At 46.9% G+C, this 72089-nt stretch overlaps 1 long non-coding RNA gene across 1 annotated transcript in view; it reads right to left on the minus strand.

Moving 5' to 3' along the window:
* The window catches only part of LOC109738936 (uncharacterized), a 2492-nt gene extending 963 nt beyond the window's left edge, over positions 1 to 1529 (minus strand). Inside the window, exons 1-4 of the long non-coding RNA XR_012204794.1 lie at positions 1354 to 1529; positions 1231 to 1265; positions 603 to 707; positions 270 to 479 (exon numbers count right to left, since the gene is read on the minus strand). This is a non-coding gene — a long non-coding RNA (uncharacterized lncRNA). The remainder of the gene's footprint in view (positions 1 to 269; positions 480 to 602; positions 708 to 1230; positions 1266 to 1353) is intronic.
* Positions 1530 to 72089: the final 70560 nt, after the last annotated feature.

Here is a 72089-nt window from a genome sequence, read left to right on the forward strand (position 1 = left end):
ACAAAGTTTCTCTCGATGAACTTTCATGTGGTTTGTTTACAAGGAACTTTCATAAGGGAACTTCTCGCGCAATTGCACATGTACTGGTTATATTTTCTCCGAAGCCAGAATGGTTTTCATATGTTTCGTACACTATGGTGATGAATATAAATAGCGTGTGAGCACCAAGATAGCTTCAACATGGGATCCCTTTCCCCAAGAGGAAGCAATAGGATTAGTGCTTAGAAAATAAGCAAGTGCAAGTACGAGGAGAGTAGCAAGAGTTGTACTTTTGGTGTAAGCATGCATGAGCAGGGCTTGCGCAGAGGCCGCGTGAGGAACTGGTTGAGGACGACCACACTCGTGTTCGTGCTCCTGCCGTTGTGGCAAAAGGGGCAACGACCTGTGTTGGTTGCAGGAGCTGGACTAGGCACCCCCCGAATCCTGCACTATGTATTTTTCATGAACTGATGATTGTTCACGTACTGAACTGAGAGCACCTAGTTTGTGTTTCAGAAATTAAAATAGATGTCATGAGCACCTCGTTTCAGAAAAGGTTTGTCCTATAATTCAACAGTAGAGAATATAGATAAGCAAACACCTATTTTTTATGGACAATATACCATTTTTTGACGGCGTTCACGTGACCAGCAGCGCCGGGAGGTGACCTTGTGTCTCCTGCTGCTGCAGGTCACGAGGAACAGGTGCTGGATCCACGGGGAAAAAACCTGTGCAAAACATTTTCAAAACCATCTAAGTGCCACAAACCAAAACAACAAAGTTAGCTCTGAATATCCCATCTTCTACCTGTGAACCACCATGAGATACATAACCAGGAGAAATCAAAACCTGTGTTGTCAGTAGGTTCAACCAGCAGCAATCAAAACCCCCATTCTGGACACAAATCCCCTCAAGACCGTAATGAACTACATGATAACAATTGAAGACTGGAACATGGATTATGGTCTTACCAATCTCATAGCCTAAATTCAACATTTAACCAATGAAATGAACACCCGAATGGGTAGCCTCACAACTTGACAAATGCCAAATTTGAGAAAAAATGGTCAGGCATACATCTCCAAGTGATGGAACGAACAATAGAGTGACCAAAATTAACATAGGGTATCTTTCTTCACTGCTGTTTTGTTCCAGTGTGCTACCTCTTTTGTTTACAGTTACTACAAAATACATTAGCAGGGGCAGAGAATGATCGTTTTTTTTTTCGGGATGGGCAGAGAATGATCGTACCTGCAAGATGAAGCGAAAATGCACACTACGATGAACTGAAGAAGCACCAGATGTTGAAGTGAATATACTGAAGAGAACGAGCATGAACGTCCAGGGGAGGTTGGGAAAAGCTGAGACGGGCACCTCTCGAGCTGAGACGTCGAACGGCTTGCCGCTGGGTCATTGAACGACCCAGGGTGGCGGATGTGAACGGACGGGGTGGTGCAGCCACAGAAACGACGGCGGTGTGGCAGCGGAAGCCAGCGTAGGTTGGGGAGGGCCAGCGGCCGAAGCTGGGTTAGAAAAGGGGGCAGGCGAGGGAGGTGGAGGGGTGAGGCCGCCTTCCATGCGGGCGGTGATGGCGTGTGGTCGTGCCGGCGTGTGAGGGGTGGGAGGTGGGTTGGCCGGCGCAAGGCCGTGGGGGCGGCCAGCGAGAGATGGGGCGGGGAAAGCCGGCGAGCTGGGGCGGGGGCGGACCAAGGCCGTGGAAGGGGTGGTGGCTGCGGGCATGCCAACGCCGGAGGCCGGGGCGACCCGCGGTGGCCAGGGGTGCCGGATCCGCGTTGGCGGCGCAGAGGGAAGGTGGTGGCCGCATCGAAGCGCTGGGGGAGTTGGTGGGTGCGGCGGCGCGCCGGGGGTAGGGGGAGGCCGGGGCAGCGCGCTATGGGAAGGGGGAGGCAACGGCGGCGCGCTGGAGGAGGGGAAGGCCGCGGCGGCGCGCAGGGAGAGGGAAAGGCCGCGGCGGCGCGCTGGGGGTGGGGGAGGACGCGGCGGCGGGGCGGTTCCCGGATCAGGTCGGGGAGACGGGGTCGGGGCTTTTTTAGTCCGTAGATTCGTCGGATCGCTCAGTAACAGAATAGCTCTGTGCCAATGAAGAACAACAACGGAAAGAGCGAAGACAATGCAAAGTTGAAGAAATTGAACAACTGAGGAATTTTAAAAATAAGGAAAAACTTAAATTGAAGATTTTCAACTTTTGATGATGGCGTGACCCACCGTATAAGAATGATGATTTCAGACACTGCGTATAATTATCGTAGGGTTCTAAGAATCAAATTCTTCGTTAATTTCTTCACACTTAGAGTGTTAGTTTTTATTGATTGAAGAAAACGTTTCTTCGTCTGTTGCATATCTAAGTCATCAATTTTGCATAAGTGTTAGGATGTGTGTCCTTTTCAAAGGACATTCGAAGATTCTAGGATATTTAGCTCACACCGCAACTTGCTAAATCTCCTTTCATCCAAGGGCTTTGTGAAGATATATCACCTAGCTGTTCTTCAGTCTTCACATGCTCAATAGAGATGTCGCCCTTCAACACATGATCATGAAGAAAATGATGACGAATCTGAATGTGCTTTGTCTTCGAGTGCTGAACTAGGTTATGGGCAATCTTGATGGCACTCTTATTGTCCCAGTAGAGAGGCACATTCTTCATGTTGACGCCGTAGTCCTTGAGGGTTTGCTTCATCCATAGCAATTGAGCACAACAAGAACCAGCAGCAATGTACTCAGCTTTAGCAGTAGACAGTGATACACAGTTTTGTTTCTTCGAGGACCAACAGACCAAGGATCGTCTGAGGAAATGACATGTGCCTGATGTTGACTTGCGGTCCACACGATCACCAGCATAGTCAGAATCTGAATATCATAAGATCAAAAGCCGAGCCATTGGGATACCATAATCCAAGTGTTGGTATGTGAGCTAGATATCGAAGAATATGTTTCACAGCCTTATGGTGTGATTCCTTCGGTGTAGCTTGAAATCGGGCACACATGCAAACACTAAGCATAATATCTGGCCTAGATCCACATAAGTATAATAAAGAACCAATCATGGAGCGGTATACCTTTTGATCAAAGTCAATACCATTTTCATCAGTGCATAGATGGCCATTTGTGGGCATAGGGATTTTGACGCCTTTGCAATCTTGCATGCCGAATTTCTTCAATAAATCCTTGAGGTATTTCTCCCGAGATATGAATATGCCATTGCGCTGTTGACGAATTTGAGGACCTAAGAAGAATTCAATTCTCCGATCATAGACATTTCATATTCCTCCCTCATCATATAACCAAATTCGTCAGTGTAACGTTGGTCAGTGCAACCAAAAATGATATCATCAACATATATTTGGCATACAAACAATTCACCATCATAAGATTTAGTGAAAATAGTTGGGTCAAGTGAACCGGATTTGAAACCTTTCTTCATGAGGAATTCCTTCAAAGTATCATACCATGCCCGAGGGGCCTGCATGAGGACATACAGGGCCTTATTGAGTCTGAAGATTTTATGAGGATGCTTTGGATCTTCAAAACCTGGGGGTTGAGCAACATATACTTCTTCCTCAAGCTTACCATTGAGGAATGCACTTTTCACATCCATTTGATATAAGATGATATTATAATGGTTAGCATAAGCAAGTAATATGCGAATAGCCTCAAGTCTAGCAGCACGTGCAAGAGTTTCATCGAAATCAATTCCTTCAACCTGTGTGTAGCCTTGAGCTACAAGTCGTGCCTTATTCCTCACCTAAAGGCCATTTTCATCTATCTTGTTGCGGTAGATCCACATTGTGCCAATAATACTGTGCTTGCGAGGATCTGGACGTTTGACCAGTTCCCAGACGTTGTTGAGCTCGAATTGATGTAATTCCTCTTGCATAGCTTGAATCCACTCAGTCTCCAGAAATGCTTTATCTACCTTAGTGGGCTCTGTGATAGAAATGAAAGCAAAGTGCCCACAAAAGTTAGACAAATGTGAAGCTCTTGAGCATGTGAGAGGACCTGGTTGTTGATGTCGCTGATGATTTCCTCAATCCGCACTTCATTTGCAACTCGAGGATGAGCGGGTTGTCGTCAAGGAATTGGATCAACATTTTCTTCAGCACCATTTTCCTCAGGTGCACCAGCATGATGTTCTTCACGTTCTGAAATGACTTCTTCAGCAGATTCTTCGGTGGGAATGATATCCTCAGTAGCCTTGAACTTGATGGATTCCTCAGGTGACTGTTCATCTAGCACAGGAGGTAGGTGCTCTCTATGCGAGCCATTAGTTTCATTGAACCGCACATCTACAGTTTCAACAACCTTGTGGTGAACGTTGTTGAAGACTCTGTAGGTGTGCGAGTCCTTCTCGTAACCAAGCATAAAACCCTCATGTGCTTTCGGTGCAAATTTAGAATTGTGATGAGGATCTCTAATCCAACATTTAGCACCGAAGACTTTGAAAAAACTCACATTGGGTTTCTTGTCAGTGAGGAGTTCATATGCAGTCTTCTTGAAGAATTTGTGAAGATACACCCTGTTGATGATGTGGCACGCAGTATCAATTGTCTCAATCCAGAAGTGATGAGGTGTCTTGTATTCATCAAGCATAGTGCCGAGCCATCTCAACAAGAGTCCTGTTCTTGTGCTCCACGACACCATTCTGCTGAGGAGTATAAGGAGCAGATAACTCATAAGTAATACCAAGTTCATCAAGATAGTCATCAAGACCAGTATTCTTGAACTCAGTTCCATTGTCACTTCTGATGTGCTTGATCTTCACACCAAAGTTGGTTGAAGCCCTCGAGGAAAATCGTTTGAAGACTTCCTGCACTTCACGTTTGTAAGTAACAATATGCACCCATGTGTAATGGGAGTAATCATCAACAGTAACAAAGCCATATTGAGATGCCTCATTACTGAATGCAGAGTAATGATTAGGACCAAAGATATCCATGTGAAGAAATTCAAATGGTCGAGTGGTAGTCATGATAGTCTTTGCTGGATTCTTGGCCTTGGTCATCTTTCCAGCTTCACATGCTCCGCACAAGTGATCCTTGAGGAATTTGACATTCTCAATGCCAATGACATGCTTCTTCTTCATGAGCGTGTGCAAGTTCCTCATGCCAGCATGACCTAGTCGTCGATGCCATAGCCAACCTTCTGAAGCTTTTGCAAGTAAACATATAGCTGGTTGTGGTCCTATAGAGAAATCAACAATATACAGATCTCCTCTCCTAAAGCCTTCGCAGACTTTGGAATTGTCAGCTTCCATGATCACAACACAATGATACTTGCCAAAGATAACAACCATATCAAGATCACAAAGCATTGAGACTTACATGAGGTTGTATCCTAGGGACTCGACAAGCATGACTTTGTCCATGTGTCGATCCTTTGAGATCGCAACCTTACCTAGACCCAATACCTTGCTTTTGCCTTTGTCAGCGAAGATGATATGCTTCAGATGCGATGGAGATAAGGGAACATCCATCAATAGATTCTTGCCACCAGTCATGTGATTCGTACATCCACTATCGAGGACCCACTCAGTGGCTTTGGGTAGATCATCCTGCAGATGAATTAGTGCAACTTACGAACTCATATACTTCATCAGTGAAGAATATGACATCAATTTCATCAGATCAATTTCATAAAGCAATAGAACAGATAAAGCAGTATGACGACATGAGAAATGAGGATTCATTTCTTCATGATTAGCCTGCGTCCTTTCAGGCAATTTTCAGGTCTCTAGCAAATTCTTCAGACGTTTAAGCACGCCTGGAGACCTGACCCTGCATAAGAGATTAGTTCTTTTTCTTCACCACCCACATCTGAAGGGGTGGCAAAGAGTTCATCATTCTGCGAGTTCCATAAGAGAAAGGTGGCGTAGAAGCCGTCCCACTTCGTTTCACATAAGAGGAGTTAAATTAAGCATATGAGTAAGCAGAGAAATTCTTCGAGGACTTATGAACATAATGGTTAGAAGAATAATGCTCATATTCATAGCCCTTAAAACTTCCCTGCGAAACAGAAGTGTTAGCATGATGATGTTCATATGAGGACTTTGATCCTTTTGAGGAATTTGATCCATGTGAGGAATTTGGTCCGTATGAGGACTTGGATCCATATGAAGAATTTGGTCCATACAAAGAATTTGATCTGGGGTTCCTATTCTTCACAGGTGGTGTCATGATGACATTCACCTGAATATTTTCAAGGCACCTTTTGGGAACCCAGATTTTCTTCATAGGGGAACCGTTCCTGTAGTTACTGCCAACATATCTAGCAAATACTTCACCATTCTGATTTTTGAAGAGTTTATAGTTGGAGTCAAATGATTCATCAGAAGAATGAGGAGATTCACACGTAAAGCTAGATAAAGTAGATGGATCTACTGGAGGTCCATTTGCAGCAACCCATGAGGTTTTGGGATGCTGCTCAGGCTTCCAGTATGTCCCATCAGCATTGAGTTTCCTCTCAAAGGCAATACCCTCTTTCCTAGGGTTCCCCTTGAAGATCTGCTTTTTAAGCACATCACAAAGAGCCTGATGCCCTTTGAGGCTTTTGTACATGCCTGTCATATACAATTCTTTCAGCCCTGCATCATTAGTGATACTAGCAATGTCCTCAGATGAGGAATTAGTGATAGCAGAGACAGGTGAAGAATTTGTAGCAGGAGAAGCATTTGAACATTCAGGTGAAGAATTAGCAGATTCACGTTCAATGCACTTCAAACATGGAGGAATAAATTCTTCCTGAGCAGCGCTGATTTGTTGAGCAAGTAATGAATCACGCTCCTTCTGAAGATCTTCATAACTCCCCCTTAGCTTTCCAAGATCTTGCTTTCTTTGAAGAAATTCATAAGAAAGCTTCTCATGATCAGATAAGCGAGTGTTATGATGACTTTCAATGTTGTCAAACTTAGACTGAAGTCTCTGAAGATTTTCAGTCAAGGTTTTAGTGCGATCCACTTCTTCACCCAACATGTCATCACTTTTATCTAGCATATTTTGAACCTTTTCAAAAGCCTTTTGTTGTTTCACAGCAATCTTAGCAAGTTTAGAGTAACTAGGCTTGCGGTTTTCATCAGATTCATCCTCACTTGATTCAGAGGAGGGATATTTAAGTACCTTGGCACCCTTTGCCATGAAGCAATAGGTGGGAGCGTAGTCATCATCGTCGCCATCAGCCTTGTTGTAGAATCCATTTTCTTCAGTGTTGAAGATGGACTTGCTGACGAACGCAGTAGCGAGGGCTAGACTCGCCACACCAGATTCTGACTCCTCAGATGCCTCCTCTTCCTCATGTTCCTCATATTCAGCTTCAGAGTCCATTTCCTTGCCAATGAATGCCCGAGCCTTCTCAGAGCTGCTCTTCTTGTGAGATGAAGACTTCGAGGATTTTGATGATGAAGACTTTGAAGATTTCTTCTTCTTCTTTGAGTCATCAGAACTATAATCCTTGTATTTCTTCTTCTTTGATTCCTTTTCCCACTGAGCACAATCTTGAATGTAGTGACCAGGTTTCTTGCATTTGTGGCATAGCCTCTTCTTGTAGTCACGGGATGAGGAATCATCGCTCCTTGAGGATTTTCCAAAACGACCACGCCTTGAGAACTTTTGAATTTTCTTCACGAGCAATGCTAGCTCCTGGCTCAGTTCTTCAGGATCACCAAGGCTGCTACCAGAATCTTCACCTTCAGATTCAGAGACTGCCTTGGCCTTCAGGGCGCGTGATCTGCCATAGCTCGAACCATAGAGATCTCTCTTCTCAGCAAGCTGGAACTCATGAGTGTTTAGCCTCTCGAGGATATCAGTGGGATCAAGTGACTTGTAATCTCCACATTCTTGTATCATCAGTGCCAGAGTGTCGAATGAGGAATCAAGCGATCTCAGCAATTTCGTCACCACCTCATGGTCGGTGATGTCAGTGGCACCAAGTGCTTGAAGCTCATTTGAGATGTCAGTGAGGCGATCGAAGGTTTGCTGAACATTTTCATTGTCGAGTATTTTGAAATGGTTGAAGAGATTGCGAAGAACGTCAACTTGAGAGTCACGCTGTGTTGAGACTCCTTCATTAACTTTGGACAGCTTATCCCAGATAAGCTTAGCTATCTCCAAAGCACTCACTCTGCCATACTGCCCTTTGCTCAGATGGCCACATATGATGTTCTTCGCTTGCGAGTCGAGTTGCTTGAATCTCTTCACGTCAGCAGCGTTGATGGTAGGAGTGACAGAGGGAACACCATTTTCCACAACATACCAGAGATCGTTATCAATTGCCTCAAGATGCATTCGCATCTTATTATTCCAGTAGGGGTAATCTGTCCCATCGAAGGTAGGACACCCAGCAGAGACCTTGATCATACCTGCGGTTGACATAACTTAAACTCCAGGCGGTTAAACCAAAATCACACAGAACAAGGGAGTACCTTGCTTTGATACCAATTGAAAGTGCGTTAAGTCGACTAGAGGGGGGTGAATAGGCGATTTTTATGAAATCTTCACTGAGGAATTTCAGGGTGAGGAAATTCCTAAGCGAAGAGCTACTTGCAGCGGAATAAGTACTCAGATGCATACATGACATAACATAAATATGGACATCATGATGAATTGAAAATAGACACAGAGTACAGGAAGCATAAGCACAGGATAAAACTGGATGAAGACAAACAGACTGAAGAAATTGAACTGAGGAAATTGAGAATGTTTTCAGTCAAAGTCTTCAAACATATATGAACAAGCACCCAACACATTTATGACAAAATGAAAGAGTTGTGGAAATAAAACCAGTAGGCTTGGTGAAGACAATGATTTGGTAGACCAGTTCCAACTGCTGTGACAGTTGTACGTCTGGTTGGAGCGGCTAGGTATTTGAAACTGAGGACACACGGTCTTGTAAGTGCATCTAGTGCCCCTTAGTGATTTTGATGTATTGAAGACTTATAGGTTAAGGGACTAATGTTTTTATGAGTGTACACAGGTCTATAAGTCTATGAGGAGTTTGATATTTACAGTGAAAGTCGACCCCTAAAAATGAAGTTCTTCGACTAATGACTTTGGATTTCTGAAGACTTTGAAAGTGAAGAAATTGGTGTGACCTTGAAGACTTGTTTTTCATTCGAGGAACATGAAGCATGAAGACTTTTGTTTTCGTAGTTTCATTTTCTCTTTCTTGAGTAATAGGAAACACCGTACTGTTAAAGGGGGTCGAGGAAATAGTAAGGAAAAATTTCCATGTGATGCTCAACTCTCCTACACCTACCAATCCCTTCGAGTGAAGCCATTGGAAATCTCATGTAGTTCAGTCAATTTCTTCAGTGACAGAGACGAAGTTCTTCTGGTCACTGAGGAATTTGTTCTGACTGAGGAGTTAGGAATTCGCCAGTGCGGATTGCCTACACAGTGAGGAACATGATAGCCCTGAGGAACTTCAGCTTCAAATATCCGACCGTTGATGTGCTACGTGCCAGCTGTCCCAAAATATCTACCCACCTAACGGTCATATCATTGAAGGGCATTTATGTCTTATCATGTCGGGCTGCTCCCTAGGCTATAAATAGCCGCCCCTACAACCACTAGCTGGTTGGCTGCTCCGAGAGAAACTGACACTTGTCATTTGAGAGCATCCCATCCTTCGAGGACTTTGAGCGAAAATCATCAAGTGAGGAAACCCAAACCCAAACACCTACAAACCCAAAGTGATTGAGCATCACTGAAGAGATTGATTCTGCGTGGATCCGACGCTTGTTACCTTTGAAGACTGTGCATCTTCCAGACGGTTAGGCGTCATGGTCTAGAGCATCCAAGAGGAAATTGTGGATCGCCGAGTGACCTAGTTTGTGAAGGTTTGGAAGTCACCTGAAGACTTACCACGAGTGATTGGGCGAGGTCTGTGTGACCTTAGCTCAAGGAGAATACGGTGAGGACTGTGTGTCCGGGACTGTGTGTCCTCAGGTTTAAATACCTAGCCGCTCCAACCAGACGTACAACTATCACAGCAGTTGGAACTGGTCTACCAAATCATTGTCTTCACCAAGACTACTGGTTCTATTTCCTCAAACCTCATTACAGTTGTTGTGTGCTTGTTCATATCTATTTGAAGACTTTGACTGAAGACTTTCTCAATTTTCTCAGTTCAATTTCTTCAGTCTGTTTGTCTTCATCCTGTTTTATCCTGTGTTTACGCTTTCTGTACTCTGTGCTTGTCTTCGTTTCATCATGATGACCATGCTTATGTTCTGTCATGTTTACATCTGAGTACTTATTTCGCTGCAAGTAGTTCTTCGCTTAGGAATTTCCTCACCCTGAAATTCCTCAGTGAAGAATTCATAAAAATCGCCTATTCACCCCCCTCTAGTCGATATAACGCACTTTCAATTGGTATCAGATCAAGGTACTCCCTTGTTCTGTGTGATTTTGGTTTAACCGCATGGAGTTTTAGTTATGTCGACCACAGGAATGAAGACCTTGTCATGCCTCATCTTTGACGGTCATGAGTATCCCAAGTGGAAGGGCATGACGAAGAAGCGCCTCATGGCAATGAACAACGAGCTGTGGACCGTCACTGAGATTGGTCTTACCGATCTGTGCAAGATGGCGGACGCTGATGACATTCGCAAGTACACTCTTCTCAACCTCACAGCGAAGGACGTCATCTGCTCCTGTCTGTCTCAAAATCAGTTCAGGAACATCATGCATCTCGATCATGCAAACCTTATCTGGGTCCGTCTCTCTGAGGTCTATGAAGGTCATCGAACCCGTCATTATCCTTCGTTTGAGGACTTCAAGGAATCTCTCAAAGCGATGACATTCGAACCAGAATCATCATCTTCTACACCATGCCTTATGGCAAAAGGTGCTAAGGTAACTGAATGCCACCTATTCGAGTCCAGTGATGATGAATCTGGTGATGAATTTGGACCCATTTATGTCAAACTTGCTTCCCTTGCCACTAAACAACAAAGAGCTTTGGAAAAAGTTCAATACATGCTAAATAAGAGCGGTGATATGTTGGCTGAAGAAATGGGTCAGTCGAAAGCTTTGGTTGAAAGTCTTTAGAGACTTCAGTCTAGGTTTGACAACCTTCAAGGTCATCATAACACTCTCTTATCTGATCATGAGAAGCTTTCTTATGAATTTCTTCAGAGAAAGCAAGATCTTGAAAAGCTAAGAGTGAGTTATGAAGATCTTCAGAAGGAGCGCGATTCATTACTTGCTCAACAAATCAGCGCTACTCAGGAAGAATTTGTTCCTCCATGTTTGAAGTGCATTGAACGTGAATCTGCTAATTCTTCACCTGAATGTTCAAATGCTTCTAATGTTACAAATTCTTCAACTGTCTCTGTTATCACTAATTCCTCATCTGAGGATATTGCTAGTATCACTGATGATGCAGGGCTAAAGGAATTGTACATGACAGGCATGTACAAAAGCCTCAAAGGCATCAGACTCTTTGTGATGTGCTTAAAAAGTAGATCCTTAACAGGAACACTAGGAAAGAGGGTATTGCCTTTGAGAGGAAAACCAATGCTGATGGAACATATTGGAAGCCTGAGCAGTACCCCAAAACCTCATGGGTTGCTGCAAAGGGACCTCCAGTAGATCGATCTAATCTATCTGGCTTTACATGTGAATCTCCTCATTCTTCTGACGAGTCATTTGACTCCAACTATAAACTGTTCAAAAATCAGAATGGTGAAGTATTTGCTAGATACGTTGGCACTAACTGCAGGAACGGTTCCCCTATGAAGAAAATATGGGTTCCCAAAAGGTGCCTTGAAAATCTTCAGGTGAATGTCATCATGACACCACCTGTGAAGAATAGGAACCCCAGATCAAATTCTTCATATGGACCAAATTCTTCATATGGATCCAAGTCCTCATACGGACCAAATTCCTCACGTGGATCAAATTCCTCAAAAGGATCAAAGTCCTCATATGATCATCATCGTGCTAACACATCTGTTTCGTAGGGAAGAGCTAAGGGCTATGAATATGAGCATTATTCTTCTAACCATTAGGTTCATAAGTCCTCGAAGAATTTCTCTGCTTATTCATATGCTTATCCTAACTCCTCTTATGGCTGTCTTCTATGCCACCTTTCTCGTATGGAGCTCGCAGAGTGATGAACTCTTTGCCACCCCTTCAGATGTGGGTGGTGAAAAAAAGAACTAATCTTTTATGCAGAGTCAGGTCTCCAGACGTGCTTAAACGTCTGAAGAATTTGCTGGAGACCTAAAATTGCCTGAAAGGACGCATGCTAATCATGATGAAATGAACTTTCATTTCTCACGTCCTCATACTGTATTATCTGTTCTATTGTTTGATGAAATTGATCTGATGAAATTGATGTCATATTCTTCACTGATGAAGTATATGAGTTCGTAAGTTGCACTAATTCATCTGCAGGATGATCAACCCAAAGCCAATGAGTGGGTCCTTGATAGTGGATGTACAAATCACATGACTGGTGACAAGAATCTATTGATGGACGTTCCCTTATCTCCATCACATCTGAAGCATATCAGCTTCGCTGACAAAGGCAAAAGTCAGGTATTGGGTCTAGGTAAGGTTGCGATCTCAAAGGATCGACACATGGACAAAGTCATGCTTGTCGAGTCCTTAGGATACAACCTCATGTCTGTCTCAATGCTTTGTGATCTTGATATGGTTGTTGTCTTTGGCAAGTATCGTTGTGTTGTGATCATGGAAGCTAACAATTCCAAAGTCTTCGAAGGCTTTAGGAGAGGAGACTTGTATATTGTTGATTTCTCTACAGGACCTCAACCAGCTATATGTTTACTTGCAAAAGCTTCAGAAGGCTGGCTATGGCATCGACGACTTGGTCATGCTGGCATGAGGAATCTGCACACGCTCGCGAAGAAGAAGCATGTCATTGGCATTGAGAATGTCAAATTCCTCAAGGATCATTTATGCAGAGCCTGCGAAGCTGGGAAAATGACCAAGGCCAAATATCCAGCAAAGACTATCATGTCTACCACTCAACCATTTGAATTGTTTCATATGGATCTGTTTGGTCCTAACCATTATTCTTCAGTTACAAATGATGCATCTCTATATGGCTTTGTTATTGTTGATGATTACTCTCGTTACACATGGGTGCATATTGTCACTTACCAACATGAGGTGCAGGAAGTCTTCAAACGATTTTCCTCGAGGGCTTCAACCAACTTTGGTGTGAAGACCAAGTACATCAGAAGTGACAATGGAACTGAGTTCAAGAATTCTGGTCTTGATGACTATCTTGATGAACTTGGTATTACTCATGACTTATCTGCTCCTTATACTCCTCAGCAGAATGGCGTCGTGGAGCGCAAGAACAGGACTCTTGTTGAGATGGCTCGCACTATGCTTGATGAATACATGACGCCTCGTCGTTTCTGGATTGAGGCAATTGATACTGCGTGCCACATCATCAACAGGGTATATCTTCACAAATTCTTCAAGAAGACTGCTTATGAACTCCTCACTGACAAGAAACCCAATGTGAGTTATTTCAAAGTCTTCGGTGCTAAATGTTGGATTAGAGATCCTCATCACAGTTCTAAATTTGCACCGAAAGCACATGAGGGTTTTATGCTTGGTTACGGAAAGGACTCGCACACCTACAGAGTCTTCAACAATGTTCTCCACAAAGTTGTTGAAACTGTAGATGCGCGGTTCGATGAAACTAATGGCTCGCAAAGAGAGCACCTACCTTCTGTGTTAGATGAACAGTCACTTGAGGAAACTATCAAGTTCAAGGCTACTGAGGATGTCATTCCTACCAAAGAATCTGTTGAAGAAATCATTCCAAAATGTGAAGAACGTCATGCTCATGCACCTAAAGAAAACAGTGTTGAAGAGAATGCTGATCAAATTTCTCAACGACCACCCGCTCATCCTCGCGATGCAAACGAAGTGCAAATTGGGAAAATCATCAGCGACATCAACATTCCACGTCCTCTCACGCGCTCAAGAGCTTCACATTTGTCTAACTTTTGTGGGAACTTTGCTTTCGTCTCTATCACAGAGCCCACTAAGGTCGATGAAGCATTTCTGGAGCCTGAGTGGATTCAAGCTATGCAAGAAGAATTACATCAGTTCGAGCTCAACAATGTCTAGGAACTGGTCAATCGTCCAGATCCTCGCAAGCACAATATTATTGGCACAAAGTGGATCTACCGCAACAAGCAAGATGAAAATGGCCTTGTGGTGAGGAATAAGGCACGTCTTGTAGCTCAAGGCTACACACAGGTTGAAGGAATTGATTTCGATGAAACTTTTGCACCTGTTGCTAGACTTGAGGCTATTCGCATATTACTTGCTTATGCTAACCATCATGATATCACTTTATATCAAATGAATGTGAAAAGTGCATTCCTCAATGGTAAGCTTGAGGAAGAAGTGTATGTTGCTCACCCCCCAGGTTTTGAAGATCCAAAGCATCTTGACAAAGTCTTCAGACTCAATCAGGCCCTTTATGGCCTCAAGCAGGCCCCTCGGGCGTGGTATGATACTTTGAAGGAATTTCTCATGAAGAAAGTCTTCAAACCCAGTTCACTTGACCCAACTCTTTTCACTAAATCTTATGATGGTGAATTGTTTGTGTGCCAAATTTATGTTGATGATATCATTTTTGGCTGTACTGACCAACGTTACAGTGATGAATTTGCCTATATGATGAGTGAATAATATCAAATGTCTATGATGGGAGAATTGAAATTCTTCTTAGGTCTTCAAATTCATCAACAGCGCAATGGCATATTTATATCTCAGGAGAAATACCTCAAGGATGTACTGAGGAAATTCGGCATGCAAGATTGCAAAGGGGTCAAAATTCCTATGCCCACCAATGGCCATCTATGCACTGATGAAAATGGTATTGACTTCGATCAAAAGGTATATCGCTCCATGATTGGATCTTTATTATACTTATGTGCATCTAGGCCAGATATTATGCTTAGTGTTTGCATGTGTGCCTGATTTCAAGCTAGACCAAAGGAATCACACCATAAGGCTGTGAAGCATATTCTTCGATATCTAGCTCACACACCAACACTTGGATTATGGTACCCCAAGGGCTCGGTTTTGATCTCATTGGATATTCAGACTCCGACTATGTTGGTGATCGTGTGGATCGCAAGTCAACATTAGGCACATGCCATTTCCTCGGACGATCTTTGGTCTGTTGGTCCTCGAAGAAACAGAACTGTGTATCACTGTCTACTGCTGAAGCTGAGTACATTACTGCTGGTTCTTGCTGTGCTCAATTGCTGTGGATGAAGCAAACTCTCAAGGAGTACGGCGTCAACATGAAGAATGTGCCACTCTACTTTGACAATGAGAGTGCAATCAAGATTGCTCACAACCCAGTTCAGCACTCGAAGACAAAGCACATTGAAATTCGTCATCATTTTCTTCGTGATCATGTGTGGAAGGGCGACATCTCTATTGAGCATGTATGGACTGAAGAACAGCTAGCCGATATCTTCACAAAGCCATTGGATGAGAAGAGATTTAGCAAGTATGCAAAATTGATGACTTAGATGTGCAACACGCGAAGAAACGTTTTTCTTCAATCAATGAAGCTAACACTCTAAGTGTGAAGAAATTAACGAAGAATTTGATTCTCAGAACCCTATGACAATTGTACGCGGTGTCTGAAATCATCATTCTTACACGGTGGGTCAAGCCACCACCAAAAGTTGAAAATCTTCAATTTGAGTTTTTCCGCAGTTTTGGAATTCCTCAGTTGCTCTTTTTCTTCAACTTTGAATTGTCTTCACTGTTTCCGTCGTTTTTCTTCATTGACTATATATATATGTGAGTTTATGTCCTCTACAACATTCACTTATTGCTATTTCTTCAAGTTGCGTTTTCTACTAAGTGAATGTGATCGGACCCTTCCCCCTCTATGCTAAACTCAACCCAGTCTATTCACAAATTCTTCGTGTGCATTCTATTTGAAACTAGTTCAAAATCTTCACTGTGTCCTTGTCGGCTGAAGAATTTGCGAACGGAACTTTAAAACTTATCTTATCTCAATTTTCGGCTTTGCCGCTCAAACCGTTCCGCATTCCACGATAACACGTATCTATTCACCCACGATCTCACACGATCGCCACCTCTTAGTACGTGGGTGACACATGTTAAGCGAATGAGAAGGGTCAGGGGCACGTTCGTCCAATTTCTTTGGGCGAACAGTTTTTCACTTCGCCTATAAATACCCCTCCCCCTTCCTCACTTCGTTTTTACTCTGCTCGACCTCTCTCCCACTCGAGCTTCTCGAACCCTAGCGCTGTCGCTACTTCCATCGTCGGCGGTGAGGAAGAGCTTCACTTCCTCGACCTCGTCGCCGTCGTACTCGCGCCGGCTGCAGATTTCTTCACTCTGCTGCCGCCGTAGCTATCTTCCTCAGCCAAGTTAGGGTGTGGAAGATCTGAACTGACGAGCTTCACATCTACACATCCCAGTTCGTCTTGTTCTTCGTCTAGGGTAATTAAAAGTTACTTTTACTACCCTCTTTGATTCAAATCTTTTCTACAAAATCTTCAAAGGTGTTTATTCTTCAAATCCTCTCACACTAAACACCTCACATGTCATCTGTTCTTGATCTGTTTCCCTAAGCAACATTTTTCTTCAAGATTCCTCAATTGTGTGGATTTTCAATCTGTACAACTCTGGAACCTAACACAAAGAACACTTAGTGAAATTCTTCAAGACTCATCTGGTCAAATTCCTCAAACTTGTTCTTTTTGAAAAACTTCTGAGAACGCATATGACCTCTCCAAATTCCTCGCAACTATACTCTGTTCACAAGTACTCATGTCCGCTGCTGAATCACTAGGTTCTCATCAACTTAACTCATTTGCAGCGTTCCTCGAAGAAAAGTTGCACACCTCTTCAGAAAATTCTGTTGTTCATATTCCTCATCTGAAGAAAAAGGCTGACGGTAAAAAGCCACAGAAGGGAGGAAAGAGGCCTGAGATGAATACTGCTTTTGAGATCCCTGATGAAATATACAAGGACTATTGCACTCCTGATGAGGACAAGTTTGGCAACGAGGACAAAAATCAGCGCAAGGTGCGCATACAAAGGATAGAGAGGAGATGGGCAAGGGAATGGAGGGAGTACAGGTATGTTACTCCCAAGTATATGATGAAATTCGCTCTAAATCCTCCATGCCCAAGACCTCCATTGGCACATGGCCAAGAAGCTGATCCCACCAGCCTCAAGCGTGGTGAGGATTGTCCTGATGAATGGACCAAGCGCCAGGCCAAGCTAGCCAAAATAGCTAAGGAAGCAGTGAGGAAATTTAATGAAGACTCTGCTGCTGCTACCACTTCCGAGGCCTCTGCAAGCAAGCCAAAGAAGGCCATGGCTAAGAAGCCTGCTCATAAGCCAAGTGCTTCGCCCCAAATGCCCTCACGGCCAAACTCCTCAGCAATGCCCTCACGGCCAGATTCTTCTAAGCCCTCACGGCCAACTCGTCAAGCTGCTCCAGCTCCTCCAAAGTCCTCAGCTCCTCCGACAAAATCCTCAACACATGTGCATCTCGCCACGTGCCAAAGGACAACATGCATCTCTATTGCCTCAGGAGCTTCTGCTAGTTCCTCAGCTGCACCAAATTCCTCAAGAGGCCCCTCTCTGCTGAAGAAAAAGGCCACTGCTGGACGAGGTTCTTGCCCAAGTCCTCACAAGAAGCAGGTAGCCTTTCAAGTGCCGTCTAAGACGAAGGTGATGATGAAGAACTTGCCGAAATCATTAGAGACAGGCAGCTCAAGGCCGCTAGGGCCAAAGGCACAAATGTGCCTCTACTTTAGGATCCAAAGTTGATCCTTGATTACATTGATCTCTAGCACAAGGACCCCAACACTCCTATGCCTGATTTTAAGCTGACTCCTGGCCAAAGTCATATTGCTGACTGCCTTTATTCAGGAAGAGAAATGGAAATTTGAAAAGGCCAGGCAGTTGAAGAAAGAGTAGTACAAGAAGGAGTGTTTCCTGAAGAAAAACGTTATCTCAATGACAACTGAAGAACTTGTCACTATTCAATCTGAGATCAAGAAGCTCGGTGATGAATTTGACGTATACCGCGCTGACTGGCTTGGAGCCAAAGTTAGGTTTGTGAATTTAACTGAGAAGTTCACTTCCAATGTTGCAGCCCCAATGCAACAAAAAAATCCTCAGGCTGAGGCATCTGCTCAGCCGACTGAAAAAAATGCCAGCACCGCTGATAACAATCAGGTTGCTGAAGAAACTCAGAGCACCAGGGCTGATGACTGCATTCCAGCCGCTGAAGAAATTGCCAGGGCAACCACTAGTGTTGCGCTTGAAGAAACTGAAGAAGTCAGGGCAACTGCATCAGTTGTGCCTGAAGTAATTGAACCAAATTCCTCTGCTCCTCCTGCACCTATCTCAACTCCGATCCTTCCGTCTGCATTAGATGTGAAGAAAACCAAGGCTGCAGAGCGTGCAGCGGTGAAGAAAAGGAAAGCATCAACTTCATCAGATTCTTCAGCTCCGAAGAAGATGAAGCCATTGACAAGCTCTTTTGCAAATCCAATTGATGCTATTACGGTCTCATCCATGCCATCAAAGGACCTTGTTCCTTTTGATGAAGAATATGTGATTCCAAGTGAATCAGATGAAGAGATTCCTTCTGCTGCTTCGTCAGAGCAGTTGGATGAAGAAATTGAAGCGGATGCAATCCCTTCAACCCCAATAGTCTCATTGCCCATGCCTCTGTTCACTGTTGAAGAGGCCAGCGTTGAGGAAAAGAGTGAAGAAGAAGATGTGGACATTGGGTGTACAACACCTGTGCTGAATGATGACTTTTGGGAAAGTCAGCACCCCAACTCTCCTCTGTTCACACCTATGCAACAAATTCCTCAGTCCCCTGTCAATACTGAAGTACAAATGGGATCTGAAGAACCTCGTGCAACCCCGTCTGTCCATGAAGAAATTCCAGCCACTAGTGCTGATGAAAATGTTAATGAAGAATTGAAGACCCAGGCTGCCACTGAAGAAGAAGCTGAAATTCCTCAGCCTGTGGAACCCGAGATTGTGATTCCTGAGGTGGTGATGCAATTGACCGATACTCCTCAGCCCAAGCCAAAGGATCCCTTCTCGAAGAAGCAGAAATTCAAGGCTGATGACTTCTTCGGCGAGCATGTTTTCTTCACTGACTACAACCCATATGACTCTGCTCGTCTTAGAAGGAAGCGCTTCTGGACTGCCAGCCAAGCAAATTTTTATTCTTCACTGCTCTTCAACAAGGACAAAATCTTCGACCATGAGCATATTCCTCACGTGGACATGGAATCACTACCGTGCTTCACCCCAGTCCTCAGTGTGCTTCATGACGCAAGACTGCTCAACTTTTGCATGGATATTTGTGATGGGAATGAAGAGCTCATTCTTCAATTCTATGCAACCCTACACATCAAAGGCGATGCTGATGATATCAACTCTTGGGTGTTGGACTGGATGACCGAAAATACTCATTACAAAGCACCGGCCTCTGAATTACTTCATGCCCTGCCAATCAGTCCTCCCCTTGAAGGTGCTTGTTGCAGGTACCAAGAGCCTGAGCTCACTTCCCATTACATGCAAGTGCTAATGAAGCCGCTGAAGCCCGGTCAAGCCCCAAGGACCAAATTCCTCGTGAAGGAATTGCTATATGTGCCAAGAACAGTCTATCACATTCTAACAAAGACTAGTCCAATCAAAGGCCACGACTCATCTAATGAGGAAACTGTTGGCATCATGAAGAATCTTCTATTCAACATCATACATGGCATTCCTGTCAATTATCACGATTTCTTCATGAGGACTCTGGCAAATGTTGCACTCTCTCTGTTTGAGTTGAAGCCTTACGCACCCTGGATTATGAGATTCCTCAGAATAAGGTCTTCACTCAACTACAAGGCTGATTTTCAGAATCACCTCAGCTACTTGCCCCCAATTGAAGTCCTCAAGCGGATGTTTTCCTCAGCTGATGAAAAGGGCAATGCCACTGCTGTTATTGACGAAGGCATTCGTCCATTGGATGGTCAGTTTCGCAAAGCTGCATCTTATTCCACCAATGATGACTCCGCCACTCATGATTCTGCTGCCAATGCATCCAAGCCAAATCCTCAAGACACAGCTCCAAGAGTGATGACTGACTGTGAGCTGCTTCTTAGTCTTCACCAGAAGGTGGATCGAAACCACAAATGGGTTAAGCATCAGTTTGGTTCTATTCTTCACAACATGACTGCTACACACAATGTAGTGAAGAAAAACCATTTCTACCTCCATGAAGTGTTCGGTCGCACCTAGGCTATTCTGTCACATCTGTATGGTGAAGAAGATCTTAAGAAAATGGGTCTCAAGGAGGATTTTGACTGGTCTGCTCCTCCACCGAAGAAATTCAAGAAGGTCAAGGTTCCTTCCTTGGTGGCCAGCTCATATTCTTCATCACGCGAAACCGATGAGCATGAAGACTTGGACGACACTGCGGCAGGCCCTACAACAACAAACGACCCCAAAAACACTGGCGCTCCTCCATCAACTTGATATTCTCCAGGGGCGTTAGTCCTCATTTTTCGATCCTTTTGGTCATTCGATGACAAAGGGGAAAAAATTGAGTTAGTCTTCAAGCGGGTCTATCTATATGCGCATTTTTTTTGCTGAGTTACAACTCTCGTTCTTCTGAGACTTTATTCGACCGAGTTGTAAACTTAAACTCTATGGTGGTCTGATACTTTTGCTGAGATTTTCTGCATGCTTATTCCTCGTTAATGTTAATGCACGCATGCTAAATTACATCAGCCATATTTCATCATGCATTTCAAATTCTTCATATTATATGTCAAATGCGTGTATGAATTACAAGATATAGGGGGAGATCTCCATGATTCTACTCTTCAAGTGTGCATTGCTTCAAAAGCAAACTCCTCACTATGCACATCTTAAGGGGGAGTTCTTCTATATCTTGCAATCAAATTCCTCAATATCAGTATTTACACTTCATATGTTTATCCCCGTTGAAAACTTAACCTATATTGACATCAATCACCAAAAAGCAGGAGATTGTAAGTGCATCTAGTGCCCCTTAGTGATTTTGGTGTATTGAAGACTTATATGTTAAGGGACTAATGTGTTTATGAGTGTACACAGGTCTATAAGTCTATGAGGAGTTTGATATTTAAAGTGAAAGTCGACCCCTAAAAATGAAGTTCTTTGACTGAAGACTTTGGATTTCTGAAGACTTTCTGAAGACTTTGAAAGTGAAGAAATTGGTGTGACCTTGAAGACTTGTTTTTCATTCGAGGAACATGAAGCGTGAAGACTTTTGTTTTTGTAGTTTCATTTTCTCTTTCTTGAGTCATAGGAAACACCGTACTGTTAAAGGGGGTCGAGGAAATACTAAGGAAAAATTTCCATGTGATGCTCAACTCAAAATCCTACACCTACCAATCCCTTCGAGTGAAGCCATTGGAAATCTCATGCAGTTCAGTCAATTTCTTCAGTGACAGAGACAAAGTTCTTCTGGTCGCTGAGGAATTTGTTCTGACTAAGGAGTTAGGAATTCGCCAGTGCGGATTGCCTACACAGTGAGGAACATGATAGCCCTGAGGAACTTGAGCTTCAAATATCCGACCGTTGCTGTGCTACGTGCCAGCTGTCCCAAAATATGTAGCCACCTAAAGGTCATATCATTGAAGGGCATTTATGTCTTATCATGTCGGGCTGCTCCCTAGGCTATAAATAGCCGCCCCCTACAACCACTAGCTTGTTGGCGGCCCCGAGAGAAACTGACACTTGTCATTTGAGAGCATCCCATCCTTCGAGGACTTTGAGCAAAAATCATCAAGTGAGGAAACCCAAACCTAAACACCTACAAACCCAAAGTGATTGAGCATCACTGAAGAGATTGATCCTGCGTGGATCCGACGCTTGTTACCTTTGAAGACTGTGCATCTTCCAGACGGTTAGGCGTCATGGTCTAGAGCATCCAATAGGAAATAGTGGATCACCGAGTGAACGAGTTTGTGAAGGTTTGGAAGTCACCTGAAGACTTACCACGAGTGATTGGGCGAGGTCTGTGTGACCTTAGCTCAAGGAGAATATGGTGAGGACTGTGTGTCCGGGACTGTGTGTACTCAGGTTTGAATACCTAGCCGCTCCAACCAGACATACAACTGTCACAACAGTTGGAATTGGTCTACCAAATCATTGTCTTCACCAAGCCTACTGGTTCTATTTCCTCAACTCTTTCATTTCCTCATTACAGTTGTTGTGTGCTTGTTCATATCTGTTTGAAGACTTTGACTGAAGACTTTCTCAATTTCCTCAGTTCAATTTCTTCAATCTGTTTGTCTTCATCCTGTTTTATCATGTGTTTACGCTTTATGTACTCTGTGCTTGTCTTCATTTCATCATGATGACCATGCTTATGTTCTGTTATGTTTACATCTGAGTACTTATTTCGCTGCAAGTAGTTCTTCGCTTAGGAATTTCCTCACCCTGAAATTCCTCAGTGAAGAATTCATAAAAATCTCCTATTCACCCCCCTCTAGTCGATATAACGCACTTTCAAGTCTCGGACACACAGTCCTCATTGTATTCTCCTTGAGCTAAGGTCACGCAGACCTCGCCCAATCACTCGTGGTAAATCTTCAGGTGACTTCCAAACCATCACAAACTTGGTCACTCGGCGATCCACAATTTCCTCTTGGATGCTCTAGACCATGACGCCTAACCGTCTGGAAGATGCACAGTCTTCAAAGGTAACAAGCGTCGGATCCACGCATGATCAATCTCTTCAGTGATGCTCAATCACTTTGGGTTTGTAGGTGTTTGGGTTTGGGTTTTCCTCACTTGATGATTTTCGCTCAAAGTCCTCGGAGGATGGGATGCTCTCAAATGACAAGTGTCAGTTTCTCTCGGAGCAGCCAACCAGCTAGTGGTTGCAGGGGGCGGCTATTTAAAGCCTAGGGGGCAGCCCGACATGATAAGACATAAATGCCCTTCAATGATATTACCGTTAGGTGGGAAGATATTTCTGGACAGCTGGCGCATAGCATAGCAACGGTCGGAAGTTTGACTATCAAATTCCTCAGGGCTATCATGTTCCTCACTTGTAGGCAATCCGCACTAGCGAATTCCTAACTCCTTAGTCAGAACAAATTCCTCAGAGACCAGAAGAACTTCGTCTCTGTCACTGAAGAAATTGACTGAGCTGTATGAGATTTCCAATGGCTTCACTCGAAGGAATTGGTAGGTGTAGGATTTTGAGTTGAGCATCACATGGAATTTTTTTCTTAGTATTTCCTCGACCCCCTTTAACAGTATGGTGTTTCCTATGACTCAAGAAAGAGAAAATGAAACTACGAAAACAAAAGTCTTCACGCTTCATGTTCCTCGCATGAAATCCAAGTCTTCAGGGTCACACCAATTTCTTCACTTTCAAAGTCTTCAGAAAGTCTTCAGTCGAAGACATTAATTTTTAGGGGTCGACTTTCTCTGTAAATATCAAACTCCTTATAGACTTATAGTCATGTGTACACTCACAAACACATTAGTTCCTTAACCTATAAGTCTTCAATACACCAAAATCACTAAGGGGCACTAGATGCACTTACAGTTTCAACAATCAGGCTCATGACCTTGAATTTCTGAGGCACATCAAATATCTGCAGCAAGTTGATTGAATGGCCTCTGATCATCTTGTGATCTCCAGATTTTGGCAACAATGTATGCCTCAATATTGTGTTTATTGTGGCCAGACCAGACAACAAATAATGCACATATCTAAACTTGTGTGTTTCCAAAGCTTTGTCGGGGATCTCTTTGTACATATTTGCCATGGAGTGGTGGTCTGTCGTCTTCTTGGCATAGACATCCAATTCATCTTCATGCTCTTCAGGGGCTTTGATCAACTTAGCCCACTCATCAACAGTTGACTGGTACCTTGTACCCTCAGACATCCATACAATTCTACCATTGGGATAAAAATGAGCAGTGGAGTAGAATTGCATGATGAGTTCATCATTCCACTTTGTCAGTTTCTGTCCCACAAACTTATCAACACCACATGCTTTGAAGCTTTCATGTACACCTGGAAAATAGTCTTCATTCTCATCAATGAATTCCCAATCAACCCACTTCATATCACAGACTATAGGCTTCTTGTCCAGCAGAATGATTTCATAGAAATCTTGTTGTTCTTTGGTGTGGAACATGTAGTCCACATCAGTCTTCCTTCTCACAGCATAGGGGTCACTCTGTCTCCAAAGTCTCAGACATGCATCCTTCCTGATGCTCATATCCTCTGCCACTGGATGGCTGTCATCATGGTCCGGTATCTTTGGTTTCAGTTTCCTTAGCACTTGGGCTTCAACATCTTCTTGTTCTATCTCAGGCACTGGGGACTTGTTCTTCTCTTCAACTGGAATGTTCCTAGTGCTCCTCTTGGGCTTAGATGTCTTTTGAGCTTGAGCAGTATCTTTTGGGGCAGTCTTGGGCTTTGAAGGAGCAGCCCCAGACTTTATTGCATCCCCCATCAGCTTTTGGGACTTGGGTGCTGGTGCAACATCCTCTTCCTCTTCATCTTCTTCTGAGTCTCTTACCATGGTTGATTTTCCAAGTACTTTTGCAGTTGTGGTTCTTGCCCTTTTCTTCTTCTTGCCTCTAGCCACATCATCATCTGAGTATTCTATTGTGAACTACATGGTTTCTCCTGTTGGAACTTTCCTTGGCTTGGATGTTGGCACTCTTTTGGCAGGAACCTTCTTGTGCAAACAAGGCTTGGTTGCAGAAGCAGTACCATATTCCTTCTTTAGGACTTTCTTCTTGGAGCTCACTTCCTCCTCAGTAGCCACATAGTCCTCATCCTCAGAGGCTAAGGTTCTCTTCTTCCTTGTTCTAGTGGCTGACTTGGGCAAATTGCTTGGAGTGCTCCTGCTGCCCTCATCATAGCTGCTTGAGGGACTAGTGCCCTCACTCATGTGCACTTGCTCTTCTGATTTGTTCTGGCTATCACTCTGGTCAGACATTCTGGCAAGCAAACTGACAGCAGACCCTGTGAATAGATATAGATGAGATAGAGTGGATGAGCATCACAAAGTGCAGAGTTTTTGCAAAGCAGATGAATCAAAAACTTAATTTTAGTTCTCCATAGAAATCATTTCGGAGCTACCGATTTGTTAAACTAGGTGATACCGAACCAACTTTTGGAGTCTAAACTAGTGAACTCGGTCAGACCGAGTCACAGTTTGGTGGCTCCGAGATTGCTAGGGTTTCACAAAGTTTTGAACTCGGTCGCATAGATTTGCAACTTTCGGGCAGACCAAAAAGTGCAAGTGCAATGGCCTAAGCCAAATCGGTGATACCGATTTCCACAACTCGGTCGGTCCGAGATGAGTTCGACGGAAACCTAACCCTAAATTTTTGAATCAAACCTAGTCTAATGGATGATTTCTCTGGATAGATTGATTTCATACGTGGTAATGAACATGGCAAAGCAATGTGCTAGGAATCGGAGTAAGGAATTAGCACAAAGGATCGAACTCATACCCTAGTTCGGCGGTGAGTTCGCTACGGCGACAACGGCGGGGTAGAATCCCATTGACGACGATGGAAACCAATGGCAGGAGGTCGCCGACGACGAGAAGACGATCCAGAGACCCGAGGCGGTAGAGCAGGACACGCGCCGGATGGAGGGTTTTGAAGAAATTTCCAAAAATCTCACCCGTGGGTATATACATCCTGACCCTGTCGGTGTGACCGAGTGGAACAACTTGGTGGCACCGAGATGCAGAATCGCAAGCGGTTACTGCAACTCGGTGTGACTGAAAAGTTCAAATCGGTTGCACCAAGATTGAAAACCTAGATCAACTCAGTGAACTCGGTGTGTCCTAAGTGGATGAATCGGTCAGACCAAAGTGCACACAAAGGTTTTGGAAGTTTAAGTCTCTGACGAATCGGGGACTCCGAGTGCTCCTCGCACAGAGTGGTTTGAATCTGACTTGATCAAACTTTGTGATGTAGCATGAATAGAGTTTGAGACGAGAAAAGCATAGATAGCTAGAGGAGGTTCTTAGGCATTCTTGTCCATCCACTTGACAAAAGAGAAAGATCCAACCAATCAAAACAACAAGTGGATGTCCTCGAATGAGTAAAATATGCAATCAACATGCTCACACAATAAAATGGCAAATGAAATATGTGACAAACCATGCACAAACACTCTAGCATCTATCAATCAATCGGCGATGACTAGGTCATCTATATATGAGTATATTGACTTAGGAGTCAAATGAGAACATTTGATCATAGGTCATACTCATCGTTTAAGCACAAGTGGGGTTGGCACTTTTACATAAATCACTATTGTGTTCACACCATTAGAGTTGCTTTAGCTCAATTGGTTAGAGTAAAGCTCCCCCTAGATGTGATATTCCCCCTTAGAGGGATGAACTAACCTTGGGTTTTATCGATGATGACTTCATGTAGATGTTGAAGATGTGGATGCTCAATGTTGATGTAGATCATTTGGAGCAATCCATTGGAGTGAGTTGCACTTTCAAAACCTACACCGGTTAGTCTCACAAGAAACAAACAAGGATATCCATAGACATAGAGTGATGTTCACACAAGATGATGTCCATGAAAGCATCAGCTTACCTTGTCCCTTGTCTTACCAACAAGAGGGTTTGTGACTCCTTGAACTAGTGCAAGATGTGGAAGTTGTTTGCACTTGTTCTTGCCAAGATGATATGAGTGAAGTATGTTGGCGGGTCACCCTCAAGAACTCTCTAGTTCTTCTTCTTCGGGATCCACATCATCTTGATGAGAATCCTTGGAGTTGTAGTCGTACTTGATGTTGTCTTGGGAACCCACTTGACCAAGGCCTTAGGAGCTTCTTCAAATGCATCAATCTCCTCTTGAAGCTTGTCCTTGCCTTTTTGCTTGTGGTCTTGTGGTGGAAGATCATCTTGAGCTTGTGTCCCTTGGAAAGAAGTAGGATCATACTTCTCTTGTTGAGGAACAAACTTCATCTTGGGGTATTGATCTTCTTCCCACTCAACTCCATTGGCATTGAACTTTCGTTCAAAACCAACACCTTGATTCTTCCGGTGCCTTCCTTGCTTGCGTACAATTTTCTCAAATTGCTTACTTCCGGCAAGGCTCTTGTAAACACCTTTCTCTATGATTCCCTTCAGTAAGCTATTTTCTTGCTCAATGTAACTTGGCTAAGAGAATCATTAGTGGAATCAAGAGAACTACTAGAAGCAACAACATTGGGTTTAGCATGATTATTGTTACTACTAGAAGAAGAATCTTTCTTATTCTTGTTGCTTGATTTCACTTGTGGCATGTAAGTAGACAAGAGTAAATGCTTGGCAATGTAAAAAGAACTTTTCTTGCGAAGATCATCATTGATAGCTTTTAAGAACCCATGCTCTTGCTCAAGGTTGAGCTTTTCAAAGCGTAACTTCTCATGAGTCTTTAAAAGTTCTCGATGATCTTCCAAGGTAGTTTCATGAGCTAACTTAAGAGTGTTTAGTTAGATGCTCAATCTCCTTCTTATCATCATCATTCGTTTTATCTTGATTAGCATGATTAATAGCATGTTCATCATAGTTTTCATCACTAGAGTTGTCAACAAGTAAATCATCATATCCTAGCAAATCATCTCATCACTATTGAAATCAACATACTCGGGGTGTGATACCTTTGGGCCTTTAGTCATGAAGCATCTTCCAATTCCTTCATTTGGTGAGTCAAATATGTCGTAGGAGTTGGTTGACACAAGTGCTAGACCGGCAACACCTTAATCTTGAGTATATTCAGAGTCGGAATCATAACTTCTTTTGGAGTGATGGTCAGAGTTGGAGCCAGATACCCATTCACCAACATGAGCTTGATGTCTTCGTTTTGTGTAGCTCTTTGATGATTTGTCCTTCCTTTCCGAATCCTTGCTTCTCCGAGAGGTTCTTCATTCATAACGATCATCTCTACTCCTTCTCTCTCTCTTGGAGGTGATTCTTCTCTTCTACTTCTCCTTTTGGGTGAATCTTCTCTTCATTTGTAGGGAGCCGTACACTCATTGGAGTAGTGTCCGGGTCTTCCACAATTGTAGCAATTACGCTCAGGACTAGAAGATCTTTTGTCATTGTAGGACCTTGACTTGGAACTTCTTTCCTTGCTTCTACTCTTGTAGAACTTGTTGAAATTCTTCACCATTAGGCTCAATTCCTCATTGAAGGTTTCTTTCTCAATTGATGATGTAGGAGTACCACATGAGGCTTTGTAAGCACCACTTGACTTGTTGTGAAGCTCTTCCTTATCCTTGAGTGACATTTCATGAGCAACAATTCTTCCAATGACTTCCATAGGCTTGAGATCTTTGTAATTGGGCATCATTTGGATTAATGTGCACACGGTATCATATTTTCCATCCAAGGCTCTTAGGATCTTCTTGATGATGAATCTATCGGTCATCTCTTCACTTCCTAAGCCGGCAATCTCATTTGTGATGAGAGCAAGCCTAGAGTACATTTCAGCAACACCTTCACCATCCTTCATTTTGAACTTGTCAAGTTGACTTTGAAGCACATTCAATTTGGATTCCTTGACGGAGTGGGTACCCTCGTGCATATCGATCAAAGTATCCCAAATTTCCTTTGCATTCTCAAGACGGCTGATTTTGTTGAATTCTTCGGGGCACAATCCATTGAAGAGGATATCGCAAGCTTGAGCATTGTATTGCAGCATCTTCAACTCTTCCGCGGTAGCTTCACGGTTCGGTTCTCTCCCATCAAAGAATTCACCTAGCAAGCCAATACACACAATAGCCCAAACGGCGGGGTCATGTCCAAGAATATGCATTTTCATCTTATGCTTCCAACTAGCAAAATTAGTACCATCAAAGTAAGGACCTCTACGGTGGTAATTTCCCTCGCTAGACGCCATACTCTCCTAGGTTGTGAAGCCAAGGCTATGATCACCAAAAGCTATGGAAATCAAGGCAAATGGAGACCAAAGCTCTGATACCACTTGTAGGATCGAAAGTATGTCTAGAGGGGGGGGGGTGATTAGACTACTTGACCAAATAAAAATCTAGCCTTTTCCCAATTTTAAGTCTTGGCTGATTTTAGCAACTTAGAACAAGTCAAGCACTCAACCTACACATGCACGTATAAGAGTATAGCAGCGGAATGTAAAACATTTGCATATGAAGGTAAAGGGAGGAGTTTAGAGGGAGCAAACGCAATGTAGACATGGAGATTTTTGGCGTGGTTCCGATAGGTGGTGCTATCGTACATCCACATTGATGGAGACTTCAACCCACGAAGGGTAACGGTTGCGCGAGTCCGCGGAGGGCTCCACCCACGAAGGGTCCACGAAGAAGGAACCTTGTCTATCCCACCATGGCCATCGCCCACGAAGGACTTGCCTCACTAGGGTAGATCTTCACGAAGTAGGCGATCTCCTTGCCCGTACAAACTCCTTGGTTCAACTCCACAATCTTGACGGAGGCTCCCAAGTGACACCTAACCAATCTAGGAGACACCACTCTCCAAAAGGTAATAGATGGTGTGTTGATGATGAACTCCTTGCTCTTGTGCTTCAGATGATAGTCTCCCCACACTCACATCTCTCTCATGGATTTGGATTTGGTGGAAAGAAGATTTGAGTGGAAAGAACCTTGGAGAAGGCTAGAGATCAAGATTTATGTGGTTGGAATGTAATATCCTGATCTCAACACATGAGTAGGTGGTTCTCTCTCAGAAAATGTATGCTGCAAGTGTAGGCATGTTCTGATGGCTCTCTCCACAAATGAAGAGTGGGTGGAGGGGTATATATAGCCTCCACACAAAATCTAACCGTTACACACAATTCACCAAACTCGGTGGGACCGAATCAGAAAACTCGGTCGGACCGATTTAGTTCAAAATGTGAACGTTAGTCTTTTCGGTGGGACCGACATGTCAACTCGGTGGGACCGATTTCATTAGGGTTAGGGCATAACATAATCTCGGTGAGACCGATTACACAAACTCGGTGGGACCGATTTTGGTAATAAGCTAACCAGAGAGTTTGCATTGCGAACTCGGTGGGACCGATTCGCTCATCTCGGTGAGACCGAAATTACGAAAGGGAAACAGAGAGTTTGCATTGCGAACTCGGTGGGACCAATCGCTCATCTCGGTTGGACCGAAATGTTATGAAGGGAAACAGAGAGTTTGCAATCCCATCTCGGTGAGACCGAGATCCCTATCGGTGAGACTGAAGTGACTAGGGTTTCTGGCAGTGGCTATGTCAAATGAACTCGGTAGCGCCGGATAGGTCAAATCAATGGGGCCGAGTTTGACTTTTGGTTTGGGACATATGTGGATATGAGAAAGTGGTTGAGGGCTTTTGGAGCATATCACTAAGCATTTTGAGCAAGCAAGCCATTAAGCAACACCTCATCCCCTTTTAATAGTATTGGCTTTTCCTATGGACTCAATGTGATCCTGGATCACTAAAATGAAAATGTAGAGTCTTGAGCTTGAGCCAATATGTGTCCTTAGCATTTTGAGGGGTCCACATTTCTAATCCATGCCATGCCAATCATTGAACTTCCTGGAATAATCATCTTGAAGTAGCATTAGTTCAATGAGCTATATTTTGTTAGTAATTACCAAAACCACCAGGGATAGTTGCACTTTCACTAGCGTTCCCTCTAATAATGGAAGTAGAAAAAGATCCACACGCAGCTACGTGGTGAGCTGGGGCAGTAGAGCAAGGCCGGTTTTGAAGGAAGATATACATGAGGGTCGTCGGTATGTGGCAAAGAAGGCGTCGGGAGGCCCTATCTTGGCCACAATATCGCTGGCGGGAAGAAGGGGTTGTAGGCCCTCCCGAGCCGGCGTTGTCTTTGAGAGAACGACATGACTGCCAATCGGGATGCGCGGGCAGCTACTGGTCTCCTCCCTCGCCGCTGACGACCGCGTGAATCATGCACCTACGGCCCTACCCCGGCCGAAGTGGTCCGGCCGGATTTGTTACCAGCGGTGAGCAGAGAGAGAGTGTGGCCACGTATGTCCTGTTTAGATTTGGAGAGCATGAGAGAGTGAAAGAGAGGAAACCTAGTAAAGCAAGCGTCGTGGCACTTGCTTATATATATAGTGGAGTGATTCTGTTGTAGCAACCGGTATTAAATTGAATAGGCGTGAACAACTATTTTCATTTAAAGTTCGAGTAAAAATAAATCTCGATCAATAACGTGCCATTGCTTCCAGGTCGCACTATCAAATCACCGCGTCCGGGATGCACTATGTACTGTATCATTCACGTGCGGTCCCCGACCCTCCATCAAGTTGAAAACTAGACTAGTCAAAATGGCAATTGGGATGCCTCTTTGGAAAAAAATGCACTCTTAGCTTCAAAAAAATGCGCTCCTACGTGTACCCGTGAGTGGGTGTGAGAGAACTAGTGTATGCGTGCACCACTTCTCTTCGTGAGAGTACAATATACTACGCCCAAATAATGTTCGCCACAAGAGTAATAGTATAAGTGTGAGACGTGTGAGTTAAAATGAAAGGTGTGCGACGTCTTTTATTTTTTATAAGTTCTGAGGGTAGGGTGTGAAGAGCACATATGTGTGTGATGTCTACCTACAGATAGACGGTGGGTGCGAGAGGACTCGGGAGAGTCGTGACTCGTGAGGGTGAGTGTGCGCGTGAGAGAGAGGGGCACATATCAATGCAATGCATGTGTCCATAAATCATATCTGACAAACGTTCGCCACAAGACGTTTTCCGACGAATGCCGAAAGAACCATTAGATCGGCATCCGATAGTGTCAGTTTTGCCATGGCATTTAACAGAACAACCACTCCTCCGAAAAACAAATCTTCCACGTGAGTGTTAGCAACTGTCGTATGCTCCTCGCTTCGTTCCAAAAGGTAGTGCATATCACTAAAAAAATTACACTTCCGTGATGATACGTGTTTGTCACAGTAGGTCACGTTTTCTGTCATGCATGTACATCCATGACGATTTTATGACAGAATCAAGATAGTCATACCTGTGTTGTCGTAGAAGTGTTCCATGACAATACCAAAATTATCATCACGGAAGTGTGCACTTCCATGACGATAAATGGTGTGTCATGGAAGTGTTTTCGTCAAGGGTAACTGACACGTGGCATCCACCGTAACGGGTCGCCGTTAAGCTATCGGGTTCCGATTTGGATCCGATCACCCGTTAACAACGACGACCAATGGGGATCTTCCACGTGTAAAATTCTCATTCGCCACAGGATCCACGTGTCGGCTCAGCGTTGGGACAGTTGTCATCTACTCATTGTACGAGAGGCGCCTATGATACGTCGGCACATGGCGAGGCCCAACAGTGGCCCAGTCAGGTGAAAGAGGACGGCCCAGTCAAAATTAGCAGGCCGGCCCATATAGGGCCTACTTGTGTGTGGTCCATTTAAGCCTACAGCCCATATGAGATGTGCCAATTCGGCCCGTCAACGGCCCGTTAACTATTTAACACCATTGCAGCCCATCGTTAGTTCGAGCCCGTTAACAGCCCGCTATATATTTCGGCTCAATATTGGCCCGATGTTGTTTTGACCTATTAACGACCCATTCAAGGGATGGCCCAATTTTCAGGATGTACGTCTTTCGGCCTTTTAGCGACCCATTTAAGTGTTGGGCCAATTTCCAGCCAGGTGTGTCTTTCAGCCTGTTAACGGCCCATAAATGAGTTGGGCTATTTGCAGTTGGACCTGAGTTTTCGCCTCTTAACGCCCATGATCTTCATGGTCCAATACCAACCCGGTTTCTCTTTCGGCCTGCTAAAGGCCCACAACACAGTTGGGCCATATACAGTCCGATCTGACTTTCGGCCTCTTAGTGGCCCATACTCTTCATGATGCATTATGAGCCCGCTCTCTCTTTCGGCCTGCTAAAGGCCCACAATACAGTTGGTCCTTTATATAACCCGACCTTAGAATCGGCCCGTTAATGGCCCATGAAATCGAATGGGCCCACTTATTGCCTGCTTCGATGTCAGCCTGTTAACGACTCGGGAGGTAATAGGGCCAAGCATTAACTGTTGGCTCGTTTCAATTATAGTGGCCCAATAGAGCTTTCGGCCTGGTTACGGCCCATCAATTTAATGGGCCCTCTAAAGTTTGAACAACTATGTAGGCACAATTAGATAACGTCGATTCCGGCCCAGCTATAATTTGAGCCCATTACGACAGGACCAAAACCGATCAATCAAAGGCCTATGAGAATTTTGGCCCCTGCAAGCCCATTAGGGAAGCACATTAAGGGTAGTAGGCTGCTAACCTTCATATAGTGCCCATGACTATTCATGCTAACTAATAATTTCACTTCTTTTTTGGCTTCCTAGCGACCAGTTAGCTGGAATGCGAGCCGTGCTAAGCAAACATACGTCATACAAGGAAAAATGTAGCACATCCAACATATATTACAGGAAATTATATGCACTTGGCAATCAAAGATTGATGCCAGGGAAAATAAATGAACAGAACTTAACGATCTACAACCTCACTGCGAATGACACCCATAAGCAAGTGAGCAAGTTCCTCCTTCTTTGCTACACTGTCTCTTGAAACATTGATCAGTTGTTGTTGCGCAAGAATGTGCACCTCTGATTTCTCCATGATTTCCATCATTGCTTCAGCCAGTAATTGGTTCACAAACATACTCTGTTGGATTCGAGACAGAGGAAACTCAACAGATTCAGATGGCGATTTTGGCAGGCTTGTATTATTGATAATGGAGAGTGTCTTGAGCACTGCATCATAACATAAATTAGGAGGGGAACCGAACAGATTAATCAAGAGTTATTGCCATATTACCTGGCCTAGATTTATTGGAAAGAAACAATGGGGTTGCCTTGCTGTTTTCAGAGTTTGTCTTCTTATCTTCAGTAGCTTGCACCAAATTAAGACACTAACATTGCTATCATTGGCCGGGTCAGATTAATAGGAAAGCAACAATGACACAACAAACGTTTGGGCAACTAGACCACACTAGCCTACACCAGATTAACACAATATGGCACAACTATCATGAGCCAGGTAAGGTAATAGGAAAGCAACATTGACACAATGAAGGACTGGGCAACCAGAACAGCACTACAATTTAGTAATGTGCATGATATGAGATAGTACACTCATGCAGCTCAGTATGCAAAACTACCAGGTGTTGGTGCAACAACCCCTGGGTCTGTGGCCCAACTGTGCACAGGCCCAAGATGAAGATTGGAGCCCAGCTTAAGTCAGAGGTCGAAGAGCCAATAGAATCGAAGAACCAACATGCAGCCCAGAGAGATCGGGATCGAGCTAAAGGAACATGATATCGGCAATAGAAGGGCCTCCTTTGCTGGGCAGGCAAGCCCAGCAAGGGGCCAGGCCACCACCAGAAGCAAGCAACCAAGACCCCCGGCAGGGCCTGCCGGGGCTTGCGGGGCTTGAACCACCCCGCCAACCACGCAAGTACGACCCACGTCGTCAATCAATGCGGTGTCAAGCCGCAAGATGATTAAGTGGCAGCATTTGCCACATGGAAGCCGCCTCCTACAAAAGAAGCCCACAAATGACGCCCGTCTAGCGACGTGTCAAGAGAACAGATGCGGAGCTGGCAAGATAAGCCCGGCAGGCCTTGCCGGGCAGCTAGTGATGTGACACAGAGCGGTGCATTTAATGCACCCTGTCAGCCTGCAGAGTTAGGTATGATAGCACTGTTTGCTATCATATCAGTGGGTAATGACTGTTTTGCCACTGTAGTGGCCCCTTAATCTATAAAAGGAGGCCCATGGCAATCATAGGAGGGGGTTAGAGGGTTGGAAACTTGATAAACCCAAGCCACCATAAGCGTGTGTGTCACCGTAGCCCTGAGGTAGGCCTTGCCGGGCAAGTGTACCACGCACCACCATGTTTATTTCCACCATCAATCCACCAAAGCAGGAGTAGGGTCTTACGCCTCGCGGTGGCCCGAACCTGGGTAAATTGCTTGTGTGCTCTCTATCGTGCTGCCGTGCGCTGATCTGCTCTTTGTGCAATGCGACGTCCCTCGCCGAACCAGCAAGGGGTCGCCCGGTCCCATATGTGGCCGCGGATATCCCGCGACATCTTTGGCGCGCCAGTTAGGGGGCTCGCTTGTGTGAACCTGAAAGCGCACGCAGCGCGTCATCTACATCGCCATCTTCATCTTCGACGACGCCATCGACCATGGCGCCCAAGAAGAAGAAGTCCAGCCCTTTGGCCCAGCCATCCACCTCGAAGGCTCCGCCACCTGCAGCCTCAAACGCCGCGGGGGATGCGGGGACGGACGAGGACGTGAGCGCTGCTGGGGGTGTGGCAGGAACAGGTGGCGCCATCACCACTCCCCCTAAAGTCGACACAGGGGCTGAAGGCGTCGGAGGAGAACAACTTCAGCAACGTTTCGACGGTCAAGCTCCACAAGGTTCGGACGGGAGGGTGACTCCGCTTGCACCCCCTCCTCCCACCGGCGGGCGCAGCCACAGCAACGGCGCTCGGTCCGGGGTGAGCCACCGCCCTCCGGCCGTCCCTACTACGGGGGCAGTCGCGGCGCGTGTGTCTCCTCCCGGGTGCGCCGACCCAACCACTGCACCCGACGGAACCGCGGACCCTCGAGCGCCATCACCGCGCGACCCCGCTGCCCAGGTGGCCGCCCCACCGCAGTGCGGGCACGCCACCGCCGCCGCCGCGGGCACCGTTAGGAGCTAGGGGATGGTGCGGTCGAGATCATCAACTTCCATGCTAAGCACAACCATAGAGGATATGGCACGGGCCAAGCTGCTACTAAGGTTCCCGCCAGCAGCCGAGCAAATGGATGAATGGCATGCCACCGTCCAGAGTCTGCTCAGTTTCGCTGAGGCTGGGGGCTCGCGGCGCGCTGGCCCACCACGACCTCCCCAAGTGACGACGACTGCCCGTACTCTTGGCTGAACGGAGGGGCCGTCCCCATCGTGCAGTCCCCACCAGGGCAGCATGCGCGGGCGCAGCAAGATCAAGATCCCGACGACGTCTCGATGGCCTCTTCCGACCCTCGAGCACGTCCAGCCCAACGGCGAACCCCAGAGGATAGGCGGCGGGGAGATGCGCGCGTCGTCATGGGACGACCTCTTGACGACCCCCGCCAGACCGACGGGTGCGGCGGCCCCAATGTTGACAAGCCTGCGTTCGGTGTTAGCGGGTGCCTACCTTTCGAGGTCGGCTGCCCTGCCTTTACACACGAGCTGTGGCAAGTCCGTTGGCCGTCCATTCGCACGTTCAAGCCAGAGATCCCCGAGAAGTACGACGGGATACTGCACCCGACAGAGTTCCTGAGCATCTACACCATCGCTGTTCAGGGTGCCGGGGGAAGAGACGAGAAGGTGTTCGCCAACTACTTCTCGTTGGCTCTCAAGTCCAACGTGAGATCTTGGCTCATGCACCTACCAGAGAACTCCATTTCGTCATGGGCAGACGTGTGCCACGAGTTCATCGACGCCTTCACCGGTGGCCACCAGGAGCCCGGTAGGCCCAGCGACCTACAGCTTCTCCAGCAGAAGGAAGGAGAAACTCTCCGTAAGTATTTACAAAGATTCAGTAAAATCCATAGGAATATTCCAAATATCCATCCAGCAACTGTTATAGCAGCCTTCCAGTCCAATGTGCACAACCGGTGCATTCGTTCTAAGATGAATGCACGGTTTCCCAAGACTGTGAAGGAGCTGTACACCCTAGTGGATAAGTGTGCTAGATAGAGGAAGGAAGGAAGTTGCGCGGAGAGGAAGATTGCATCAATGTTGATTCGGAGGATGAAGATGAATCAACCGGATAGAGAAAGGGCAAGAAGCGTAACAAGAAGCCAAGAGATAAGGCAGTGATGACCGTGGAAGGTTCTGGCACGCCTAGTACCGGCAAGAAGCCAAGGCTGAGGCCCCCGACAAGGAAGTTGCCGCGTGCACTGCCTGCCGGGACGCCGCTGCTGCGGAAAAAGCCGGGAAAGGTGATGGGCCGTACTGCAAGATCCACCAGACCAAGGGCCACAACCTCCATGAATGTTATCAAGTTGAGCAGCTTGTCAAGATACAGAGAGCAGAGTATGATAAGCATGATAAGGAGAAAGGATAGAATGCTGCTAGCGGAAAGGGCCGAGGCGGTGAAGCAAACCGCCCCGGCAAACCCTTTCGGAACCAAGGAAAACCCTCCAGGGGCCAAGAGAAGGAAACCTGTGATGATTTCAGTGATGGAGGGAATGAAGAGGAAACCAGTGAGCAGGAATTTCAGAGGGCCACTGATGCCCTATGCATTGATGGGGGTGCGTCTTTGCACTCCTCCCATCGCCAGCTCAAGCGATGGGCACGAGAGGTCAATGTTGTGGAGCCAGCGCCAGAGGCCCAGAAGCCGCTCAAATGGTACCGCACGCCCATCATCTTTGATGAGGAGGACCACCCTTGCCGCACCACCGTGGTAGGGTGTTTGCCGTTGTTGGTCTCCCCAACAATTCGCAACCTCAAGGTCACAAAGATGTTAGTGGATGGCGGGGCCGGGTTGAACCTTATTTCCCCAGCAGTTATTAACAAGCTTCAGATAGGAGAGGAAGAGCTGGAGGTCACTGTCACGTTTCAAGGAGTCAATCCCGGTAGGAGACGTCCCAGGGGAAAGATTACGTTGCCGGTGACGTTTGGGGGAGAGCTGAACTATAGGACTGAGAAAATTATGTTTGATGTGGTTGAGCTCCCCCTGCCGTACAATGGGATTCTGGGACGACCAGCCTTGGGCAAGTTCATGGCAGCATCCCACTATGCTTACAACACTTTGAAGATGCCTGGGCTGTTGGGAGTCATCACCATCCCATCAGATGAGAAGGATGCGATTATCTGCATGGACAGGATGTATCGGGATGCCGTCGCAGTAGAGGCTGCGGCAGCAATGGTCCCTGTCGGTGTCAAAACCGGCGGATCTCGGGTAGGGGGTCCCGAACCGTGCGTCTAGGATCGATGGTAACAGGAGACGGGGGACACGATGTTTACCCAGGTTCGGGCCCTCTCTATGGAGGTAATACCCTACTTCCTGCTTGATTGATCTTGATGAATATGAGTGTTACAAGAGTTGGTCTACCACGAGATCGTAATGGCTAAACCCTAGAAGTATAGCCTATGAGTATATGGTAATGAATTTGTCCTATCCCGACTATGCTCTCCGGTTTATATAGACACCGGAGAGATCTAGGGTTACATGAGGTTGGTTACATAATAGGGAATCTTCATAGTCGGTCGCCTAACTTGCCTTCCACGCCAAGGAGAGTCCAATCCGGACACGGGTGTAGTCTTCGGTCTTCGTGTCTTCATAGCCCATCAGTCCGGCCCATGGATAACAGGCCGGACGCCCGAGGACCCCTTAGTCCAGGACTCCCTCAGTAGCCCCTGAACCTGGCTTCAATGACGAGGAGTCCGGCGCGTAGATTGTCTTCGGCATTGCAAGGCGGGTTCCCCTTCTCCCGAACTCCAAGATACTTCGGATGTAGTTAATGTATCCGGACCAGTGTATGTACTTGCAGAAATACAATACTCCATGAGTCCAATCTGCTGACAACTGTTTATGACATTGTATCACGCCTGCCCGGTTATTATTTCCAACCGTTAGCTAGCCCATCGCACCACGTCTCGGGGAGCGGTTTTATTGGCACGTGTTGTCAAAGGAGAGATCGTATCCCCTTATTCACGGGATTTTCAATAATGCAGGTGTGGGTAACCCAACCGTCCCCAGGGTATAACTCTTTGAGGATAGGTAAGTTTCGAGACCCAGGAGGGGACGCTCGATATTCTGGGCCCTTATATAGGGACCCAAACTTGTCTTTCTCCTCTGCACTTGCTTCTTCCTCAACCCCAGCCACTTCGAGTTCTATCCCTCGAGTTTCAATCATTACCAGCCCCAATCATGTCCGGGTCTAGCCATTCAGGCCGGTGGGTGGCCTCTTCTGTCACAGAGGAGGATATTGCGAAGCTCCGCGTAGCGAGGTACCTGACCCCAGAAATCCTTCATCGGCTTCCTGCCGAGGGGCAGATTATTCCCACCCCCAAATCCGGCGGGAGGGTAGTATTTGTGTCCCACTTCCTTCATGGGCTAGGGTTCGCGCTCAGCCCCTTTGTCTGGGAGCTCATGTTCTACTATGGGCTAGATTTTCACGATCTGGCCCCGGACGCCATTCTTCTCATCTCGTCATTCATCGTCACGTGTGAGGCCTTCCTTCGGACTCCTCCGCACTTCGGTTTTTGGCTCAAGACTTTTCATGTGAGACCGCGGGTGACAGTGGAGGAGCAGGCAGAATGCGGCAGCGTTGCAATAAGCAAGCTTGCCAGCGCGGTTTGGTTTGAAGGATCTTTCGCCGAGTCTTCCGAATTATGGCAGCAGGGGTGGTTTTATGTCAACGAGCCACGGGGCTCCAAGTGGGTGGCTCCCCCTGCTTTCCGACCCGGCCCTTCGATTCAACTCACTTCATGGATCAACAAGGGATTGAACTGGGGATCCGTTAATGAGGTGCAGACTCTGCAAAGTCACATCCGAAGCCTTACCGAGAGAGGCCTCGAACTTGTGAACGTTGTTCAAGTAATGCTAGTCCGCCGGATCCTCCCGTGTCAACGGCGGCCTATCCGTAGGTGGGAGTTTAATCCAGAAGGGCGGCGGACTCTTCAGCACTTCTTCGGCACTACGCATGAAGGAATGTGGAAATTATATTTCGGGGAGCGAGAACAATGGCCGGACACCACCGAAGATGTTGGCCTTGACTGCAATCATCCGGACACTCCGGTAAGTATTCAATCTCCGAACACCTTTCATTCAAGCATCTCTTGGCAAGATACTGATCAACTCGTCCTTATACAGGACCGGATAAAGAAAGTTGTGCTGATCTAGTGTCCGGCGCCCCTTCCCGAAGACCCCGCGTCCGCCCTGCTGACGCGGATGTTAACTCCGACACCGTACCAGGTGTCTGCAGAGGGGGGTGAGAGCGGGGAGCCCAAAGGAGGTACCCGCCCTGAGGACGATTCAGACGCCGTGTTCGGGGAAACCGAGACCCTTTTGCCCAGGGGCAAAGGTGTAGAGGGGGCCTTCCATAGCAAGAAGAGGGCCGCTTCTGGAGGTCAGGAGGGCAAACCTTCCAAGAAAGGGAGAACGCCATCGGCGGGCAGCTTGGGTCAGGCAAGCGATGTCGATGTAGATCTTGATGATGAGGACGAACCTCCGGCTAGACCGTAAGTGACACAGGGTACTTTAACCATACCTCATTCCTTTCTTATTACTGAAGTAATCCTCTGACATATGTACGTCCTCGCAGGTTAACGCCTGGTGTTTCTCAATCGTCGTCCTCCTCGGGAGACCTTCTTCCGGAGATGATGGAGAGTGACACGCCTTCTCTGACCTCCTCGCCTAACAGGGTGGATGATCTCGAGGTGTCATCCCGGAGGGTTCCTCCCAACCGGCAAGCAGCGTGGGAAAAGAGGAAGGAGCTACCCGAAGGTGGTGCCTCCGTCACTCATGGTTCGGGGATCAAGAATGACGACCCTGAACTGTCCGGTTTATAGCCGGAGACAATGCTGGAGGCGGGTAAGCGGATTCCTTCAAAGGAATGTCGTGCTCCGACAGCGGTGTCCGAAGACCCAGGAGTGCCGGAGATGCTGACGGACATGCTGCGACGAGCGTCCGTTTCAAAGGAGCACCGTGCCTTAATGGTTACGGTGGTCGAAAAAGTTGTATCTGCGAAGAGCGGGTTGAACGAGGCTTTTACGAGCCTTCTGAGAGGTTTTGAGGTTTGTGATGTAATGTTACCAATTGAATAATATTGACAGAATGCACCTGTTATGTATGCCGTAGCCCCTGATACTCGGATCGCCTTCCAAAGTAAGTGATCGGAGGATCGAAATGATATTTTCGGGTACTAACCTTGGTTTAATTTGGAGTGCAGGCTGTCTCCCCTCCTACCACTGCCCGAAATCTGGAGGTAACTGAGCTGCAGCGAAAGCTGGATATTGCGGAGGATGACATTGCTTTGATCAACAGGCATCTTGACTACTCGCAAGGTATATATTTCGGGCATTCCTTACACTAATGTGCTTATAATGTAAGCCTGACTCTGAAGAGAGTTTGACATAAAATGTGCATCAATGCAGATGGTGCTGCGGCCGTGGAAGCCCTTCGGGCGGAGCTAGCCCGGGCCAAGGAGCAGGCCTGGTTTAGTAATGCGGCTGCTGAAAAGGCATCGGCTGAATTGAAGGCCGAACAAGCCGCACGGCGCCAGGACAAGGAGGCCATGTCCACCATGGCACGCGAGTTAGAGAATGCGGCTGGCCGCTGTAAACTTCTTGAGAAGGAAAATGAAGCCAAAACGGCTGAACTTGACAAGGCCTTACGAGAGGCGAGAGAAGCGCGGTCTGAATCCAGAGCAGCCCGTGAGGAGATCCGGCAAGCTGGGGAGATTGTGGCTGGCAAGCCCTTTTTGCTACAGGCTAAGTTCGGCGATCCGAACTATGCTGAGCTTAACCAAGTATGGAGTTCTCCGGACAATTTTTTAGACTTGCCGAAGAGCTCTTCCGATGCGGCGCAGTTTTATCAGGCGCAAGAGGGGTATGCAACGGAGAAGCTTTTCTGGTCACAATTTGGCACGTCGAAGCGCCCTCTGTTGCTGAATGAACAGATGTCCCAGTGGGCCGAGCTGCATAGGATTTCCGGCGCTGCCATGAAGAACGTCATAGTCCGGTTGTGGCCGACTGAACCTGTTCCGAGTAGTTACTTCAGCCTGGTGCAGCGGCTTGTTGATTCGGTGGCGTGTATCGATGCTGTGAAGCGGTCGGCGTGCATTGAAGGTGCACGGATGGCCTTCGCCCGAGTCAAGACATTCTGGGGGAAGATGAAGAGCATCGATGTTGCGGCGAAGAATCCACCCAAAGGCAAGGACCATCCGGAACCGGAGCGTTATTTTGAAGACGTCCTAGAGGCCGCCCGCTTGATAGAGGGTCAGTGCTCGAAAGACATAATGTTCGAGTGATGTGTATAAGTGTTGTAAATGACAACTTTATGGTTAATCTGTTTTCATCTTTTGCTCGAAAGCTTGTATTCCTCCTGTGCGGCCGTTTTAATGTAATCTGAAAGTTGTCCAGTCGTCGGCTTCAGCCCCCTCATAGGAAATACGGGGGTGTTCGGAAAGGCATTGAATCACTCTTTATCCGACGTCTCGGTCCATAAAGGAGGTGATAATGCGGCGAACCAGGCAATCGGACTATAGGGCGTTAACACTTTCACTTAGCCATAGGAGTTTTATGGTGGGGCTACGACATAGCCCCTGGTATGTATGCGGCGTATTATAATATAGTGCCTTACATGTTTTGATCTAAAAAAGATCCTTCGTTTAACACGGAGAATCGCTAAGGATCCGAATAAGTCGTCAAGTGGTTGACCAGCTCTCGCCGCATCATGACAGTCAGTTTTCGGCTTTCTCTACTGAGGTGCTCATCCGGTCAAAGCCAGGGCACAATCGCAGTAGTTCTCCCTTTACTACCCTAGCCGATAGAGCGGAACGTAGGGTAGCAAGCACAGGAGCCGGGTAACCCAACTAATGACCAAAGACAATGATTCGGAGCTGATGCATATAAGGCCAAACTTGCGACGCCGAAGTATGCTATAAAGCTGTTCGGACTTTGATTGGCGTCTCTTTTGTTCCCATACCGAGCCCCTGGCAAGTTATGCCGATGTGCGTTTTGCATTACAGCCGTTACGGCCACACTCATTGTAGGAAGAGCATAGAAGATTAGTTCAGATATAGTTTACTAAGAGCAGCGCAATAAGCCAACGATGAATCCATGTATAAAAAAAGAAAAAAATATCCACAACCCCGCTATTTGACATGCTCTGGGTCAGGAACGGAGGAAAAAAGGCATAGTACAGGCTCAAAATAAAGAGTGCGGTCTACAAAAACTATTTTGGACCTCCTGTCGCACGTCTGCGCTGCCCGTCCTCTGGGAGGGGAGTCCTTAACTGAAGTAACCCCTTAGGTGAGTGTGCCGATCCAAACTCCGACAGAGTCCGTTGTATATGCAGTCCTGTCGGTCACCTGTTTATAATAAAGAAAAGTAAAGAAAATGAATAAAAAAACGTTACGGGAATGCTTGCAGGGTTGTCCGTATTGTGCTTCCGCCGATGCCCATGGTATCTTGAGCGCGTAGTGATGTACGCGTGGTGTAAATCCTGCCATCATAGTGGGTGGGTGGCGGAAGCCAAACTGCTATTTCCGCTCCGGTAGTGGTCGAACGTCGGAGGGAAACTGCTTCTGGCCCCCGGTGCTCGGCTGGCGAGGCTTGCCGTCGTCTTTAATGCTTGATGGCCTTCTCCCCTTGTATTCGGCATTAAGCTTGCCTGCCTGCTTGAAGACCCAACAATTTCTGTTGGTATGATTAGCTGGCTTACCAGGGTGGCCAATCTGACAAGGTCGGTCGAATATCCTGTCAAGGGCGGATGGTCCGTCCTGTTTGGCCTTAAATGGCTTCTTCCGTTGACCGGGTTTCGGATTGTGAAATCCGGCGTTGACCGCTGTGTCACGCAATCTTTCGTTATTGCGGCGACTGTTATGCTCGTTTAGTCGTGGCTTGCCGTTGCCTTCTCGGATTTCGGAAGTGCCCAGTTCGCTGGCGCTGTTGCTTTTGCGAGCGAGCCAGTTGTCTTCTCCCGCACAAAAGTGAGTCATTAGAGCGGTAAGGGCTGTCATGGATTTAGGTCCTTCCTGGCCGAGGTGACATGCTAGCCATTCATCCCTGACGCTATGTTTGAAGGCCGCGAGGGCTTCCGCGTCTGGACAGTCGATGATTTGGTTCTTTTTGACTAGGAACCTAGTCCAGAGTTCCCTGGCTGACTCGCCGGGCTGTTGGACAATATGACTTAAGTCGTCGGCATTTGGTGGCCGGACATATGTTCCTTGGAAGTTGTCACGAAAGGCATCTTCCAAATCTTCCCAGCTGCCAATAGAATTTTCTGGCAGACTGTTTACCCAGTACTGTGCTGGCCCCTTAAGCTTGAGTGGCAGGTATTTAATGGCATGAAGGTCGTCTTCGCGAGCCAAGTGGATATGGATGAGGAAGTCCTCAATCCATACTGCGGGATCTGTTGTTCCATCGTATGATTCGATGTTGATGGGTTTAAACCCGTCTAGAAATTCATGCTCCATTACCTCGTTGGTGAAGCAAAGATGGTGTGCGGCTCCTCTATGTTGGGCCACACTATGAAGCACCTCCGGCGGACTCCGCTTACGGTTTTTGGACCGAGCGTGCTCGGGTCTGTTGTGTCCGAATAGATAACCGTTATTGCTGGCCGGGGCATGTCTCCAGGATCTGTGTGTCGATTTTGTGTGTCCTGTTCTACCCTCCCGGTCTTGTTGGATGTCGCGAGTGTTCCCCCGAGCTTCTTTATTCTTGCTTGGACGGCCGGATGGGTTGGTATGGTGTTCTGCTCGGGCCGCTACTTTGCCTGGACCGAACTGTGGTCGGCCTACCGGCTTATTTGATGGTGGTGTGGGCTCCAAAGCCTTGCCATCGTATTGAGGGAGCCACCTACTATTGTGGTGGCTTTTGTATGGGACTCTAAGGCCGTATTCTTCGGCGGCCAGGACCTCGGTCCATCTATCGTTGAGCAAATCTTGGCTCACTCGAAGTTGCAGCTGCTTCCTCCTTAGGCTCCTTGCAGTGGCTATGAGCCGGCGTTTAAAGCGCTCCTGTTCTAAAGGTTTCTCAGGCATGATGAATTCCTCGTTGCCGAGGCTCTCTTCTTCCTCGGAGAGTGGAAGATAATTACTATCCTCCGAGTCTCCATATGTGGCCTGTTCATCAGGGCTATCCTGCCCGCTTTCCTGGTCCTCCTGTTCGGATCCTGTCTCAACAGGGTCTTCGTTGTCCGGAGTATTATCACCTCCGATGCTAGTATTGTTTTCTCTTGAGTGACGTGACTGAGAGTCACGCCGGGGGCGCCGGTGTTCGGACTATGTACCAGGAGGCTTATCCTCGACTGGATCCTCCTTGTCATCGTCGAGATCGTCGTTGAGTGTGTCTACCATACACACGTCATACCAGGAAGTGGTCGCCCCGCGTCTAGCGGATAGTAAGCTCTGGCTTTGCCCCTCATCGTCGTCCAGACCGTCGATGTCTTCGGAGCAGGGTCAGGCGTGTTGGTTGGGTCTTCTACAGTGGCTATGAAGTGGGTGGCGGGTGGGAAGCAAATTCTCCATCATCCGCCGTGAGGTCGAACCGAACATAGTTCGGCGACGAGCCGTCTGCCAGGGATCTGTTTTTAGTGGGTTTAGTAGGTCGCCCATGGGCGAGTGTTGGAAGATATCCGCGGCGCTGAACTTGAAGATCGATACGCGATCGAGTTTGGTATCTGCGGGCTCGCAGGGTTCGGAACTCGATACCGGAGATAAGTCCGGGGTTCCGTTGATGCAAGTATCGTACGAAGTGGAATCTGTATTCGGCTCCAATGGCGCCGAATCGGTAGCCCCCGTGATGGGGTTGAGTTTCCCATCTTCGGACGACTTGATCCACTCCGGATCTAAGGCCAGAGTTGTTACAGGAGCTATCTCCTGGATGCGGCCCGATGACAGGTTTAAGCCATGTTCATCGGGGCGAAGGGGAGTGGTTGCCGCGGTCTCGAATCCGTCGAAGATCAACTCTCCACGGATGTCTGCGACGTAGTTCAGGCTTCCGAATATGACCTGATGGCCAGGGGAGTAACTATCGATCTGCTCCAGATGGCCGAGCGAGTTGGCCCGCAGTACGAAGCCGCTGAATACAAAGATCTGTCCAGGGAGGAAGGTTTCTCCCTGGACCACGTCATTACTGACGATTGAAGGGGCCATCAAACCTTTCGTCGCCGGCACCGTGGAACTCTCAATGAAAGCACCAATGTCGGTGTCAAAACCGGCGGATCTCGGGTAGGGGGTCCCGAACTGTGCGTCTAGGATCGATGGTAACAGGAGACGGGGGACACGATGTTTACCCAGGTTCGTGCCCTCTCTATGGACGTAATACCCTACTTCCTGCTTGATTGATCTTGATGAATATGAGTGTTACAAGAGTTGATCAACCACGAGATCGTAATGGCTAAACCCTAGAAGTCTAGCCTGTGAGTATATGGTAATGAATCTGTCCTATCCGAACTATGCTCTCCGGTTTATATAGACACCAGAGAGATCTAGGGTTACATGAGGTCGGTTACATAAGAAGGAATCTTCATAGTCGGTCGCCTAGCTTGCCTTCCACGCCAAGGAGAGTCCAATCCGGACACGCGTGTAGTCTTCGATCTTCGTGTCTTCATAGCCCATCAGTCCGGCCCATGGATAACAGGCCGGACGCCCGAGGACCCCTTAGTCCAGGACTCTCTCAGTCCCCGCCAAGGAAAGTAAAGGAAAGAAGAGGGACTGTAGGACCTCCGGCAAGGAGTCCAGGAAGCGTGCCCCCTCCGAGTGCACGACACCCGTTGATGACGTGCCGAAGTGTTCCAACAGAAAAAGATCCAAGGTTGCAGCACCCTAAGTGAAGAAGGTCACGGCAGGGCTGGCTGGTGTTGATGGTACTTTCACCATCAGCGCCACTTTTGACGACAAATAGGAAAGCGCGCTCGTTGCCTTCCTGCGGGCGAATATTGATGTGTTTTCTTGGCAACCATATGATATCCCCAGTGTTCCGAGGGAGGTAAACGGGCACCACCTTGCTGTCTGCCCACGTGCCCGACCCGTGAAGCAGAAAGTTAGGAAGCAAGCCTTGGAGCGGCAGCAGTTCATTACCAAGGAAATCAAGAAGTTAGAGGTCCCATAGGTGGCCGCAGATATCCCGCGACACCAGGCAGTTTTCCTTACAAAAATCAATATTGTCGCCTTTAATTATACATTTTGCTAAAAGTAAGTTTAGATTAGATAAAGGTTTGATTCGCACCAATTAACAGAATACATGGTAATGTAAAAATATAGTGATATACAACAGGTACTTACATCAGCATTGGAGCACAGAGAACTCCCGCAAGATACTTTACTCGAACACGATACCAGTTAAGAAAGTCTTCTATTCTTTAAGATTATTTTCTAAAATAGATATGGGTAAGAAACATGTAGAAAATATGATCTGAATGCTAAATTTTTTCATGATGTGAGGATCCGCACACGCTTTTTAGAATGGAGTTGACATATTTTTGCTGACTGGAGCGAACTAGTTCGTTGGCCACTTGAATTAGCTTATTTTCAGTAGGAGTTGGGTTTCTGTAACGCCCACGATGCGGCTATATCTCCCACGTCTCGAGGCACGACTTAGAGGCATAACCGCATTGTGGTTTTGTCGCAAGAAGGGTCATCTTCACACAATCCCATGTAATGAACAAGAATGGGATAACGAGAGTTGGCTTACAATCGCCACTTCACACAATACATAAATATAATTCATACATCATCCAAAATACACACATAGACCGACTACGGTCAAATCCAAATGAAAAATAAGATAACCCCAAATGCTAGATCCCCCATCGTCCCAACTGGGCTCCACTACTGATCATCAGGAAAAGAAACATAGTAACGACCACGTTCCTCATCGAACTCCCACTTGAGCTCGGTTGCGTCATCTGCACTGGCATCGTCGGCACCTGCAACTGTTTTGGGAGAATCTGTGAGTCACGAGGACTCATCAATCTCACACCCGCGAGATCAAGACTATTTAAGCTTATAGGAAAGGATGGTGTAATGAGGTGGAGCTGTAGCAGGCACTAAGCATATATGGTGGCTAACATACGCAAATGAGAGCGAGAAGAGAAGCAACGCAACAGTCGCGAAGCTAGAAATGATCAAGAAGTGATCCTGAAACTACTTACGTTCATGCATAACTCAAACCGTGTTCACTTCTCGGACTCCGCCGAGAAGAGACCATCACGGCTACACACGCGGTTGATGTATTTTAATTAAGTCAAGTGACAAGTTCTCTACAACCGGACATTAACAAATTCCCATCTGCCTCATAACCGCGGGCACGGCTTTCGAAAGATAATACCCTGCAGGGGTGTCCCAACTTAGCCCATTATAAGCTCTCACGGTCAACTAAGGATAAACCTTCTGCCAGGAAGACCCGATCAGTCTCGGAATCCCGGTTTACAAGACATCTCGACAATGGTAAAACAAGACCAGCAAAGCCGCCCGAATGTGCCGACAAATCCCGATAGGAGCTGCACATATCTCATTTTTAGGGCACATCAGATAAGTCAAGCTACGAGTAAAGCCAGTCCTCAAGTTTCCCCGTGGTGGCCCCGCAGGCTGCTCGGTTCAGACCAACACTCGAAGGAGCACTGGCCGGGGGGGGGGGGAGGCGGTTAAAATAAAGATGACCCTCGGGCTCGCGAAAACCCAAGGGAAGTGTAGGTGGTAGGTGGTCAAATGGTAAAACCAAGGTTGGGCCTTGCTGGAGGAGTTTTATTCAAAGCGAACTGTCAAGGGGGTCCCATAAATCACCCAACCGCGTAAGGAACGCAAACTCAGGGAACATAATCCCGGTATGACGGAAGCTAGGGCGGCAAGAGTGGAAAAAATCACCAGGCATAAGGCCGAGCCTTCCACCCTTAAACAAATATATAGATGCATTAATATAATAAGAGATATTGTGATATTCCAAAATATCCATGTTCCAACATGGAACCAACTTCAACTTCACCTGCAACTACCAACGCTATAAGAAGGGCTGAGCAAAAGCGGTAACTTAGCCAAACAACGGTTTGCTAGGAAAGGATGGTTAGAGGCTTGACATGGCAATATGGGAGGCATGATATAGGAAGTGGTAGGTAGCGCAGCATGGCAATAGAACGAACAACTAGCAAAGCAAAGATAGAAGTGATTTCGAGGGTATGGTCATCTTACCTGCAAGGTTCTCAGAGTTGTCGAAAACTTGATCCTCGTAAGCGTACTCAATAGGTTCCTCGTTCACGAACTCGTCTCCCGGCTCTACCCAAAACAAGAACACAACCAACGGAACCACAATCAATCACGGGAAATGCACAAGCAACATGATGCAAAACATGTATGATATGCGGGATATGATATGCGATGCATATGCGTGCTCGGAAGAAAAATGATGAACAAGGCAGTAACTTGGCAAACCAAGCATGCCACTGGAAAGATGAGCTGATTTCGGTCGAAATCGATATAAAGATCACCGGAAACGGATGCACGGTTTGCAAATGGCAAGCAAAACAAGAATGACACGAATCTGTGATTAACAGCATGATATCACTTAGAATGCAAAAAGTAACATTGCTACAGCATTCCAACATAGCAACAAAGCATATGCCAGTAATTTACAGGTGATGCTTGACAAAAGATGAACACTGAGCTGCGGCTAGATCACAACACAACAGGTTCAAACAAGCATGGCAAAAGTGCAAAAGATAACAGGTTCACAGACTTGGTGAAATTACTGGACATGCCTGAAACAGCATCAGGTAGCAATGTTCAGAGCACGAAATCAACATGCTACAGGAACTTAACATAGCAAAACAAGGCATGGCATGAATCTACTAAATTCATAGAACAAAAGTCCCTTACTGACCACAAGTCAAAAAGGACCAGAAGATATGATGGCAACCATGTAAACATAGCAAGTTTCGTTAACAGGTTTCAGACTTAGCAGAAAACAGAGCATGGCAGAAACAGACATTATGAGGGCATCTTTGTGAGCTTTATTCACTCAACACAAAGCAATTCATGACAAAACAAGCATTCCTACAGCAGGATGGCATGTTTAAGAAGCTATCCATGGCAAGAGCAAGTACATAGCATGTATGAAACAATTACAACAAGCTTGGCAAAATTGAATATCATGTTAACAATCTGCCAGAAATATTTTATAGCAAAAGTAGAACAAGATTGAGTCATGCTATGGCACTCCATAATTGCAAACAAAGGCATGAATGGATCAACTACAACAATATCTAAAAATATCCTTACTTAACATCTCCAAAAGGAGCATGGATCTCTCTGTAGCCACATGGATACATAGCAACAAAGTAACAACAGTCATAGACGGTAAAATTACTCTCTGAAATCAGAAACATCACGAAGCCTAGTTTGCATGCTTGTGCTAGTCACCATAGAGATCACAAAAATACATGACATACACCTCTGTAAATATGGCATGGCATACATCAAAACACATGTAGAGCTCATTCCGATAAGATGCACAGATTAAATGCAACAAAAATAACAAATCCTCAAGTTCTGATAAGTAACAGCAGATAACAGCAACTAGCACTCTTGCAGCAGAGATTTGGTCATCAAGATGGAATCAAATGAACATGGCGCAATGGAACAAAATGAAGAGCATCCAGAGACGAACATTTTGATATATTACACGCATGAAATGGAACTATATGCAGAGAGTTATGATGCAATGAACATGACCATATAATGTATGAAATCTAGGACTTGCAGATTTCGGGAGAGGGAGAAAGTCAACGCACGTCTCCAGATCCGATCGGGCTGGCTAGGGTTCGGGGCTCAGGCCGCCGGAGTTGCTGCCGGTGAGGGAGGAGGCGGCGGTCGGCGTGGCCTCGGGGCCGGCGAGGACGGCGGCGGCGCGTGGGGCTGGCGATGGCGGCGGATGGCGGCGGAGCGCAGACGGCGGCGGCGCGCGTGGGCGGGGCGGAGGCGCGCGGCTCGGGCCGCGGGCGGAGGAGGCACGGGCCTGCGGGGGCGGCGTACGGGCCCGTGGGGCCGCGGGCGGCACGGGGTACGGGCGGCGGGTCGGGTGACGTGGCAGGCGCCGGTTGGACGGGGGCGGCGGCGCGTTTCGTCCGGCGCGGGACGGACGCGTCCGGCGCGCGGAGGGAGAGGGTTAGGGTTTGGACTGCGCGAAAAATCGGGGGGAGATGTGTTTTTATAGGTAGATGGAGCTAGGAGAGTCCAAATTGAGCACGGTTTTCGCCCACACGATCATGATCGAACGACCTAGAGCATGGAAGTGACTTAGAGGGGTTTTGGGCTGTTTTGGAGGGGTGATGGGCTGCAACACACAGAAGGCCTTCGCGGTTACCCGGTTAACCGTTGGAGCATCAAACGACCTCCAAATGGAACGAAACTTGGCAGGTGGTCTACCGGTGGTATACCAAGGCCACTTGACAAGACTCGATCCATTCCGAGAACGTTCAACACCCGCTCACAAAAAGAAAACAAGAGGGGTGCGCCGGAGGAGGTGGGAGTGCCGGATTGCAAAACGGACAACGGGGAATATGCTCGGATGCATGAGACGAACACGTATGCAAAAAGAGATGCACATGATGACATGATATGAGATGCATGACATGAACAAAATGCAAAACGAAAAACAAAACCCGACCACGAATGGAATATCATAACACATAGCCGAAAATGGGAAGAGTTGGAGTTACAAATATGGAAAGTTACATCCGGGGTGTTACAACACTCCACCACTACGAGAGGATCTCGTCCCGAGATCTAGGACTGAAAGAACTCTGGATATTCAGAACGGAGGTGGTCCTCGCGTTCCCAGGTGGCTTCTCGGTCGGAATGATGCGACCACTTCACTTTCAGGAATTTGATAGACTTGTTGCGAGTCTTGCGCTCAGTTTCTTCAAGAATAGCAACGCGGTGCTCTTGATAAGACAGATCTTCTTGGAGGTCAATCTCTTCGAAGTTGATGGTGCGCTCAGGCGTCTTGAAGCACTTGCGGAGCTGTGACACGTGGAACACATCGTGCACGTTCGCGAAGTTGGAAGGAAGCTCAAGTTGATAGGCGAGGTCGCCTCTTTTGCCAATGATCTTGAAAGGACCCACGTATCTAGGGGCAAGCTTCCCTTTGATACCGAAGCGACGAGTGCCTTTCATTGGAGAGACGCGGAGGTAGACATGGTCTCCGATCTCGAAAGCCACATCACGGTGCTTACTATCATAGTAACTCTTCTGGCGCGATTGCGCGACTTTGAGATTTTCACGGATGACTTTACACATTTCTTCAGCCTCTGTGATCAAGTCATTGCCAAGAAGTTGGCGTTCACCAGTCTCTGACCAATTGAGAGGAGTACGACACTTTCTGCCATAGAGAATCTCGAATGGGGCCTTGCCCGAACTTGCTTGGAAGCTGTTGTTGTAGGAGAATTCGGCATATGGAAGACAATCTTCCCATTTCATGCCAAAGGAAATGACACAAGCCCTGAGCATATCTTCAAGAATTTGATTGACTCGCTCGACTTGGCCACTAGTTTGGGGGTGGAAAGCTTTGCTGAAGCGAATGTTAGTGCCCATGGCCTTCTGGAAGGAGTCCCAGAACTTAGAAGTGAAGATGCTTCCACGATCTGAAGAAATCAATTGTGTAATGCCGTGCAAGGAGACAATCCTGGAGGTGTATAGCTCTGCCAACTGAGCTGCTGTGATGGATTCTTTGATTGGAAGGAAATGAGCCACTTTAGTAAGCTTGTCGATGACAACGAAGATAGCATCATTTCCACGCTTGGACTTGGGAAATCCAGTCACGAAGTCCATTTCGATATGATCAAACTTCCATTCTGGGATAGCAAGAGGTTGGAGGAGACCAGCTGGTCGTTGGTGTTCTGCTTTCACTCTTCGACAGACATCACATTCATTCACGAATTGAGCGATTTCTCGCTTCATTCGAGTCCACCAATACGACTGTTTGAGGTCATGGTACATCTTCGTACTTCCAGGATGAATGGAAAGAAGAGAATTGTGTGCTTCGTTCATTATGACCTTCCTTAGATCACCTTTAGGAACCATCCGGTCCTCGAAGAATAAAGTGTCTCTGTCATCAATGCAATAGCACTTGTATTTGGAAAGACCCTTGTCGATACCACGTTTCACCTTCTTCACCATGGTATCCAGGAGTTGTGCCTCACAAATTTGATCTTCCAAAGTAGGAGAGACTATGAGGTTGGCAAAAAAGCCTTGAGGAACAACTTGGAGATTCAGCTGGCGGAAAGCTTCACAAAGATCCGGTTGGAATGGCTTGAGAATTAAACTGTTGCAATAAGCCTTCCTGCTCAAAGCATCTGCAATGACATTGGCTTTGCCTGGAGTATATTCAATAGTCGGATTGTACTCTTGAATCATTTCGACCCATCGAGTTTGCCTGAGGTTGAGGTTGGGCTGCGTGAAGATGTACTTGAGACTCTTGTGATCGGTGAATATGTCCACTTTTCTTCCCAACAAGAGATGTCTCCACGTTATTAATGCATGGACAACTGCCGCCAACTCAAGATCGTGAGTGGGGTAGTTCTTTTCATTGGGCTTCAACTGACGAGAGGTATAGGCCACAACTTTCTTCTCTTGCATTAACACAGCACCGAGACCTTGGAGAGAAGCATCATAGAAAACTTCGAATGACTTGGATTCGTCAGGAGGAGTCAAGACAGGAGCTGTGACGAGTTTCTCTTTGAGAGTGTTGAAAGCCACGTCACACTCAGGAGACCAGACATACTTCACATGCTTCTGGAGGAGGTTGGAAAGAGGCTTTGCAATCTTAGAGAAATTCTCAATGAATCTTCGGCAATAGCTTGCAAGACCAAGAAAACTCCGAAGCTGCTTGACATTCTGAGGAGGTTCCCAATTCACAATTGCAGACACCTTCTCAGGATTAACAGCGATGCCCTTGGCAGAGATGATATGACCAAGGTAATGAACTTCATCAAGCCAAAACTCACATTTTGAAAACTTCGCATAAAATTGATACTCTCTGAGTTTGTCGTGCACCAATCGCAAATGTTTGGCATGATCCTTCTTATTCTTGGAGAAGACCAAGATATCATCGAGATACACCAGGACGAATTCATTGGTATAGGGGTTGAAGATGAAGTTCATCATCCGAGAGAATGTTGGAGGAGCATTGACAAGGCCGAAAGACATGACAGTATATTCATAAGAACCAAATCTTGTTCTGAAAGCCGTCTTGGGAATATCTTCTTCACGAATGCGAATCTGATGATAACCCATACGAAGGTCAAGCTTGGAGTATACTTTAGCACCTTTAAGTTGCTCGAATATCTCATTGATGTTGGGAAGTGGATACTTGTTCTTGATTGTCTTCTTGTTCAATGGACGGTAGTCGACACAAAGTCGTTCCATGCCATCCTTCTTCTGGACAAAAAGAACACCACAACCCCATGGAGATGAACTCGGTCTGATCAAACCCAGACGCTCTTGTTCATCGAGCTGTTTCTTCAATTCCTTCAACTCCTTGGGTCCAAGCTTGTATGGACGCTTGCAAACGGGTTCAGTGCCAGGCTCAAGATCGATAACGAACTCAACTGGCCGGTGGGGAGGCATACCCGGAAGCTCTTCTGGAAAGACATCTTGGTACTCACAAACGACTGGAATTTGAGAGATGGCATTCAATTCGCCCTTCTCATTGAGAGAAAATAACCGAATGGTTTCATCACGAGCGGCATAAATGATAACATCCTCAGAAGAGTGTGTCAATTGAATTTCCCTGGCAGCACAATCAAGTTGAGCCTTGTGCTTAGAAAGCCAGTCCATCCCGAGAATAAGATCAATATCCGAGTCACCAAGAACAATTGGAGAAGACAGAAATTTATAGTTTCCCATCTTGATGGAAACATCCGGAACCACCAAACTAGAACTCAAACGTTTACCCGGAGAAACGACATCCATGGGTTTACCCAGATGTGCACAAGTGAATTCATGCTTGGCAAAAAACGGTCTTGACATGAAACAAAGCGAAGCACCAGTATCAAATAAGACTTTAGCAGGAATATCATTAACTGAGAGATTACCCATTATCACATAGTAGATTCCTCTGCTTGAGCTGCATTCATCATGTTCACCTTTGCAGACTTGGGATTATGCTTGACCACTGCATTGCTGGAAGATCTGACAGGAGGAGGAGGCGGAAGGCGCCTTTGATTGAAGCACTTGTTAGCATAGTGACCTTTCTGCTGACACTTGTTGCAAGTCACCTCTGAGAGTGGACGATGATAAGGAGCATTCGACTTTGGAGCTTGATTCTGAGACTTGTTCTGATAGCCAGAGTTGGAAGAGTGGGAAGATCCACGGCCACCTTTGTTCTTCTGCTGGTAAGGCTGGCGAAATGGAGGAGGAGGAGGCAACCAGAACTTCTGTTGCTTAGCAGCCACTAGTGAGGAAGAAGAAGACTGAACTGCGTCCCTGACTCTCTTCTTAGAAGCCTCACACTTGAGCTGAGCAGCCTCTTGCTTCAGTGCCATGTTATAGAATTGATCAAACTGAGTAGGCTCAACAAGAACGAGAGCTAACTGCAGATCCTCTCTAAGGCCACCTCTGAAATGATAGATCATGCTCTTTTCATCAGGAATGTCTTGTTTAGCGAAGCGAGCAAGTTTCTGAAATTGGATGTTGAATTGATACACAGACATGTTGCCTTGCTTGAGATTGCGGAACTCCTCACGCTTGCTCTCAACAACACTTTGTGGAATGTGGTGCACTTTGAAGTCCCGACAGAAGTCAGTCCAAGTGATCACACGACCTCCTCTGGAATCTTTGTATTGTTGATACCAATCAGCAGCTTGGTCCTTGAGCTGAAAAGAAGCGAACTTGACATAGTCCTCAGGCCTGACATTGCTACATTCAAAATGCTTGTTGATGTCCACGAGCCAATCATCGGCATCTGTGGCCTCAGCACAGTAGCTGAAAGACTTGGGCTGATTTGCGAGAAACTGGTTGAGGGTAGCGAAGTGAGGCTGATTGTTGCCTTGACCTTGATTTCCTTGATTGCCTTGCCCTTGGGTGAGTTCTTGCAAGAGTTGCAGAATCATCTGAGCATTGGCGTTGGTGGCTGCCATGATAGCTTGCCATGCCTCCGGAGGCGTAGGTGGTGGTGGAGGGTTCGCCTGACTCCCTTCATTGCGTTCCGGATTCTGACGCGTTGGCGGAGCCATCCTGAAGAGGGTGACATCCATTAGCATCTTGATAGACAAATAGATAAGTTGAATCAACGGATAGAAATTGCAACATATAGTATTCACAATAAACATTCAACGAGGATGAACGAATGAATTCCATATTAAATCATCACACTTCCATTAAGTTGAGAAGCCACTTAGAAAAAGGTATGGAATCAACATTTGACTTCGAAGCAACTCGAATACCACAATTCAAAACAAAACAAAGTATTGGCTTGCAGAATAAGCCGGAACAAACATATGATAGAGATTTCGTCCGAAGTTTTCGTGGTGGGGCCCACACGGGCTCGATCGTACAACACCATCATGTACAAGGCAGTGCACATGACATACGAAGCGTCCCCGAGTCGGCATAGCCAAGGACTCTTTAAGACACTACGAGACCACTGTAAAACCAACCGTGGAAAGGTGGACCACTAGACGTCGAACTCCAATCTCATATCATGCGTCTGTCGGAAAGATATCCTAGGAGCTACTTGAATTCCCACTTATAAACTCCCGAAACTTTCTGGTTATGCAATCTGGTGTTGGGGATACAGGGGACACAAAATATATCACCCAAACTAGCAATCCCTAGATCCAGCTGTATCCATCCGTCAACACATAACCAAGAAACCTTCGGAAATCGTGTACCTCAACCTTCGAAAAGCATTCGTTATACGAGTTATGGCAATACTCCCGAACTCCCGCCCCAGTACTGGGTGGCGTTGAGGTGATCTCACCAACAACTGCATAAAAGAGATTTCGATGTCGGCGAAACTCAGGTATTCCAGAACTGCAACGATAAAATTGTGACGACAACACCTCGAAGCTCAACTCCCCGGGACACTGCCACTACCCCTAAATGTCAGGAGGCACCAAGAACAATGTTCTCGTCACAAAATCATTGGAACGATTCTAAGATACCCGCGTGATCCTAAATTTTTTTTAGTGAAATTTGAGGAGAGAAGAGTCAAAACTTCTACGTCAGGAGGCCTCACCAGAGCGACGAAGGGACTGAGGAGTAAAAAGAATCCTACTCTCCGATATATATAATCCTAAGACTCAAAACATTTTTGTTCTAGACTCAACAACGCCAGCGATTCGATCAAGCAGGGGGCTCCTAAGTCGGGGATGGCTCTGATTACCAACTTGTAACACCCACGATGCGGCTATATCTCCCACGTGTCGAGGCACGACTTAGAGGCATAACCGCATTGTGGTTTTGTCGCAAGAAGGGACATCTTCACACAATCCCATGTAATGAACAAGAATGGGATAACGAGAGTTGGCTTACAATCGCCACTTCACACAATACATAAATATAATTCATACATCATCCAAAATACACACATAGACCGACTACGGTCAAATCCAAATGAAAAATAAGATAACCCCAAATGCTAGATCCCCGATCGTCCCAACTGGGCTCCACTACTGATCATCAGGAAAAGAAACATAGTAACGACCACGTTCCTCATCGAACTCCCACTTGAGCTCGGTTGCGTCACCTGCACTGGCATCGTCAGCACCTGCAACAGTTTTGGGAGAATATGTGAGTCACGAGGACTCAGCAATCTCACACCCGCGAGATCAAGACTATTTAAGCTTCTAGGAAAGGATGCTGTAATGAGGTGGAGCTGCAGCAGGCACTAAGCATACATGGTGGCTAACATACGCAAATGAGAGTGAGAAGAGAAGCAATGCAACGGTCGCGAAGCTAGAAATGATCAAGAAATGATCCTGAAACTACTTACGTTCATGCATAACTCAAACCGTGTTCACTTCCCGGACTCCGCCGAGAAGAGACCATCACGGCTACACACGCGGTTGATGTATTTTAATTAAGTCAAGTGACAAGTTCTCTACAACCGGACATTAACAAATTCCCATCTGCCTCATAACCGCGGGCACGGCTTTCGAAAGATAATACCCTGCAGGGGTGTCCCAACTTAGCCCATTATAAGCTCTCATGGTCAACGAAGGATAAACCTTCTGCCAGGAAGACCCGATCAGTCTCGAAATCCCGGTTTACAAGACATCTCGACAATGGTAAAACAAGACCAGCAAAGCCGCCCGAATGTGCCGACAAATCCCGATAGGAGCTGCACATATCTCATTCCCAGGGCACATCAGATAAGTCAAGCTACGAGTAAAACCAGTCCTCGAGTTTCCTGTGGTGGCCCCGTAGGCTGCTCGGTTCGGACCAACAGTCGAAGGAGCACTGGCCCGGGGGGGGGGGGTTAAAATAAAGATGACCCTCGGGCTCGCGAAAACCCAAGGGAAGTGTAGGTGGTAGGTGGTCAAATGGTAAAACCAAGGTTGGGCCTTGCTGGAGGAGTTTTATTCAAAGCGAACTGTCAAGGGGGTCCCATAAATCACCCAACCGCGTAAGGAACGCAAACTCAAGGAACATAATCCCGGTATGACGGAAACTAGTGCGGCAAGAGTGGAACAAAACACCAGGCATAAGGCCGAGCCTTCCACCCTTAACCAAATATATAGATGCATTAGTATAATAAGAGATATTGTGATATTCCAAAATATCCATGTTCCAACATGGAACCAACTTCAACTTCACCTACAACTACCAACGCTATAAGAAGGGTTGAGCAAAAGCGGTAACTTAGCGAAACAACGGTTTGCTAGGAAAGGATGGTTAGAGGCTTGACATGGCAATATGGGAGGCATGATATAGCAAGTGGTAGGTAGCACAGCATGGCAATAGAACGAACAACTAGCAAAGCAAAGATAGAAGTGATTTCGAGGGTATGGTCATCTTGCTTGCAAGGTTCTCAGAGTTGTCGAAAACTTGATCCTCGTAAGCGTACTCAACAGGTTCCTCGTTCACGAACTCGTCTCCCGGCTCTACCCAAAATAAGAACACAACAACGGAACCACAATCAATCACGGGAAATGCACAAGCAACATGATGCAAAACATGTATGATATGCGGGATATGATATGCGATGCATATGCGTGCTCTGGAAGAAAAATGATGAACAATGCAGTAACTTGGCAAAACAATCATGCCACTGGAAAGATGAGATGATTTCAGTCGAAATCGATATAAAGATCACCGGAAACGGATGCACGGTTTGCAAATGGCAAGCAAAACAAGAATGACACGAATCTGTGATTAACAGCATGATAGTACTTAGAATGCAACAAGTAACAATGCTACAGCACTCCAACATAGTAACAAATCATATCACAGTAATCTACAGGTGATGCTTGACAAAAGATGAACAATGAGCTACGGCTAGATCACAACACAACAGGTTCATACAAGCATGGCAAAAGTGCAAAAGATAACAGGTTCACAGACTTGATGAAATTACTGGACATGCCTGAAACAGCATCAGGTAGCATTGTTCAGAGCACGAAATCAACATGCTACAGGAACTTAACATAGCAAAACAAGGCACGGTATGAATCTAATAAATGCATAGAACAAAAGTCCCTTACTGACCACAAGTCAAAAAGGACAGGAAGATATGATGGCAACCATGTAAACATAGCAAGTTTCGTTAACAGGTTTCAGACTTAGCAGAAAACAGAGCATGGCAGAAACAGACATTATGAGGGCATATTTGTGAGCTTGATTCACTCAACACAAATCAATGCATGACTAAACAAGCATTCCTACAGCAAGATGGCATGTTTAACAAGCTATACATGGCAAGAGCAAGTATATAGCATGTATGAAACAACTACAATAAGCTTGGCAAATTTGAATATCATGTTAACAATCTGCCAGAAATATTTTATAGCAAAAGTAGAACAAGATTGAGTCATGCTATGGCACTCCATAATTGCAAACAAGGGCATGAATTGATCAAATACAACAATATCTAAAAAACATCCTTACTGAACATCTCCAAAAGGAGCATTGATCTCTCTGTAGCCACATGGATACATAGCAACAAAGTAACAGCAGTCATAGACTTGGTAAAATTACCAAGTCTCTGAAATCAGAAACATCACGAAGCCTAGTTTGCATGCTTGTGCTAGTCACCACAGAGATCACAAAAATACATGGCATACACCTCTTTAAAAATGGCATGACATACATCAAAACACATGTAGAGCTCATGCCCATAAGATGCACAGATTAAATGCAAAACAAATAACAAATCCTCAAGTTCTGATAAGTAACACAGATAACAGCAACTAGCACTCTTGCACCAGAGATTTGGTCATCAAGATGGACTCAAATGAACATGGCGCAATGGAACAAAATTAAGAGCATCTAGAGACGAATATTTTGATATATTACACGCACGAAACGGAACTATATGCAGAGAGTCCTGATGCAATGAACATGACCATATAATGTAAGAAATCTAGGACTTAGAGATTTCGGGAGAGGGAGAAAGTCAACGCACGTCTCCAGATCCGATCGGGCTGGCTAGGGTTCGGGGCTCAGGCCGCCGGAGTTGCTGCCGGTGAGGGAGGAGGCGGCGGTCGGCATGGCCTCGGGGCCGGTGAGGACGGCGGCGGCGCGCGGGGCTGGCGATGGCGGCGGAGGGCGGCGGAGCGCAGACGGCGGCGGCGCGCGCGGGCGGAGGCGCGCGGCTCGGGCCGCGGGCGGAGGAGGCACGGGCCCGCGGGGGCGGCGTACGGGCCCGGCGGGCCGCAGGCGGCGCGGGGTACGGGCGGCGGGTCGGGTGACGTGGCAGGCACCGGTTGGACGGGGGCGGCGGCGCGTTTCGTCCGGCGCGGGACGGACGCGTCCGGCGCGCGGAGGGAGAGGGTTAGGGTTTGGACTCCACGAAAAATCGGGGGGAGATGTGTTTTTATAGGTAGAGGGAGCTAGGAGAGTCCAAATTGAGCACGGTTTTCGCCCACACGATCGTGATCGAACGACCTAGAGCATGGAAGTGACTTAGAGGGGTTTTGGGCTGTTTTGGAGGGGTGATGGGCTGCAACACACAGAAGGCCTTCGCGGTTACCTGGTTAACCGTTGGAGTATCAAACGACCTCCAAATGGAACGAAACTTGACAGGTGGTCTACCGGTGGTATACCAAGGCCACTTGACAAGACTCGGTCCATTCCGAGAACGTTCAACACCCGCTCACGAAAAGAAAACAAGAGGGGTAAGCCGGAGGAGGTGGGAGTGCCGGATTGCAAAACGGACAACGGGAAAAACATGATATGAGGTGCATGACATGAACAAAATGCAAAACGAAAAACAAAACCCGACCACGAAGGGAATATCATAACACATAGCCGAAAATGGCAAGAGTTGGAGTTACAAATATGGAAAGTTACATCCGGGGTGTTACAGTTTCTCTGTGCTGGAGCAGTATCTATGAGCACTGGAGTTGGTTTACTATCTCCTGGCGTTTGGATCTTTTGCAAAGACCTTGTTTGTAACCCTTCAGATTTTAACATAGCCGTCTTCCGCTTGCATGCTTTATTGACATGTATTCAATTATAAAACATGCTACGGCAGAGAGATGGAATAGGTACTCAAGAATAAAAAGGCATGACATATTGACTTGTATTCCCTCCATCCGGAAATAAATGGATGTGTCTAGGCGTATCTCAGTTCTAGATACATAAGTTTTTAACCATTTCTGCAACATGCTATCTGGACAGAGGGAGTATGATGTAAGAGCTAGGGATATGACAGGACAACAGAGTAAAAAAACACTAGTTGAATGTAAAACTATATGATAGCGGAATACATACAGAAAACCACTAAGGCAACATATGCTTGTATGATTGGGAAACTAAGATGGCATTGTAACAGACCACTAGAACATCCACTACTAGGAAAAGGCCTACTAGTGGCGCACCAGTTTTGCCTACTAATGGCGCACTACTGGTGCGCCACTAGTACCACGCCACTAGTATTAAATACTAATGGCGCACCACTGGTGCGCCATTAGTATCTGGTATACTAATGGCGCATCACGCCGTGCGCCATTACTATCTGACTTAGTAGTAATGGCGCATCACAGAAGTGCGCCATTAGTAACAATTTTTTTTCAAATATTTTTTCAGAATTTTTTTAAAAAAAATTTCAATTTTTTTTTCAATTTTTTTTTCGTTTTTTTCTTATCTCGGGTCACTATCGCTTAATCTCGAGTCAATATGCTTAATCTCAAGTCAAATCGCACTAAGTGGTCAAACTTTCCGAAAGGTCACCCATCCTCACACTACTCCAGCCCGAGCACGCTTAACTTCACAGTTCTATCCAACCCCAGCACCACCTCACTTAACAGGCACTTGTTGATATATCTACCATATCAATCCTATTAAACCTTGTTGATGTCTAGGACTTTGTTCATGTTCATGAGTATGATGAAATTTTGAAAAATATTTCAAACTTCCCGGTCATATTACGTATCATTTTTTGAAAAAATATTCCAAAAAAAATTCAACACCAATTTTTTTCTATTACTAGTGGCGCACCTAGCAAACGGTGCGCCACTAGTAAGTTTGAATTTTTTTTAATTTTTTTGCCTCTAGATCTTGAAAGCCCCGTAACTTTTTCTGTTAGATTTTTGAGGTTTTTGAAAATGTTTAACGGGGTTCCCCCGGTTAAATTCGGATGTAACTTTTCGAGTAGATGATTTTTCATATAAAAAACTTTTTAATCCGAGTTCGTATGCAAAAGTTATGCCCATTTTACAAATTCCAGAGAGATTTTGCAAATAAAGTCGAAATTCATATTTGTAAATTTTCCCAACAACTAGACCACATATCACATGGGAAACTTATTTTCTTTTATTTTTTTTTTGACATTTCCATCATTTTCTTTTATTTTTTTTAAACTGAAAAGGCGGTCCACGGGGGGGGGGGGGGTGCATTCGATGAAAATTTTGGGTCAAGTTAGTAATGGCGCACCGTGGGAGTGGTGCGCCATTACTAGTTCAACTAGTAATGGCGCACCACTCCCACGGTACGCCATTACTAGTTTTGAAAAATAAATAAAGAAAATTGAAAAAAAATTGAATTTTTTTTACTAGTGGCGCACCGTGGATGTGGTGCGCCATTACTAGTTTAACTAGTGATGGCGCACTATCCCCTGGTGCGCCATTACTAGTTTTGGAAAAAAAAATTTGAAAAAAAATTACTAGTGGCGCACCGTGGATGTGGTGCGCCATTACTAGTATTTCTAGGAATGGCGCACTATCCCCTGGTGCGCCATTACTTGTTTTGAAAAAAAAATAAAAAAAAATGTTACTAGTGGCGCACCGTGGATGTGGTGCGCCATTAGTATTTGGACACTAATGGCGCACCAACACATGGTGCGCCATTAGTATATAGTAGTGGCGCAGCACATGTCTGGTGCGCCATTAGTGTCCATATCATCTATAGCCCTTTTCCTAGTAGTGATCACTTCAATGTAAAAAAACATGGTGTGGTAGACAAATGGAGAACATATTGATGAATAACAATGCGTAAGATATTATGAGGCATGATGTGCAAACTAAGTAGATGGCATTGCGATAGAGTAGAATGACGGTACTTGAATTTGAAAACATGTTTTCATGAATGGAATAGGTACTAAAAAACAGGAAGGCATGACATATTTACATGCATGATCAGTAGGCTAAGCACATGGCATTGCAACAGAGTAGATGCACTCTAGGACATTATATGCATGTTGTACCCATATCACGGGCCAAGTTAGAGCAAGGACCTTGTGGGGTGAATAGGATACATCATCTTTCTGCAAGTCTTCTGAAGAACTGCCTTTACATGTTCCATCATATTGGGTATCATTAACGTCAAGTTTGTTGGCCGTTACATTGCTCCATGAGGTTCTTGTGGATATATCAGTGTGTGCAATTATATCTGACATGCATGGAAGACAACTAGTGGTTAGATTTATGTAATGAATGCCTGTACGAGATGACATAAATAGTAGGACTGGGCTTAACTAGCAGCAACAGGTCTCAAAAACTAAAGGGAGAACACAGATGAAAGCTAAAAAATATGTATCATTTGTACTCTTGATTAACTAGATGGCACAAAAAAGTATTAAATAATAACATAGGTAATACTAGTAGTGGTATAATCACCAGCCTGTCGGATAGCATTGGCTTGTAACGCCCCGGATGTAACTTTCCATAATTGTAACTCCAACTCTTGCCATTTCCGGCTATGTGATATGAGATTTCCTCCATGGTTGGGATTTGTCTTTCGTTTTGCATTTCGTTCATGTCATGCATCTCATCTCATGTCATCATGTGCATCTCATTTGCATTCGTGTTCGTCTCATGCATCCGGTCTTTTTCCCCGTTGTCCGTTTCGTAACCCGACACTACCACAGCACCCGTTGCACCCTCAAATCTCATTTCGTGAGCGGGAGAAAAACGTTCTCGGAATGGGTCTAGATTTGTCGAGTGGCCTTAGTACATCACCGGTAGGCTGCTTGTCAAATTTCGGTCCATTTGGAGGTCGTTTGATACCCCACCAGTTAACTGGGTAACCGCAAAAGCCTCTCTCTTGTTGCATCCCAACACCTCTCCAAAACAGCCCACTAACCCATCTAAACTCCCTCCATGCTCTTCGTCGTTGGATCACGATTGTGTGGGCGAAAACCGCACCTCATTTGGACTCTCCTAGCTCCCCTACCTATAAAAAGGCCCCTTCCCCTCCAATTTCGGGTCCAAACCCTAGTCCACCCTCTCCCGTCGCCGCCGGATGCGTCCGCGACGGCCGGACACGTCCGCCACCGCCGCCCGGACCAATCACCGCACGCCACGTGTCCCTCCGCCGCCCGTAGCCGCCGCGGCCCGCGCGAGCCCGCGCGCCACCCGCCGCCGCCCGAGCCACCCGCCACAGCCTGCCTCCTGCGCGCGCCACCGTGCAGTCGCCGCACCGCCGACTCCTCGCCTCCGCCGTCCGAACCCAGCGTCGCCCGGATCCCGGACCTCGCACCGCCGCCAGATCCAGGTTGCCGCCCCGCCTCCTCCGTCGCGCCCCCTCCGGCAACCCCTCGCCGCGCTCCGTCCCCGCCGCTGTCCAGCTCGATCGGGGAGGAGCCCCGATCCGCCCTCGCCGTTGACCGCGACCCCGCGCTGGGCCAGGCCCAGTTCCAGCGCCCGCAGGCCTCCCTGGCCCCGATCCGCCCAGATCCGCCTCGGCCTGCCTCACCCTCTAGCCCATTTGGCCCAAAGTGAGTCTCTGTTTTTTTCTCAAGTCCTGGATTTCTCATATTATGTTGCCCCTTTGACATGTCATATCTTCATGCATATAGCTCCATTTTGCGCAGATGATATGTCGAAATGTTCGTCTCGTGATGCTCTTCATGATAGTGTCATTTGCATGCATGTTACTGTCCATTTTGATGCCATTATCCTCGTTCCAAAAGTGCTATATGATGTTAACTGCTGGCATTTATCATAACTTGCTGATATGTCTGTATGTTTTTGGAGCATCTCCATGCCATCTTTACAGAGATGCAAGCGTTGAATTTTTATGAGCTCTGTGTTGACTAGCACAAGGATGCAAATTAGGCCTCATGATGTTGCTACTAGTAGATCCATGCACATTTTGAGATAGTTCATTAAGAGTTGTTTGAAGAGTGGTATTGCTCTATCCATTCATGCCTCTGGTTGTAATAATGGAGTAGCGTAGCATGTCTTTTCCATGCTCTACTTTTGCTAAATATTGTTCCTAACAGATTGCTAACATGATGTTCAGTTTTGCCATGTGTTTTGCTAGTGATCCATGTACCCTATGGACTTGCTTTTGCCATGCTTAGCTTCATGAATATGTCTACTTACTATTGGTTACCTTGTGATGCCATGAAATGCTTTGTGGTGGGTGGCATGCGCTTGCAAAGTTGCTAAGTCAGTAAATCTGTTATCATTTGCATTTTTGCCATGCTATTTTAAGCTTGTTCTAATGAGTTCTAGCAGGAGTTCCGTGTTCATGATTTGTACAGCTTCACCTATACTTTAATGCCATGTGCTTTGTTGTCTTATTGGAGTGCTGTAGCATAGTTTCTGGTTGCATCTTAAGTGCTATGATGCTGTTAAGCGCATATTTGCATCATTCTTGTTTTGCTTGTCATTTGCAAACCGTGCATCCGTTTCCGGTGATCCTTATATCGATTTCGACCGAAATCACTCACTCTTTCCAGTGGCATGCTTGGTTTGCTAAGTTGATGCCTCAATCATCCTTTCAGTTCCGGAGTACTCAATTGCATTGCACATCATACCTTGCATTCCATGCTATGTCTTGCATCATGTTGCTTGTGCATTGCACTGTGATTGATTGTTGTTCCGTTGCTTGTGTTCTTGCTTTGGGTAGAGCCGGGATACGAGTTCGTGAACGAGCAACCTGTTGAGTACGCTAACAAGGAGCAAGCTTTCGACAACTCTGAGAACTTTGCAGGCAAGATGACCATTACCCTTGATATCACTTCTATCTTTGCTTGCTAGTTGTTCGTTCTATCGCTATGTCACACTACCTACCACTTGTTTATCATGCCTCCCATATTGCCATGTCAAGCCTCTAACCCACTGGCTATGTTATCGCTTTGCTCAGCCCCTCTTATAGCGTTGTTAGTTGCAGGTGAAGTTGAAGATTGCTCCATGTCGGAACATGGATTTGTTGGGATATCATAATATCTCTTACTTAATTTAATGCACCTATATACTTGGCAAAGGGTGGAAGGCTTGGCCTTTTGCTCGGTGTTCTATTCCACTCTTGCGCCCTAGTTTCCGTCATACCGGTGTTATGTTCCTTGATTTTGCGTTCCTTAAACGGTTGGGGTTATGGGACCCCCTTGACAGTTCGCTTTGAATAAAATCCTCCAGCAAGGCCCAACCTTGGTTTACCATTTGCAAGAAGATATTGGGTGGGACAGGGTCGCGCTTAGCGCCGATGCGGGCGAGGGTATTCGCCCCCTGATTGTTTTCCCGGACCACATGGTGGAATTCAAGCCCCTCGAACCGAGCCGACATTTTGAGGACGGCGTTGCGATAAGCCACATTTTTGGGTCCTTGGCGTCAAAGTCTCCATTTATTTGAGATATTGCGAGGTTCGAATCGCCCCGCACCTCTAGGCGTTGAATGCCCATGGAGACTGCCATCCGGAGACCATGCAACAGGGCCTCATATTCTGTTGCATTGTTGGAGTCTGTGTATAATATTTGGAGTACGTATTGGACCGTATCTCCCGTGGGGGATGTCAGGACGACGCCTGCCCCCAGACCAGCCAGCATCTTGGAGCCGTCAAAGTGCATGATCCAATTGGAGTACGCACCGTACTCTTTAGGGACTTCGGCTTCCGTCCATTCGGCAACGAAATCAACCGGTACTTGTGACTGAATGGCTCGCCGTGGTTTGTATGTTATGTCGAACGGGAGGAGCTCAATAGCCCATTTAGCAATCCGGCCCGTGGCATCGCGGTTATTTATTATGTCGTTGAGTGGTACCTCCGAGGCCACCGTAATTGAACACTCTTGAAAGTACTGCCGTAATTTCCGGGATGCCATGAAGACCGCATATGCTATCTTTGATAATGTGGGTACCGTGATTTGCATGGAGTGAGGTCAGTGGATACATAGTATACCGGCTTTTGAAGTGGGAGCTTATGTCCTTCCGTCTCTCGTTCGACGATGAGTACTGCGCTTACAACTTGGTGCGTTGCCGCTATATATAACAGCATTGGTTCGCCGACATTTGGCGCGGCCAAGATTGGGTTGGTGGCCAGGATGGCTTTTATTTCTTCCAATCCGGCCGTGGCCGCATCCGTCCACTCGAAGTGTTCGGTGCGCCGAAGAAGGTGATAAAGGGGTAGTGCCTTTTCTCCTAATCGGGAGATAAAGCGGCTTAAGGCAGCCACGCATCTAGTTAATTTCTGGATTTGCTCGAGGTCTATTGGGATGGCCAAGTGTGACAGAGCTCGGATTTTAGCCGGATTTGCTTCAATTCCTCTACTGGAGGCGATGAAGCCCAGGAGCTTTTCGGCGGGCACGCCGAAAACGCATTTGTCCAGATTGAGCTCGATGTCGTATGTTCGGAGATTGTCGAACGTGAGCCTCAAGTCGTTTATTAAGGATTCGACGTGTCTGGTTTTGATAACCATGTCGTCTACATATGCCTCCACTATTTTGCCAATTTGTGTTTCCAGGCATGTCTGAATCATGCGTTGATAGGTTTCACCGCCGTTTTTGAGTCCAAAAGGCATGGTGTTGAAACAGAAGGGGCCGTATGGAGTGATAAATGCTGTTGCGGCTTGGTCGGACTCCGCCATCTTAATTTGATGGTATCCGGAGTATGCGTCGAGGAAACACAATGAGTCGTGTCCTGCGGTAGCGTCTATAATTTGATCGATGCAAGGGAGGGGGAAGGGATCCTTGGGGCAAGCCTTCTTAAGGTCCTTGAAGTCGACACATAGGCGCTAGGATTTTTCCTTCTTTGGTACCATCACCAGGTTTGCTAGCCAATCCGGATGTTTTATTTCTCGAATGAATCTTGCCTCCAGTAACTTGGCTAGCTCCTCTCCCATGGCTTGTCACTTAGGCTCAGAGAAGCGCCGAAGAGTTTGCTTGACCGGCTTGAATCCCTTTAGAATGTTAAGGCTATGCTCGGTCAGCCTGCGGGGGATTCCTGGCATGTCTGAAGGATGCCAGGCGAAGATGTCCCAATTCTCGCGCAAGTACTCCCGTAGTGCGGCGTCTACTTTGGGGTTTAATTGTGCCCCGATGGATGCTGTTTTTGTAGGGTCCGTTGGGTGGACTTGGAATTTGACTATTTCCTCCGCTGGTTTAAAAGAGGTGGATTTGGATCTTTTGTCGAGTATCACGTCATCCCTGTCCACTGTGGAGCGCAGCGCCGTCAGTTCTTCGGTCGCGAGGGCTTCGGATAACGCCTCGAGGGCTAGTGCGGCGGTTTTATTTTTGGCGTGGAGTGCTATGTCCGGATCACTAGCTAGAGTGATGATTCCATTGGGCCCGGGCATTTTGAGCTTCATGTACCCGTAATGGGGTATAGCTTGGAAGATCGCGAATGCCTCTTGCTCTAAAAGGGCGTGGTATCCGCTACTGAACGGGGCCACTTGGAATGTGATTTCTTCGGACCTATAATTCTCCGGCGTGCCGAATACCACGTCTAGTGTGATTTTCCCCGCGCAGGGTGCCTCCCGACTAGGGATGATTCCTCTGAAGGTCGTGCTGCTTTGCTCAATGCGGCTCCTGTCTATTTCCATTTTGCTAAGAGTTTCTTCGTAGATGAGGTTTAATTCGCTGCCGCCGTCGATGAGCACTTTAGTAAGCCGGAAGCCATCCACAATTGGACTAAGGACCAAGGCGGCTGGTTGTCGGGCTGTTCGGAATTTAGGTTCATCACTGGCATTGAAGGTTATAGCCGTGTCACTCCATGGATTTACTGCTGCCACATGGCAGACTTCGGCAAGGCTGCAGAGTGCTCGCTTACGCCTATTTTTTGAGGCGAATGTCTCAAAGACTGTCAATACTGTATAGTTATTTTCCACTGGACGGTGCTTTGTTGCATTGTTGATGAGGATATCCTCGCCGCTCTTGGCCACCTCCCGAAGTACCCAACATGCTCTAAGGCTATGTGTTGGCATGGTATCAGCTGCACTGTGAATTTTGCATGGCCCATTGAGCCATCCCTCCAATACGGTTCCACGCCCTGTAGTGGGCTTTTGTTTCTTTGTAATTGGATCAGGTGACTTACGAGAGTACACCCTTTTAGTTCGGACGGGGGGTTTAGTGAGAACCGGAGGATCGCACAGTACTTCTGTACTATGGCCGCCAAGTCAGCGAAGTGTGTATGTCATGGCGACTTATGGCGTTGAGGATTCCCTTGTCCGTGCAATTATTGCAAAAGAATGAAATTGCGTCTTCCTCGCGACAGTCCTTGACCTTGTTCATTACAAGGAGGAATCTGGCCCAATAGTGATGTACTGTCTCTTGGGGCCCTTGTCTAATGTGGGAAAGATCGCTTATATCTCGGTGGGTGGGTGGATTTAAGTCCAAACCCTGACCCGATCCGAGACCCAGGGGCGGAGGAGTTTCCGATCTTGGAAGTTCGGGCTCCGGGATGTTGCCCAATAGGTTTGGCCCGCTGTCTGATTCTAGGTTCAAAGCATGGGTCATGTCCTCCTGTACACGGGTATCCGGCTCGGAGAGCTCGGGAATCTAGACATAGTTTGTCCTCATGATAGAGGAAGAATCGCTGCGTTGCTCCTCCACCACCGCTATCTGATGGGTGACCGGCGGAGAGTTAATCTCCCTTTGGTCGGGTTTAGGCCCGATCCGATCATAGTCTGTAGCGACTCCCAAGGTGGCGATGCGATCCAAGAACTCGTTCAAGGAAGAGAGCTCCATTGGATCCATCAGCTCGGCGAATTCCAAGCCGACGCGGAGGCTGTTTTTGATGACCCGAGAAGTCATCGTCGGTGCAACGGCCGAGCTCGCGGTCATGACGAAGCCGCCTAGTCGGAGAGTTTGGCCTACGGCCAGGGCTCCCCCAGAGGTGATGCTGTCCCTGACGACAAGGCGAGCCATCCGGCCTTATCGCGATGACACAGTGGAACTCTCAATGAAAGCACCAATGTCGGTGTCAAAACCGACGGATCTCGGGTAGGGGGTCCCGAACTGTGCGTCTAAGGCGGATGGTAACAGGAGGCAGGGGACACAATATTTACCCAGGCTCGGGCCCTCTTGATGGAGGTAATAGCCTACTTCCTGCTTGATTGATCTTGATGATATGAGTATTACAAGAGTTGATCTACCACGAGATCGTAGAGGCTAAACCCTAGAAGCTAGCCTATGATTATGATTGTTGTTGTCCTACGGACTAAACCCTCCGGTTTATATAGACACCGGCGGGGGCTAGGGTTACACAGAGTCGGTTACAAGGGAGGAGATCTACATATCCGAATTGCCAAGCTTGCCTTCCACGCCAAGGAGAGTCCCATCCGGACACGGGACGAAGTCTTCAATCTTGTATCTTCATAGTTCAACAGTCCGGCCAAAGGATATAGTCCGGCTGTCCGAGGACCCCCTAATCCAGGACTCCCTCAGCCGTCACGACCAGCGGAGCCCGAAGCCGGCCCGCGCGAGCCTGCACGCCACCCACCTCCGCCCGAGCCACCCGCCGCCGCCTGCCTCCCGCGCGCGCCGCCCGCCGCCACCACGCAGTCGCCGCACCGCCGACTCGTCGCCTCCACCGTCCGAACCTGGCGCCGCCCGGATCCCGGACCTCGCGCCGCCACCACATCCAGGTCGCCGCCCCGCCTCCGGCCACCGGTCCCGCCTCCTCCTTTGCGCCCCCTCCAGCGAACCCTCGCTGCGCCCCGTCACCGGCTCTCGACCGCTGGTCGCCGCCGCTGTCTAGCTCGATCGGGGAGGAGCCGCGAGAGCTCCGACCAATACCCCACTCCCCGCCCCACCGCACTTTCGTGTTTGCGCTGCCCTGCCCCCGGCCAATCCACAAAGACTCGCCGTCATCTAGATCCAGCGGCGGCAGTACCTTCAGCCACGCAACTCTAAGATAGCCACCTAAGCACTGCTTCCGCGGCGAACTTGCGCCCCCGCACCCTTACGATAGACACCAGCCAACCAGCAGCCTAGGAGCTCCGCCTCCTCGAGGGGTGTTGCTTCCCATTGGCAATCGACTGACTCAGACTAAATATTAAGCGACTGACGACTAAATTAAGTAATTTAGGATGAGTGTACGACCTATCTTGTGGCCCTGTGATGTAGGCAGCTACAGCTACCGAGTCGGTGAGGCCGGTGTGGTTGTGGTGGCTCCCGGCGGAAGGAAAGAAGATATGTTGCAACGGTCGCCAGCTATGGGGAAGCAGCTCCGCGCCCCTAGACGCATCCAACGTTGGAGCTGCTCTGGCGCCGTGCACAACAGCACGGGTGAATCGGCTCAGGTACAGTTCACGCGGTCGTCATTGAGGTAGCTCCGGCAGCACGGAGTAAGAGGCACACGACCTAGTGCACGGCGGCAAATGCACAACAGCTCCGGCATTGGGGAGGAGGGCAGTAGTGAATTTGGTGCGGTGGGGGCGCCATGGAGGAGGGGCCGAGGTTTCGTGGCTGGGGAGAAGGGAGTTTCCGGGGAGAAGGTGACTTGGCGCCCACGATGTATGAA

This window comes from Aegilops tauschii, chromosome 3 (genome assembly GCF_002575655.3).
Source record: "Aegilops tauschii subsp. strangulata cultivar AL8/78 chromosome 3, Aet v6.0, whole genome shotgun sequence".
Taxonomy (NCBI): domain Eukaryota; kingdom Viridiplantae; phylum Streptophyta; class Magnoliopsida; order Poales; family Poaceae; genus Aegilops; species Aegilops tauschii.